The sequence below is a fragment of the Lygodium microphyllum genome, chromosome 24 (genome assembly GCF_053477565.2).
Source record: "Lygodium microphyllum isolate KBCC chromosome 24, Lygodium_microphyllum_v1.1.10, whole genome shotgun sequence".
NCBI classification, from domain to species: Eukaryota; Viridiplantae; Streptophyta; class Polypodiopsida; order Schizaeales; family Lygodiaceae; genus Lygodium; species Lygodium microphyllum.
In genome coordinates this window covers 103,955,068-104,027,156 of record NC_141158.1, presented here as the reverse complement: position 1 = coordinate 104,027,156, position 72,089 = coordinate 103,955,068, and positions in this window count along the sequence as shown.

Sequence of the window (72,089 nt, the reverse complement as noted above, 5' to 3'; positions counted from 1 at the left end):
AGATATGGGCACTTCGAGTTCCTAGTTATGTCATTCGGGCTTACCAATGCACCTGCCACCTTCAATAGATTAATGCAGGATATTTTTAGACCATATCTTGATGATTTCATGCTTGTCTTCTTCAATGACACTTTAGTCTATTCCAAACAAGAAGAAGATCATGAACCTCAACTTTGGATTGTCCTTGAGACAATGAGGTCTCATAAGCTGTATGCAAAAATGAAGAAGTGTGCATTCTTCAAGCGTCAGATTGAATATCTGGGATTCATAGTATCATCAGAGGGAATATCAGTAGACCCAGCAAAAGTCAGAGATGTGCTTGAATGGCCAATACCAGTATCCGTCAAAGAAATATGTAGCTTTCTTGGATTGACAGGATGGTATAGGGTCTTTATCAAAAACTATGCTTTGATTGCAGCACCCCTTATAGATCTACTAAAGAAGCAGACTTCCATTACATGGTCAACTTCTAAACAAAATAGCTTCGACACATTGAAGCAAATTTTGGTATCAGCACCTATTCTAAAACTTCCTGACCTCAATAAGGAGTTCGAGGTAGTAATGATGCTAGCATTCTTGCCTTGGGATGTGTACTTATGCAGGGAGGTCATCCAGTAGCATACTCTTCAAGGAAATTGAAGAGTCATGAAAAGAATTATGCCACGCATGATCTGGAATTACTAGCTGTCATCCATGCTCTAAAGCTTTGGAGACACTACCTGTTGGGTAACAAGTTTACTCTAGTAACCGATCATAAGAGTCTCAAATGGATTTTTACCCAGAACGAGCTCAACATGAGGCAACGTCGGTGGATTGAAGTATTGGAGGAATATGATTTTGAAATCAAGTATCGACCAGGGAAAGAGAATGTAGTTGCTGATGCACTCAGTCGCAAGGCATTCCTAAATTCCCTAATCTTGCAGAATCCATCAACAGCCAGATCTCTAGCTACAAAGGTATCTATGCCAAACAACCCTATACTTGAACTAGCTAGAGAAGAAGCATGCCATGATTTGGCCTACCAAACAATGATAAAGGAAATATCTACCAAAAAGCTGAATCAGAAGTTGCAAGCTAAGTATCAGGAAGTTTCCATTGATAATGGATTTGTCTACTACAGAACAAGGATGTGTATACCAGCAAGCCAGTCACCTAAGCAGAAGATATTATGGGAAGCTCATGATTCTCCTTTTTCAGGATATCCTGGCTATGCTAAGACTCTTAATGCAGTTAGGAAGAGCTATCATTGGGAGAGGCTTAAAGGTGACGTTCTCAAGTATGTCACTGAGTGTTTGTCTTGCCAACGTATCAAAGCCGAACATATCATGATGCCAGGGAAACTGCAACCGCTTGACATTCCCCAAATGAAATGGGAATTCATCAGTATGGATTTTGTTGTGGGCTTACCCCAAGTCCAAGGAGGATACAATTCCATTATGGTTGTGGTTGACATGCTTACCAAGATTGCACACCTGATTCCAGTAAAGACAAACTATAAAGCCTCCGACATTGCAAGATTGTTTATCAAGGAGATATTCAAGCTACATGGGTTACCTAGAAGAATCATTAGTGATCGAGATTCTCTCTTCACATCACACTTCTAGAGAGCTATCTTTGAAGCTATTGGGACTCAACTCTATTTTAGCACCGCCTACCATCCCCAAAAAGATGGCCAAACAGAGCGAGTAAATCAAGTCATCGAGGATATGCTTAGGGTCGAGAACCTAAGAGGTGGATTCAATACTTGCCTTTGGTTGAATTTTCCTACAATGCTTCTTACCAGCAGAGCATTCAAATGACCCCTTTCCAGGCATTGTATGGTCATGATTGTCGAAGTCCCCTAAACTTTTCTGATCCAACCCTAAGAGTTGAAGCTTCAAGATAAATGTTGGAGGACATGGATGATCAAATAAGGTCAATAAGACAAGACATACAAGCGGCCAAGGATAGACAAAAGGCATATGCAGATTTGAAACGTCAAGAAAGAGTCTTCGAAGAAGGAGACATGGTCTTCATTCGGGTACGCCCTAAAAAGAGTTCTCTATCCCTAGGAGAATGCAAGAAGCTAAGTCCAAGGTATTGTGGGCCGTATAAAATCCTCAAATGCCTGAGACCCAATGCTTATAGATTGCAACTCCTTGAGAACCTAAAGGTTCACAATGTATTCCATATCAGCCTATTAAAAAAAATATGTACCCAATCCTAATCATGTACTTGATGACCAACAAATTGTAATGCCTAGTCAAGGAGTCCTTGAACTAAGGCCAGAAAGGATCTTAGATGTTAGGGAAAGACAGTTAAGATCTAGAACCTTGAAAGAATGCCTTGTCCAGTGGAAAGATTATCCTGAAGAGGATGCCACTTGGATACATGAAAGCTCTCTCAACCATCAATATCCCCAGTTTATCTCGAGATGAGGACATCTCGATTCCTCCAAGGGGGAGAGAATGTAATATTCCGCGTTAAAGAAATGAATGGGATTTATGGAAAAAAAAATTTCCCCCCCTTATCCCTCCAGCCGACTGACGAGCTGGAGGGGGAGGGGAATAGAAGGAGCTATAAGGTCCTTGGTGGAGCCTTATGGTGGGAGGGGGACCATGCGTGATGACACGCCGGGAGGAAAGATCCCCCTCCCCTCCACTATTTAAACGAGGGGGGCCCGCTGGAGAAATGGAAGGCTGAGCCGTGTGAGAAGAGAGAAGACGCTCTCAATCCGTGAGGTAGAGAGAGAAGGGTGGACGCGATGCTGCATCTGCCATCGAGCCAAGAGGTCCCTCTGTCGTGAAAGGGAAAGGTGGAGTGAAGGTGCTGATCACTGCGCTGAAGCCATGCGCCAGTGCCATCCCAAGACGCCATGACGGCCGACTGACAACTATTTCCTCGTGCCCCCCCTTGTGTAGAAGCTTCTAAGAGGGCTTCATAAGCCCCCTTTTCCCCCCAAAAAAATTTGACCTTAAAGGTCCTTGTTATCCCCATGTTTTTTAAACCCCCCTAAGGACCCCCTTAGGCCCCCTTTCCCATAGCCTTTAAGGCTACCCTTTTTTCCCTCCTGGAATTTCCCCCCTAAGGGCCCCCCTTAGCCCTTTTTCCTTCCCCCCTCGAATTTCCCCCTTGGACCCCTTAGCCCCTTTGTCACCCCCTCAAAATCTTTTACCTTAAAAGCCCTTATTCTTTTCCCCCGTATCTCAAATCCCCCTAAGGGCCCCCTTAGCCCCTTTTTTTCACCATGCAAAATACCCTTGGGGCTTTGTTTTTTTGTTTTCCCCCACTCGTAAAAGGAAAGAGAAGTGTTGAGGGTCTTTTTAACACCTCTCTTTCCCACTCAAAAACCCTCGTAAGGGATTCCACACTTTTATTTTATTCCTTGTTTGTGCGAGTTTTACAAGGCCATTAAGCCCCTCCTATGGCTTTAATGGGTCTTATCCGCAAAAGATTGTGAATCACCCCCTTCCAAATTCCCTACTTCAAGGAGGAAGCCTTCTAAAACTACTTTCGACGGAAGGTGCAAGTTATTGCAAAAGGAAGCCATGGTGGAATTTCAAAAGGAATTGTAAAGCTACTTCCACGACGGAAAGACTACATCTACGATGCTGCCTAAGAAAGTCCAAGGTGTAGCTGCGGGAGGGTCATCTCCCGGTATCCATGTGGATATCTCACCTCAAAGCCAGGTTTTTCTTCTTGGTGTTAATTCGGTTTTAAGTCGATCATGCAACGAAAAATTGTTAAGGATAGGATATATTTGTTCGAGTTATTTTTAACGAAGGAGTTAGCTTATGAATGACAATGTATACAACTTAGCTTTCTTCAAATTGCATCAAGCATTATAAAATTACGAGCAAGGTTAACCATTTACTATAGTGATATATTCCTAAGGTGTAGAAATTATATCTTGCACCATTAGTCTTATTCCTTTCGCAACGAATCATGATAAATGGCTAAATTCATGAAAGGTTTCTTTCGATGCTCAAATTACGAGGGAGTTATCTTTGCTAGTTGCACATCTTAGCAAGGAAATTGTTGTTATTTGGCATGAGTTCATCTTTAAAGAAAACGGAAGTTAAATGTTAGGAATTAACAAGTATAAAAATTAGATATATGAACTCATTTGGAAAGAAAATGTAATGGGGGATTGCTGGATAACACTCTATTAACACTTTTCCCTTGCTATTTGAGGACTTGGGACTAATAAAGTGTGTATACACCAATTTCACAGCTAGGCCTTTTTGTTCCAAGAAGTATTGTCGCTCTTTGTATCACCTTGGCATTATGCTATATGCCAAATTAAACTGTATTGATTGGGAAAGTAAATTGTCACAAGGATAGTAAAACCGTGACAAGACGATTAATATTACCTTCCAAAAGATAACTGAACCAATCTAAACATAGAAACATTCATACCCTAAACACTTGACTACTTTCCTTACCGTAGGGACAATAAATTCATAAAGATAAGAAACTAGGGTTTGTCCCTAAGGTTCTTAAATGAAGAAACCCTAGGCCTGACATATGTTAGCTTAAAGAATCTAAATAGATTATTCCATCGCAGGACTTGTGCAACATGTATGAAATCATTTAGTCTTGTGATTGATTCACAAGGAGAAAAGGGAAAAACCCTCATCAAGGACAGCAGATCCTTACGCAAGTTATCTTGCAAAAAGACGTATTTTTTTTGGATATCCTTCTAAATAAGAAAAGTTGTAAACCGGAAACTAGCATATCTAAAGCACTTTAGGGTTAACCAAGTTGGGTATGCCCTAACACCGGAATGTAAAAGGATCTTGCCAATTTACAAGACACCTTGGGAACGAGTGTTGATACACTCAAAAAGGAAAGAACACTTCCTTAGCGGTTTGCCATACAACTGGGTTGATTAATGGAAATGTTTGTGCTTGCTAGAGATTTTAGGGCTCTGTTTGAATTATGAATTACAAATTAAATGAGTACCTATACTTCAGGTTAAAAGGCCTGAAGGGAGAGGCAGCTTCAGTTACCCCCGACTGCCTACCTGACCCTAACCAAGGGGATTGTTGACCGCGCCGGGAACGTGGACCGAACCCGCCGCGAGAGGTCTTTCCGTTAAGCTCTACTTGGAGTAGGAGGATGCTTGGGTGCCAGGGGGGCTCTGGCCCCGTAAACCCCTCGCCTTCCGGATCCTGCACAAGAGGCTAACGTGACTCGGGATTGGATCTCGGGGCCCGCATACTAGTTGATAGGCGGAAGGTTGGAATAGTGATCCCTGGAGATTACTGGTTAGCCTTCGGGCAGATTATGGACAAGCCTACGGACGGAACTCCTTGTATTTCAAAGATAAAATGATAAAATGTTAAAAGAACTTGCTTGATGTTGTTTTTCTATGTCACGTGATAAGATTACGTGAAGGAACCAGTGCTTAACAAGGTTAATTAAAGAAGCTGATTGTTATATGTCAAATTAATGTGTTAGATAATTACATAACTAAAACAAACCGAGGAAAGTGCGGAGGATGGGCCATGGGTCCGTCCTACGGTTGGGTGGTCCCGGTTAGCCGGGAACTTTTCTCAAAAATCTCGAAGAACAGCGGAATGATCATCATCATCAAAACGAATAACAAGAACGATGACCTAAAGTTACGTCTTACCCGATTTACGCTGTTTTAGGGGAACGGAATGGGACTATGCCTTATGGCAAAGAGGTTAAGCTTTGCATTCCTCTCGTTTCCCATTCTCCTTGAACCAAGTGCAGCATGAATTCACTTCGGACCTGGCGTTTTTGCATAAAGTAGTTCGCTCGGGTCTGACGCTAGTTGCTGTTAGCTGATGACCCATCAGGAAAACCCTAAGTCCGATCGATCCTAAGTGGGAACGGCCAGGATACTTCCGCTACGTGGCAGACGCGGAAAGACCTAGATTGCAATCCACGGGAGTGCCGGGCGGAGCTTTCTAGACATCCTTTCCGATGGACTGCTAAGACGTGTCTTGAATGATACTAGGGGACACGTTACAGTATATACAATGAATGTAGCTACTTTTGACATAAGCCTGTATTTTCTAGAATGAGCAGAATAAAACACATCAGGTGCACAAAACCTTTTGATAGAATGACCTCCACACTTCCTTGTGAACATTGGCTTCTCTAAAGGTGAGGTCCCAATGAAATAGGTATATGAATATATTCCTTTGCATCCTTTTCAACCAAAAGAAAATTATGCTAGACTTTCGAGCTCAGCAAACTCCTCCACAAATTTTTTTTGGCAAGAATTCACCAGATGGTCATCAATATCCCAATCAAGATTGAAAATATCATTTGCAATTGCATAATAAGATAACTCCATGCCATTCTGAAGAAGAAAGTCTAGGAGCCTTTCTAAGGGAGAATCCTTTGTGATTTGAGACAATCCAAGAATCCTCAAGGGTGACTTACCTTTGTCTAGATGTTTCTTAGGCATCCCCACACTTGTTGCTGAGCAAGAAGAAGAAGCAAAGGGAATTTCAGGAGAAAAGGCAATACAAACTGAACCCCTTGATCCTGAAGATAACCTTCTTCTTTTCCTCTTTGGTGTGCCCACATCTAAGGAGCCTTGAATATATTTTGCATCAAACATTGCAAGGTCCACAATATGATGCAAGGAGAAGATCTCGACCACAAAAAAATGGTGTCCTTGCTTCGTATTCTAAAATGTTAATATAGTGCAAAAAAAAAAAACTCACGCACCTAAAGAACCACACTTCTTGCTTTGTATCATCCTTACAACAAAAAGTGCAAGATCCAATAAAAAGGAAACAAAAGCCTTATCACTTGTATTTATACAAAACCAGGGTGCCTTGCCACATGGATGGCCATGGAAAACCCTAGCCAATTATACAATGCCACATGTCATGGGCCACACCAATATATAAGATGGGACTTGGATTATGTGACTCATTTTAGTCATCTAGCAACAACGAAGCTTGCTTATTATCAATGATACAGCATGAGGAGGACTCCTTCACAGCTTCGTGTTCCTTGCCTCTTGCCCCATATCGACTTCTCCTTTGTGTGCATCTATTGGCTTCTCCACAATACGAAGCAAGGAGAACCCCTCCAAAGATTTTACTTTTTTCTCTCATGCCATATTAGCTTCTCCATGATACGAAGTGAAAAGGACCCTACGGAGATTTCACTTTATTGCTCTCATGCCATATTAGCTCCTCCATGACATGGTGCAAAAAGGATCCGTAGACTTTGCTACCCTCATGTCATATCAGCTCCTCCACGATATGGCATGAAAAGTACCCTATGGAGATTAGGCTTTTCCACCCTTGCGCCATATCAACTGCCCCAAAATATGATGTGAAAAGATCCTGTGAAGATTTCACTTCGTTGCTCTCGTGTTGTATTATATCAACTTATCCTCTACACACCATATTGACGTTACCTCTAGCTAATAGTTTTTTATTGCTCTTCTTGTCATTTTCTATCAAGCAATGATGGCAAGGACGATGTAGAGACAACAAGGAAAGTTTATCATACAAAGCAAGGATAGTACACAAGAGGCAAGCCCATTAGAGGTTCCACAAGCTATCCCTCCTAAGATCCCTTCTACCCTTGGTTTTCCCCAGTCTCATGTCATTCAATCAAAGGAATCATGTGCAAAGACTATGTCTTTCCCTCTTGCCCAAGACAAGGTCCATGTGGTTAATGACTAATCCTATGATCTTGCTCGAAAATCCTCTCCTCCAACTCCTAAGGTTTCACCAACTTGCCCTAGAGCATCTGATAAGCTAATAGATCAAGCTAGGCCCTCTTCTGCTTAAGGAATTGAGCCTTCAAGCCAAGGAGAAAAAGAAGGTCTAGGTTTTACTACATGCACAAGTGTTTTAGTGAGATAAGTAATTGAAGACTTCAATATCAACTTTAAGAATGATGCTTACATTGTTACTACTCATGCTCATAGGATCGCCTTGATGAATAAAGATTTTAGTATGGGTAGTAGAACTAGGTACAAGTTTGACAAGTTATTGAGTCCCTTGCCTACTACTAATAAAAAAGTCTTCAAGATCCTTAACATTTGCCCAATATTATCTAGGAAAGAAAAAGGGCCAAAGATCAAGGATGTGACACATCTATACCAAACAAGGATCACATCCCAACAAGAGTTTGTCCAGGAAGAAAAAATGTAAGAGATCATAGAAACCAAGGATGATGTTTGCAAGAGAAAAATTATTGTGCTTGGCCTTGTTAATTATAACAGGATGGGTGAGGTATATGGACAAATGGTTATCAATGTTTCTTGAACTTCTAAGGAAGAGAACTATCTTAGCATATCTCCTAAGGACAAGTCGATGCTAGTAAAGAAGGATATTCACTTGTCAAATTCTGTAGTTTATTGTTGCATAAGGTAAGGCATTTTGATTCTCAAAATTTAGTATATAGAATGATTGTGATGTTGATTGCAAATAATACTCCTTTACTTTTGTTATTCACTTTAGGGCATTGATTGCTTCTCTTAGCCAAGAAAACTTTAAAAGTATATTTACTATTGATCCACTGGTTTAATGGAATTGTTTTCGAGATCTGGTTCAAACATAGCAACGTTTTTTAAATCTTATGATTCCATCACAAACTAAGATATATTTTTTCCTTGCATCAAAAGGTATGAAATTTTCTAAAAGTATTAATATATATTTTTAATTGTATTTATTGTTTACTAACATTTCGCTTTGCAGAGGACATTAGAGTCTTACATATATCGATATACTCATGAGAGAAATTATCCTCATGAAATCTCTAAGTGGTATCCATGGTCAAGCAAAAATAAGTGTTGAATAGAATGCTACTTGCTTTTTGGTTAATTGTTTATTTTATTTGATTATCTATTTTAGCTACATGTTTCTATTTGCAGTACTAGCACACTCATGACGACCTTCTTGGACACCACATATGAGGATATTGCTAATCCTAAAAAACCATATAACTTTGTCCAACAAGAAGTACCATTTTAAATTGATGCACATACTTGTGGATGTAGAGTGATTTCAAGTGTCTTCAGGACAATAGATTTAAAGATACTCAAGATAGATGGACTGAATGTAAGTCTATTTCACATTGTTTATTTTCTAGGGATCCTTTTTCAGTTTACCAACTTGTTACATTTTTTCTCATGATGTCAATATTAGCCTGACTCATATATGTGGTGGATTAGGGAGCAATGTATTAAGTTCATTTTGGATAGGGAAATCACACCAGTCCATCTCGACTCCCCTCCACAGAAATGTTCAACTAAGAGTAAGGGAAATGGCAATGGCAAATCATCTAGAAAGTCCAGTAAGGTGAACTCCAAAAAGAAAGGAATGCCAACACTTTCTCCTATGAAATTTAATCCATCTCCTCTTAAGCTTGAAGAGAAGAGAGTACCTATCAAAGTTGAAATCTTCTAGCAATCAAAGAAAAAAGTCACTATGAAGAGACTAGAGATATTTGAAAAAAGTGATGAAGAAGTTACAATGCTAAAGAATGAAAAGGTATTGGAGACAGAAGAAGATAAATAGATGCAAATACAAACTTGGAAGAATCTCCTTTATTGTTTTGCATCCTTGTATATTTTCACTTTAATATTCTAACTCTTGATTTAATGAAAATATTTTAATCATATATAAACGTAAAAATGGTTTCATATTGATGGCTCAAAACTTACAATTATGGGAGACAAACAACTCATATAAGAGAAAGAGCATTCAACTCTTTTTCCAATTGTTTTAACATTAACTTTGAACTTATATTAAGGGGATGTATTGTCTACTAGATCCAAGAACCACATATTCAAGAAATTTGGAAATTTTCATAAATTTTGGGAATTCCTAATGTGATTAATATTTGGACACATGGTCAAATATTATCCCCTTACTTGAAGGTGAAGTTTTCCCTAGATACTATATAAGCAATCCCCCCAAGTCCCAATCTCAAATATGGGGTTAAGATTTAGACACTTAGCCAAATCTTTACTCCTTATTTGAAAGTGGAACTTGGGAGATTTCCAAATTCTCTAATATGGTATTTAAGGTATCCCTTACATCCTTTAGACTCCAAATGGAAGTAACATTTACCTCATTTTCTTTTTCATGTGCTATATATTGCACCTTAAGTTTAAAAGGCATGCAATTTGTATCAAAATTCAAGGGAATCCAAATGCCTAATTTAAGTTTGTATCTTCTATAATTGAAGCCCAAAGCAAGACTTTGTTATGTGATGTTGTAAGACAAAAGGATTGGGTGCATACAATACACCTCATGGTATCACCCTTATGGTCATACTCTCTAGATTTCAAAAGCCTTCCTATAATGTTGTTTAGTTTCTCTTCTGTAGAATTTCTACTTAGCCAAGATATCTTTCTCCTTTCTAAATGTGCTATTTTAAATCACACCACAAAGATATACAAGGGTATAAACCATGATAGGTGTATTCTTCTTGAGATCCTTCTAGATGTCATAGAATTTTGAATATCCTGACATATTTTGAGTTTAAAACTGTGTATCATTGCCTCTTCAAGAATCTCTCATTTTAGAGATGAAAGACTTGGCAATGGAAAATCCTTGATATGTCCATATGTACCTACACTAGAGGGAATCACATACTGTGCATAATATCTAAAAACCCTTCTCTCACTAAAAGAACCCATTGTCTGATCAACATAGAGAATGTCTACTGCTATGAACACCTTATGAATTTCATGGACGGCTCCACTTAAGCTTTCTACATGTTGCCATTCAATACTTTTTGACGAAAATATGTCTACAATAAGGAATTTGTTATTAATACTTGCTTAAATGAAAAAATATTACATACTTTGGTAGGCGAATTGGATACTCGGCCTCTAACAACCCCCAAGACAACACCACAGGATAAAGACCGAGGATCTCTACTTAACAAAACCCATGAAACAACACCACTGAACACATGATCAAATATTTTTTATCACTCACTCCTCGTTGAACTTCAACTCAACACTTAAGAAGTTTAAACCTTCAAGCTCAAATTTTACCATTTTTAGAGAGAATTTGATGTTGAAACAACCATGACTAAGACTCTGACAACACAAGCTTTGAGATTCACACAACTCTTATTTTTTAGGGATGGCAACCCCACGCAAACTGCCCCACAAAGCATGGTTGCCTCAAGCAATGCAAATCCAATTGTAGATTCTTTTTGTTCTTATTTTCTCAGAGCACACATTAATACAAACTAAAAATGCATGTAACCAAAGATTTATATTGTGAATTTTCATGTCAATTCAGATGCTACAAGCATTTCACTATTGTAGACATTCCATTAATGCAACAAAACAAAGCTTGGTTTGAAAAGTGGAGTCCAAGCTACTGTTATATCTCATAACCAAAATTCCCTTTGCAATATTCTTCTTCTTCAGCTGTGTATTGAACCATTCCTTTCTCTTCACAATTTTTTTTTCATAACAATTTATTGCTTGTTGCCTATCCAACCATAGAGTATGCAAGTTCAGTCCTCTGTCAACTTCCAATTTTGTTTGATCTAACTGACGCTTTCTTACAAAATCCATTGTAGGGAATCTGACATTCATAGGTAATAAAGCATCTTGACCATATACTAACTAAAAAGGGGTGAATCATGTACTTGTCTTCTACATTGTTTTACAAGCCCACAAAGCTTGATGTAGATAATTGTCCCAATCTTTAGGATGATCTTCCACTAGCTTAAAGAGAATGTTTTGTAATGTTCCATTGAATGCTTCCACCAGTTTGTTGCACCGAGGGTAATAAGGAGTAAAAAATCTATGTTTCAACTCTAGATTCCCTTTTAATTCTCTTAATAGCTTATTTCTAAAGCCAGGACCTTGATATGTCACTATTTCCAATGGTATTCCAAATCAGTAGCATATGTCCTTCATGAGGAAATGAGTTACATCCTCTTTCTTGCAATTCCTTATAGCCTTAGCTTCAAGCCACTTGGTCATATAATCAACTGTAGTAATAATGTAAGACTTTCCTATTTGTGTACTAGGCAAAGGTCCAATAAAATCTAAACCCCACTTCTCAAACAGTCCATAGGTAACAATGGCTTTAGCAGATTTTGGAATTAGTATCCTTTTTGTATATGATTGGTAAGCATGACTACTTTTACAGCAATGAGCAACATCAGCGCGCTCAGACTAGGCCAAGTAAGTCTTGCTAGTAGAATTTTCCTTTTGGTAAGCTCAAAACCAAAATGACCACCACATGCTTCCTCACGACACGAAGATAAACAAGCAGGAATCTCAAAACCATCCAACACCCATCTTAGTACATTATCAATCCCCTTCACGTACAGCTAATCATTTATGAGCACATATGCCCTAGCATGTCTGACAATGGCATATCTTATGTATTTATCAGCCAATGACTTTAACTGCCAAATTTTTAGAAATTCTTCAATCAGGTGAAGGCTTTCCCTACTCTCATATCTAGGATTATCCACCCTCATGGCAGCAACATACTAGGAAAGAGCATTTTCAGCCCATCCATGAGCTCTACGGTTGTTATCCCTGCCAATATACCAAATTTCAAAATTTTTAGCTGCCTCATGAGGCCTTTTATCTTAAACAGCCAGTTCTTCAAAATATCTTTATTGGCTTTCGAAACATTTTGAACCTGCTTGATCACCAACAAAGCATCTCCTTTTGCAACTATCTTCATGTATGCCAACTAAATACATTGTTTCAAGACAGCATGTAAACTTGCATATTCAGTGTCATTGTTACTCTGTATCTCTTTACTTTCTTGACTTCTAGAAAAGACCTCGATTTTTAGCATCCATAATGATAAAACCCAATTCTCCCTTTTTCAGCACTCTTTTGTAACTGCCACCAATCAAAAAACAAGGTAGCATCTTTATCCTTCATCTCCTCATGAATTTGTGGATGAGGAATTATTTTTTGTCTTATAATAGCTGCACTTTCAACAGGTTCTTTATATGTCAAAATATCAGCTAAGCTAGCTCATATAGTATCCTCCTTCAAACATGTAAATTCAAATTCTTGTAGAGCCAATAGCCACTTAGTAACTCTTGAAGCATTTTCAGCAGATCGCAAAACCTGTGGAAGCAACTGAGAACTAGTAAGTACTACAAATGGTTTTTGAATCAAGTATGATTTCCATCTTTTAACTATATATACCAGCTTTCATATCAACAATTCTTCTTCCATCCAAGCTTTTTTAGTTGCTCCAATGGATCTACTTATATAAAACACAGGCCTCATATGAGACATCCCCTTTCCCTTCTACATTAAAATGGATCTCATTGCATTTTTCCCAACACTGATGCTAATGAAGAAAGGTTCATCCCAGTTTGGAGGCATAAGAACTGGCAAAGTGCTTAACTTTTCTTTAATATGCAAGAATGCATCCTCTTCAACTTGCATCCAAACTAAAGGATCCCTATGAGTTTCTTTCTGTAAAGGATATACATACTTAGCTAGCATATGGAATGATCTTGATAGATACCTCAACTTTTGAACAAAGCTCATCAATTCTTTTATAGTTTTTGGAGAATACATAAGAAGTAAAGCCTCAACTTTATAAGCTCAGGTGAAATACCATTAGCAGACACTTCATGACCCAAGAGTATCACTCTAGTTCTTGCTATTTTACATTTATCAGGGTTTAGCTTACCACCATCCTCATCAAGTCTACAGAAAACTTCACCAAGTTTTTGAGAGTGTAATGCCCTCAGGCTGTACACACGAGAGTTGTCCATAAACACCCACAGATTTCCCAATGAAAGGGGCAAATATCCATTTAACCCATCTTGAAAAGCTAGCATATGCTTTTATTAGACCAAAAGGCATTACTCTATAGCAAAAACATCCCCATGGGGTAATGAACGTTGTTTTCTTCTGATCTTCTTTTGTTATTATGATCTAGAAATATCTAAAGTATACATTGCACACACTATGAAATTCATGACCAGCCAGTTGATCCAAGATCTCAACCTGAAATGGAAGAGGATAGTAGTCCCTCTTAGTCGCTACATTAAGAGGCTTGAAATCAACACATACTCTCCACTTTTCATTCTTCTTTGGCTTGATTATAACATGAGACACCCACTTTGCATTATCAATAGGATAGATAAATCTTGCATCAAGCAACTTTTGAATTTTAGCTTTAAGTACATTTTCTTGAATTGTACCAAGTTTCCTAAGTTTTTGAGCCACCAGTTTATACCCTTGTGTCAATTTGATATGGTGCACAATGTTGTTAGTACCCCACAGTTGGTGATATTTTGTAGCAAATAGTTTCGGGTATTTTTGAAAAATGGCTGAATATTTATCTCTTTCATCATTAGTCAAGTCATTTCCCAACATATCCATAAGCTTGGGCAATCCAACATTCATTTCAAGTTGCTAATCAAATGTTTCCTGCATGAGGTTTGTATTTCCTACAGCAATATTTACGACATTCTCCTCTCTTTTTGAACCTTGGATTGACAATCCAAAGATGTCAATATCCCTAGAGAGTAGGCTAGCTTCCCATCCTCTATCTTCCTCATCGAGGCTGGAATTTTATGAATCGCTACTTTTATCACCTCCAGCATCACTTTCATGTCCATTTTGAATGACGGATCCTGTTTTCATGTCAAAGATCACCTTCTTATGAGCTGGCTTCTCTAGATAGAGTTCCAATTGACCTCTATATTAGTCTTATCTGGACCTCATACCAATTAGCCACCCATCCCAAAATGAGAGGATATGCCCCCAGTTCTGCAGGCATAACATGGAAATCCAAACATGCTCTCTAGCCTCCAATGTTGATTTCCAAGTTCTCGATGACTCCCAAACATTTTACTTTTGAGTTGTTTGCCATTTTAAACTTAAACGGTGACTTCCCTGTCATTTTAAGATGCACTTACAACATTGCTTCTTTAGTGAATACACAAACTTGCACACCACCATCAGCATAAACTTGATCAATTTTCTTTCCGTGTATCCACGCATCCATGACACATATAACGTCTTTCACACCTAATAGGTATACCACTCCAACATGCCCAATTCTAGTTTTTCCTTTCCTGATGCTAACCAAACCATGCCATTGCCTCCTCAGAGATGAGTTCATCTGCAATAGCTGACCACATGTAACATCGGCCTACTTACCTTTTAAATCCTCAAGCAAGTTGTAAGGGGCTTGATTGACTCCCAAAGCAAAGTCCCCCATTTGAATCTTCCTTCATTGTCTAGCTTTCTTGCTAGTTTCTGGATCGTTTACAACATGTTTTCCCTTTTTAATCCTTGTTGCCGTCTAAGTTTCAGTTTCAATATCCCTCTCTCTAGCTCTCTTGTTAGCTAAAACATCTGCATTTTCCCCATCATTAGACATGCTGGTTTTGATCAAATTCATACCCGATGTGCCTTCATTAGGTCATCTTTCCAACTATTGCCTAGCTTGTTCAAGTGGCCTTTGTTTCTGTTGAGGTCTAGTATCTTGCCTAGCATTCCATTGTGGCATGGGATACATCTCCCCTCCTTTTCTTCTTGGATAAGGGCAATCAAGAGCAATATGAACTCTCTCCCTACATTTAAAGCATTCAAAATGTTCCCATCTATTTCATGGAGGTCCTCTAAATCTAGGGTGCATTTGAGGCTACCTTGTCTACAATAGGCTCATATTCAAATTCAGATTTGCCAAATGTTCCTGCAATTTATTAATCACATCATCATTAGGTTTCCTATGGCCTTGTTGAGTTCCATTCTTCCCTTTTTCAAATGCCCCATGAAGATGCACATCTTGCAGTCATGCATTTCCTACAATAGTGTCAACTTGTTTAGGCCATAAAAATGCATGCACATCAATACCTCTTGATTGATACGGCCTCAATTGTATTTTCCTTTTGATGCCAGGAGGCATATTTCATAGTGGATTCCGTGCCACGGTGGATTCCGTGAGGTTTTATGGTGGATTTCGTAAACTTTGATGATTGGGGCTCATACACAAAGTGGATTCTTTGTGTGAGAAGTTGATGGGGACGCCTATCCTTTTCGGGCGTTTCATTAATTTAGTGTGTACATGGGTGATTCCATAGCGGGTGATTCTGCAAAATGCATATTAAATTAATAAACGTTTATGAGTTTAGAGTGCGCACTTGTAATAAATTAAGGTTAGGATTTATTTCTAACCAGTTGATTTATTTATGTAGCTGAAGACTGCTAGGTATTCACTTTTGTCGGTTTAATTATATTATTTTACTAACGATTGTGAATGCTTCAGTTGATGTGTAGAGATAGCAGCAGTGGCGGAGGAAAGCATTGGAGTTTAGCGAGTATTCGACCTATCGATTATATTTTGATAGGCGCCACGCCTATATTTTGTCATGTCTATTGAGGCATTGATTATTTATTATTATTTTGTATGCGCCTATGCGCACGGATATGTTATTTCTATTTGGACATTGTATTGGGTGTGCCAGAATCTTTGGGCATCGTCCATTAGCTTTATTTCTATTTTTGTAAAAGCAAACTCAAAAGCTAAAAGCTTGATATATTTTTGTAAATTGGGCTATTATTGAGCATGAAGATGGAATATACATAAAATACATGCTTTGTGAAGCACTCACACAAGGCATGGGGGGAGATTGCACCCAATTGGTCTCTTGCTCTTGTCGTTCATGCTTTTTACCTTGTAACTTGTGCAAAAAGTAGAGTTCATTGTTCTTGGGGACCTTCCGGGATTCACTACGTGAGTATACAGTGACCGATCTACGCACCAGTGGTATCAGAGTGGAGCTGAGATCAAGAGCTTCCAATCGCTACCCATCTCGTGCGAAGGTGGAGCTCCTGGAACGATCGGGCTCTACGGTCAATCTCGTCGCAAACCGTCAATACAGGCAGACTTCTGGCAATCAAGAACCCCTGTTTCTGTCATCAGATCGCGAAGGACCGGGCTGTATAGGCAGAGGACCACTCCTTCATCTCCATCATCAAGTCGTGGGCAAACAGTGAGAAACTCCATATCTTATCTCTTAAAAAGTTTTATCCTAAAGCTTATAAGCTTTAAAAGAAGCTTAAAAGCTTCATAAATTCTCATTGAGGTCTGAGAGGGGCCTCCGATTTTTTCGGGCGGCGAAAAAAACAGCCCCCCCCATGAATTCATCGTTTTCTGCCATAGCCCCCCACTAAGCTTAAGCTATTAAGCTTAATCAAACTAAGCTTAACTCTGCAAGTCACCTCTGGTCAACAACTCCAGGTCACACACCTCAGAAATCAAGTTTTGCAAGTAATCTATGATCAAGTTCTGCAAGTTCACTAAGTCGGCTAAGTTCTGCAAGTCTGCAACTCTGCAACTCTGCAAGTCACATAAGTCTGCAACTCTGCAAGTCAGACTAGTCAACTGGAGTCAGAACTGACTTGTGCTCAAAACTCCTAGAAGCGCTGTTCCTGCGCAGAAACTCCGAACTGCAAAGTTGTTTGTTGGAAGTTATTCTACCCATACGCAGGTTTGCTGAAGCATTTTCAGCATACGAAGAAGGAAAAATTACAGATTTTCTGAAGATTGAGAAAGAAATACCCAAAAACACATAAGCCTTGTAACCCCGAATTTGAGCTACGCTCATCCCGCTAACCTGATTTTGAGTGAGAAAGGTCTTTTGAGTTTTACAGGATGACGGAACCACATATGGATGATCTTATGGCTGAAGACGACCTACTTGAGCCTACGATGGAGCAAAAACTGGACTTAATCATGATGCAATTGGAAGAAGAATGAAGGGCTAGGCAAGCATTGCAAGTGCAACTGACAAAATTACAAAGAGCGTCTACCGACAAAGAAGAACCTCAAGCTGAAGATTTGATTTGACGTACCATCGACGCCACCCTTGAAGCTCAAACCATTCGCAAGGAATCAAAGATAAGTAAACAAAGTTTCAAATTTCGTACTTTCAATGGCATACGAGAAGGAAAAATGTTCTAGCATTCATTAGTCAGTTTGATGACTATTTCCATGAGGAAACCTATCCAGAAAAAGATAAAATCAAGTGTGTTACTAATCATTTGGTAGACAGAGCATCACTTTGGTGGACTGTAGTACGCAAGAGCATAGAATGTCCTGCTACTTGGGAAGATTTCAAGAAGAAGTTCATGCAGAATTTCCTTCCACCGCAATTTCATGAGAAAGCTATTAAGCAATGGGATCTACTCCAGCAACGGGATCGTGAGCCTGTACCTCAGTATACAGAGCGTTTTTGGAATGCACTCCTCCAACTACGCATGCTTGAAGACGTACCAGAGGCGACACATAAGCGGAAGTATATGTCTGGACTCCTTGGGCATTACTACGCTGAAGTTAACATGTTCAAGCCTGCTACTCTTGAAGACACCATTTCACTAGCTCACGACACTGAAGATAAGCTACGCGGTAGAGACAGATGACCACAGCAATTCCAAGCCAATGGTATGCACCCTAGGCATAAGGAATTTCTTGCATATTTTAAGGACTGTTTTGCAGAAGACCTACCACCAGGTTTACCTCCTTCACGTCCAGAAGACCATAAAATAGATTTGATCCCCGGCACACAACCACCTTGCAAAGCACCATATAGGCATAACCAGATAGAGCAAAAAGAAATCCAGAGTCAAGTTGAGGAATTACTAAATAGAGGTTTGATTCGACCTAGCAGTTCTCCATTCGGTGCACCTGTATTGTTAGTCAAGAAAAAGAATAATACCTATCGTATGTGTATTGACTATCGAGCTTTAAATAAGATCACTGTAAAGAATAGGTATCCTATTCCTAGAGTTGATGACCTTATGGACAAACTGCAAGGATCTTCTATATTTAGTAAAATTGACCTTAAGTCTGGTTATCATTAGGTGAGACTAGATAAGTTTGACATATTCAAGACTGCATTCAGAACACAGTTTGGTCATTCTGAATTTTTAGTCATGCCATTCGGATTGACTAATGCACCTGCTACCTTTAGTAGAATGATGAACTGTATCTTTTTGAAATATCAGTATTGTGTAATTGTTTTCTTTGATGATATTTTGGTGTTTAGTCAAAATGAGAAAGAACATTATGAGCATTTGTCATTGGTTTCTCAGTTATTGAAAGAAAATCAACTGTATGCAAATCCTGAAAAGAGTGAATTCTTTAAGACAAAAATTTAGTATTTAGGTCATATTGTATCATCTGATGGAATTAAAGTTGATCCTAAGAAAATTGATGCAATATTGAATTGGCCTGTACCTAAAAAGGTGCATGAGTTACGCTCATCCCTTGGTCTTGCTAGTTTTTATAGGAAGTTTGTATGTAATTTTTCATTACTTGCTTTACCATTAACCAAACTTCTGAAGAAAGAATTTGTTTATCAATGGACCGAAAATCAATAGAAATCCTTTGACTTACTGAAACATGCATTAACCAATGCCCCTGTTCTACAGTTGCCTGACTTTAATAGACCATTCTTTCTAGTAGTGACCGATGCTAGTGGATCAGGAATAGGAGCCGTACTTATGCAAGACAATCATCCTATAGCATATTCTAGTTGTAAGCTAAAACCCTCTGAGCTGAAATATTCCACATATGACAAAGAACTATTAGCAGTTGTACAAGCATTAAGACAGTGGAAACACTACTTAATGGGTTCAAAATTTATGATAAAGACTGATCAGCAAAGTATTAAACATTTACTTAGCCAACCCCAAATCTCTAACCAACATATCAAATGGGCCTCATTTATTCAAAGTTTTCATCCTATCATTCAATACCAACCTGGAAAAGAAAATGTAGTGGCTGATGCATTGAGTAGAAGACCTGCCATTCAAATATTTCTGTCATATCTTTTGATTCTTTGATTGCTATGAAAAATACATATCACTAGGATATTACTTTTCATACTGATTGGAATAAATTAGTTCAAAATAATTTCATTCCTATTGATTCATTGTCATATAATGATGGATTTATGTTTTATGAAAAGAGATTGCGTGTTACAATTCCATTCCGATCTTTTGTTTTGAATAAAATTCATTGTCCCCCATATCAAGGTCATAGAGGTATCATATCTACTTTACGTATGTTAACTGAAGATTTTTATTGGCCGCATATGGATGCTGATGTATCTAACTTCGTTTCTGAATGTTTGATTTGTCAAAGAGTTAAGAGACATCATGGTAAACAGTATGGATAACTTATGCCTTTGTCTATTCCATCTAAACCTTGGGAACAAATTTCTATGGATTTCATCACTGGTTTACCAAATACTAAATCTAACCATGATATGATTTGGACACTTGTGGATAGATTTAGTAAACAAGCATATTTCATTCCATGTAAGAAAACTTTAACAGCATCACAAGCAGCACAATTGTTTTTGAAAATTGTTTTTACTAACCATGGATTGCCAAAAGTTATAATTTCAGATCGTGATTCTAGATTTTGTAACAACTTTTGGATTACTCTATTTGCTAACCTAGGCACAAAGATTGATTTCTCATCTGCATTTCATCCAAAAACTAATGGACAAACAGAAGCCACAAACAACACCATTCTAGATCTTTTACGTGCATATACTATCTCTAAACCTCAGACATGGGACACTCATTTGCATTTATTACAGTTTGCATATAACAATACACCGCACACATCTACAAAGAAAGCACCGTTTGAAGTCATTTATGGATATAGATTATCTACACCTATTGCATCTTTGTCTAATAGAATTTAGAGTGTTGATGATATTGCTAGTATGCATAACAGTATATTTGATGAAGTTAAAGATATGATTGCTAAGGCCCAGCAATCATATACCAAACAAGCCAACAAGAAAAGACAAGCCATGAATTTCAAAGTTGATGATTATGTTTGGCTGAGAATAGAAAAACGTAGACTGCAAAGTGTAGATAGACATCCAGTTGTCAAATTAGCTCCCAGATTCTATGGACCATTTAGAATTATTCATAAAATTAATGACAATGCATTCAAGTTAGAATTACCATCTCATTGGAAAATTCACAATACATTTCACATTAGTTTATTGAGACCATTTAGAGGCCAATTACCTGTCCACCCTGTTTATGAAAACCCACCTTTATTAGAGGAAGAGACTGAAATACTTGAACCAGAAGCTATCGTAGACACTGACTTTATGACCACTAGAACTGGCCGAAGGTATTCTAGATATCTAGTTAAATTTAAGAACCATCCTGTAGAGGAAGCACAATGGATGCACGCTAGAGACTTAAATGCTTTCCCCACTCTGTTAGCTCCACATTGAGCTAATAGCAATTGAGGTCAATTGCTATCCCACCCCGGGGGTATGATGCCAGGAGGCATATTTCATGGTGGATTTCGTGCCACGGTGGATTCCGTGAGGTTTTACGGTGGATTCCGTAAACTTTGATGACCGAGGCTCATACACAAAGTGGATTCTTTGTGAGAGAAGTTGATGGGGACGCCTGTCCTTTTCGGGCGTTTCATTAATTTAGTGTGTACATGGGTGATTTCATAGCGGGTGATTTCGCAAAATGCATATTAAATTAATAAACATTTATGAGTTTAGAGTGCGAACTCGTAATAAATTAAGGTTAGGATTTATTTCTCACCAGTTGATTTATTTAGGTAGCTGAAGACTGCTAGGTATTCACTTTTGTCGGTTTAATTATATTATTTTACTAACGATTGTGAATGCTTCAGTTGATGTGTAGAGATAGCAGCAGTGGTGGAGGAAAGCATTGGAGTTTAGCGAGTATTCGACCTATGGATTATATTTTGATAGGCGCCACGCCTATATTTTGTCATGTCTATTGAGGCATTGATTATTTATTATTATTTTGTATGCGCCTATGCGCACGGATATGTTATTTCTATTTAGACATTGTATTGGGTGTGCCAGACTCTTTGGGCACCATCCATTAGCTTTATTTCTATTTTTGTAAAAGCAAACTCAAAAGCTAAAAGCTTGATATATTTTTGTAAATTGGGCTATTATTGAGCATGAAGATGGAATATACATAAAATACATGCTTTGTGAAGCGCTCACAGAAGGCATGGGGGGAGATTGCACCCAATTGGTCTCTTGCTCTTGTCGTTCATGCTTTTTACCTTGTAACTTGTGCAAAAAGTAGAGTTCATTGTTCTTGGGGACCTTCCGAGATTCACTACGTGAGCATACAGCGACCGATCTGCGCACCACCTTTGCTTTTCTTTGGCTATTTTGACTGCATCTTCATATGTGTCAGGGTCTTTGATCAAAATCTTTTCTCTAATTTGAAGCCTAAGCAATGAAACAAACTTGTCCTTTTTCAAGAACATCATCGGAGGTTGTTCCATACTCTATGCAATTTCTATCCATTTTGCTTCAAATTTCGTAGCAAATTTAGACACTTCCTCATTTTTCCCTTGAAACATCCTTTGCAAAGATTTCCGTAAACTCTCAGGAGTTTGCTTAGTTGCAAAGGAACCCATTTTTTACTTCTTTCCAATTTGCTCTTGTCTCTTCATTTAGTGAGTTTTACCATAATCTTGCAAAGCCTTCAAGCAACATGCTGATCATTCGATGCTTATTTGCATCAGTGTCCCTTCGATCTTGATAAGCTATCCACTCCAATATCTTAATAAATTGATTAGCATCCTTATTTTCACTACCAAATAAGGGTTCATATCCAAAATCCGCCATTCTTGAGTTTGTGTATAGGTTGGTTTCCAAACCTTACACTTCCTGGGAGGTCCTCAGTGGGGCACCAATCTATGGTAGGTGAATTGGGTAGTTGGCCTTTAACAACCCCCAAGGCAACACCACAGGATAAAGACCGAGGATCTCCACTTAACAAAACCCACAAAACAACACCACTGAACAATTGATCAAATATTTCTGATCACTCACTCCTCATTTAGACTTCAACTCAATACTTAAGTAATTTAAACCTTCAAGTTCAGAATTTACCATTTTTAGAGAGAATTCGATGCTGAAACAACCATGGCTGAGACTTTGACAACATGAGCTTTCAAATTCACACAACTCCTATTTTTTAGGGATTGAAACCCCACGCAGCAACTTCCCCACAAAGCATGGTTCCCTCAAGCAGTGCAGAACTAGTTGTAGATCCTTTTTGTTCTTATTTTCTCAGAGCACACATAAATAAAAACAAAAAATGCAAGTAACCAAAGCTTTATACGATGAATTTTCATGCCAATCCAGCTGCTACAAGCATTCCACTATTGTAGACATTCCATTAATACAACAAAACAAGTTTACACTAATATAGTAATGGATAATCATGATAACTCTCATGGGAAACCAAGTTGGTGACGTAGATGTTGCTGAATTCACCTATTTCCTCACTGAGCACAGAAATTGCCTCATAGAGCATTACATAAAATAGCTCATAACTTTCTAACCACGTCTCGAATCATCAAACTTCGAAAAGGAAAATTGTGGCTCTCTTTCCAATCTAAAACTGTCTAGAACAACTTAGACCCAAATTCTTTGATCTATTGTCTTGAAACAACTCTCCATAGCTTGCAGTCCTATACATACTGCTCCTCTATATAGCAAACACATAACTTCTCTACTCCAAGAAGCACAAACTTGCAAACAAGAATGTACTTTCTTTGATTTCATATTATCATTTCAGTATATACTAGCAGATACATCTCAGCATATCTTGTATTGATGAAGAGTTATAGAGCTCTAATTCATCATTTTCCTAGCTACAAATCCTTTCAAATTTCCACCAACTCGATTACGTGCATTCAACACCTGCCCATAATACATATTCTCTACCACATACCCAGTTTCAGATGTAGAGATCCTTTACTTTCATTCTTCTCTCCTAATGGGAAACCTCATGCAAACAACTAGCATACATCACTCTCAACACGACGAAGAATAGCCCTATGATGTCTTTCACTCATAACCATACCTCATAATAGATCTGCATACTCTTTGCCCCACGTAGCAGTAGAAGAAAATAAGATAAAAGAAAGACTCTTATTACCATCATTTGAAAACTGAGAACTTGCATCAACCCATGGACTTCAACAGCCTTGCCATCATGCTCCACGGCTCCAATAACTTCAGCTTCACGGAATCTTTCTTCTAAAAACTTCTTGTTCTTTTTTTTAGCATCAGATTTCACCCTTATCTTCATGCTGCAAGATTCTTCTCTCTCTCTCTCTCTCTCTCTCTCTCTCTCTCTCTCTCTGTGATTATCTTGTGTAGAATCCCTCTCCCTCTCTTCTTTTTTCAAAAACTCCTCACGTTTTTACTTTTTTCCCTATTTTACTAAGCTACCCCTTGCTTCCCCTTAGTTGCTAGATGGCAAACATTGCCCCTTACCATGTAAAATTCCACTCAGGGACTCAAAAATTGGAAGCAAGAACACGTTTTCTGTTTGAGGATATCTCGTCCTGCATGAGGTGGGTGACTCAAAACTGAAATATCACAACCACATGTCGAATATGCATGGTACCACTTGGGATTTCCACCTATCAACTTAACTCCCGCTAAGATAGGTGTTAGAAAGAAAAAAAAAAGATATTTCCATGTGTTACCCCACTTGACTCCACGTAGCATCATGTCCTCGATAGCGCATTTATACCCAACAACATTATCAACTCAAGACTTACAATGTGTTTGCTAGGAAACACATTCGTTTGGAGGCAAGTGCATATCCTTGGCCATGCAAACATATTTCACTTTGACAAATCACCCTTCAAGCATAATTTTGAAAGCAATGATATGTACCTTCTAGTAATGTTGTATATCCTCTCATTTTCTTTTTTTCACCTTGTGAGAGCCCTTGCAAAAGGGCAGCATGGCAACCGAATTGTTTATGCTAAAGATTTTTTCCTCCCAATTTCTGTCAGCTCCCTGGCTATAGATGGTGCAAATGTTAACTAAATGAGAAGGGCTTCTGGATGCCATACATAGATTGAATTCGCAAAGAAAGAAGCTCATTGAGAAAGATGAATGAACTAAAAAGGATTATTAACAAGACTAATGAAAATATGAAAAATCTCTCAAATTTCAAAAAAAGTCATTATTAACTTCACAACATCTTGATCATGTCTTTGGCATATTTTACAAGTAAATTAGGACTTTGGAACTACCAAAACATATCAAACTTTGGAGATTTTGGCTAAAAAGGAGAGAATCACAAAGTGGACTCTACTATCTCCAAAAAAGAGGAGAGCAGACAAGAATACCATATTCTTGCACATGTGGTAAACTCTCTTTAGCCCTTTTCCTAATCCTATGATTAATAAAATTGCATTTTTTGAAGTGTTTTTGGCTTTAATATATATATATATATATATATATATATATATATATATATATATATATATATATATATATATATATATATATATATATATCTCTCTCTCTCTCTCTCTCTCTCTCTCGTTTTCCCTACTTTTCTTTTACCTCTTCCTCTCTCCCTCTCTCCCTCCCTCTATTTCTTCGTTTTTCTTTCTCTTCTTTATCACTATCCCTCTCTCCATACCTTCTCTATTTTCATCTCTCTCTCGCTCTATCTATTTCTCTCCTTTCCCTCCCTATCTTTATTTCCCTCATTTTCCTCCCTTCCTCCCTCCCTTTCTCCCTCTATATATATATATATATATATATATATATATATATATATATATATATATTCTCTCTATTTATCCCTTCCTCTTTCTATTTTTCTCTTCATCTATTTCTATCTCTGCCTCCCCCTCCCTATCTTTATTTCTCTCCCTCCCTCCCTGTATATACATACATACATATATATATACATATATACACACATATGTATATGTATATGTATATGTATATTCTCTCTATATCCCTCCCTCTCTCTATTTTTCCTTCTCTTTATTTTTCTCTCTCTCTTTCTCTCTATGCATCTCTTCATAAACAAAAAGAAAGAGAGAAGTAAAGAAAAGAGAGAACAAACAATGCACTTATCTCAAAGCTTGAAGAAGAAACATTTTGTGCTCCTCTCTTTCTTCTTCTCCTCCTTTTCATGGGTTTCCTCATTCTCCTTTGTATTTTTCTCCTCTATCTTCTAGATGATAGTGGCAACGGTGGTGGCGGCAGTCTCCCCCCCTCTCTCTCTCAACCTCCCCTGCCTTGAGCTCACTCCCTTTCTCCCTATCCCTTGTTCTCTCTATACATCTCTTCATCAACAAAAAGAAAGAGAGGATTGAAGAAAAGAGAAAAACAAAGAGAGAAGAGAGAATGCACTTACCTCAAAGCTCAAAGAAGAATCCCTTCACGCATCCCTCCTTCTTTTTCTTCTCCTTCACAGGTTTCCTCATTCTCCTTTACACCTGTCTCCTCCCTATTTGTGGATAGAGGTGCCAGTGGTGGCCTCTCCCTCTCCCTCTCCCTCTCCCTCTCCCTCTCCCTCTCCCTCTCCCTCTCTCTCTCCCTCTCCCTCTCCCCCTCCCCCCCCTCTCTCTCTCTCTCTCTCTCTCTCTCTCTCTCTCTCTCTCTCTCTCTCTCTCTCTCTCTCTCTCTCTCTCTCTCTCTCTCTCTCTCTCACATTCATTTACAAACTTATAAAATGCAATGCTCAAATTTTGACATTTTTTCCCCTAGAACATCGTCGTATTTGTGTCACTAAATAGCAACACTAATGGCGATGCAAATAGCGATATGCCTAATTGCATCGAAAATGGCCATCACTATGGCAATATGGTTTTATCACGTCAAAAATTTCCATCACTATGCTTTTACTTCCTTGTAATGCTTAGATGGTAAAACATCTTTATATTTCTATCACATAAGAAACTCTTGTCATTATGGATTATATCATATTGTAAAGATGCCACATTTCAAGAAATGTCTTTAAAATTGATTATGGACTATGTTCAATACACCACTTAATTATTCGTTCATGCTAACCGCAAGAAGCACGTAGCATGCAATGTGCAAGCAAGTACAAGAAGGAGCCTAGATTTTGAGAAACAGTATTTAGATTATTAACCATAAAATAATGTGCATGAAGCACATGCATATTAAATGGCCAAATGGTTGCAACAATTATATTGATTTATTATATGAATCCACAAGCCACAGGCATGATCTCGTGCAAGTTGTAATGATAGCATAGGCTCATGTGGAAAAAATTCAAAGGTTCTAGTTCATTCTCACCATAGGAAAAGCATACATTAATAAATGATTCATCTTGAGGCCCTAATGTGGGTTGGATGCCCAAGAGGGATGGGAAAACCCTAATCATAGAAATCATGTATTAAAAGTATAAGAATGAATAGAACAAGCTATTCATGTGTGTGCAAACTTTAAATGCATGGTTTCCTTCTTCCATTTGAGAGAGTGGGTGAGGGTGAGAGTGAGAGATTGAGAGCAAGAGAGTGAGAGAGTGAGGGTGAGGGACTAAGAGAGTGAAGCTTTACTCATCTTCTTCCCAAGCACTCTCTCTTGCTATGCCCATACTTCTCTTTTGCATGTGGAGGTTGTAGAGAATAAAAAGTTCAAGGAACACTCACTTGGATCCTAGAGTGTGCAAAGTACATCCTTCATGGGATTGAAGGAAGGTCATGCCACTCACTACAAATGTATGCTTGTACTCATATGTGAGAGACTATGTGAGAGTCATTGATTCTCATTCATCAAAGCTCTTGAAGGAATCTTGTGTCCAATGTCCCACTACGTTGAGCTGGTGAAGCACAACATTTTGATTCTATTGTTTGGACCAAGGACACGTTAACCACATGATTGCTCATGTGTGCATTGCAATGCAGAATAAGGGGCATCATATTGCTAGCCCCAAAATATTTTTGCAAATAGTTGGGATTTGATTTTTTTAAATTGGATAATTGAGATTATTGATTCATGATAACATTGGAAAAAAATCATTGTACACATTCTAGTCAGAATAGGACCATATTTTTTACTTATTCTTCTATTTTAAAAATAAAAATAAAAATATAATAATTTTATCGATTTGGTTATCGTGTTCTTGCTTTGATGATTGTGCTTGCATGGTTTTATTTTCCTTGAATATTGTTAGTCATGGCATTGTAGTTGATGCACATAGTTTAGTTTGAAATAAGAAGAAAAATAAGAAATAGAGGAGAAATATAAAAAACAAGAGAAGAAGATGTAGAAAGAATAAGAAAAAGAAGTAGTAGAAGTAGAAAGAATAAGAAAAAATAAAAGTAGAAGAAAAAGAAAAAGAAGAAGAAGAAGAGAAGAAAGAGAAAAAAAAAGAAAAAAAAGGAGGAGAAAGAAACGAAGAAAACGATAAAAAAGAGGAGGAAAAGAAAAAGAAGAAGAAAAGAAAGAAGAGGGTGAGAAGAAGAAGAAGAAGAAGAAAAGAAGAAAAAACGAAAAAGAGAAAAAGGAGGAGAAAAAGAAGGAGGAGAAGAAGAAGAAGAAGAGGAAGAGGAAGGAAGAAAGAGAGAGAGAGGAGAAAGGCAATAAACTACATGCTTTATGACTTTGCAAAGCACCCACTACTGCTGGTAAAGAAGGTCACCTGCATTGAATGGTAATTATTGCCCAAAAATACCAAGAAAATCACGAACAAAAAACATGGCATTCTCTGTTCTCTCCCATTCACAGTTTGCTACTCTTGCTACCCATTTTTGAATACTATTTTTTAATTTCTTTCTTCTTAGCTACTTCCCTTCTTCAATCTATGTTTGCATCTTGGGGGGAAAAACTCCAAGGCATCTCCTTCTCCTTCAAACACTCTACATGTATTTTGACAGTCTCAACTTCATTCTGCTACTGTTGAGTCCCATCCTTTTTTGTTTTTAAGCATCTCATAGTAGCTACCAAACCATCAAATACACCATATCAATCTACCAAGCCCACATACTCATGGAAAATGAGGATACTCCTCCTGTGCACGTCACTCGTGAGGAGTCCACTCTTCTCCCTCTTTTGCAATCTTTGATTGCCCTACTCATAGTTGCTAGTAAAATCCAGGAGTTATGCGCTTGCACTATTTTGCAAAGCATAGAGGAGGAGGAAGATGAAACATATTTTCTCATGTCCTTCCAGTTGCTCTTATGGGCTGGAGCTAGCACTACACATCATTGGTCACTACTTCACACCTATTCTCCAGTAGAGCCAATCATGTGGTATGTACGGCCTCGGTCATCAATAATTTGGTGGAACCATTATGTTCATTATGCTCATATTTCTAATGAAAGATTTTGTCAATTTTTTAAAATGCCCCTATAGCTTTTCCAACAAGTGACGGATTTGGTTCATGATGACTTACAACAAGGAGATATCCCACTCTCACTTCGAAGGGTCCCAGGGCATGTATTTTCTGTTGAAAGAAAAGTCGCAATTGCAATATTGTGTCTAGCCTTCGAGATGCGACTACTAGATGTTTCGAAGCACTTTGGTTGTGGTCACTCCACAGTCAACAAAATAGTGCAAGATTTTGTGATCTCCATTTGTAGGAATGCTTCCCATTTCCTTCATTGGCCTATCACAAAAGGGGAATTGAATGGGGTGAAGGAAGGTTTTTGTGCTTTGTAAGGATTCCCAAATTGTTGTGGTGCCATTGATTGCACTCACTTTCAAATTGAAATGCCTCCTGATGAGAGCAACACCAATTGGTATGATCGATATGGCCAGTACAGTATGATCATGCAAGGTATTGTAGATGCAAACATGCACTTCATGAGTGTGAATATTGGATGGCTAGGTGTTGCGAATTATGTGAGAGTGCTTTGCAACTCAAGGTTCTTCCAAGTGTGCCAAGGGCAAGACAGATTGACAGGTCTTCCTTTTCATTTTGTTGAACTTAAAATAAGAGAGTACATGGTCGGAGATGGAGGCTTTTTTGCTCCCATGGCTTATGACACCATTTCAAAGAAACGAGCTTATATTTTTGGAAAGAAATGATTGCAATTTAAATTATCCTCCTAATCCATAGTTGTAGAGAGAGCTTTTGGTAGATTGAAAAAGAAGTGGTTGTACCTAGGTTTAAAAATCAGTAATTTTGATATTGATTTTTTACCAAATTTAATTCACACTTGTTGCATACTCCATAATATATTGCTAGAACATGATGATGAGGAGGAGGAGGAGGAAAGAGGAAGTATTGATCTCAATGATCCACTTGTTGATAGCCCTTTTGTGGACCCACCTGAGGATGCTGATTTGTATCTTTCCCCACAACAAAGACTTGAAGCTTTACAAATGCGCAAAGCTCTTATGGACTATGTAACTATTCACCATCTGTATTATGCTTGATCCCATAAACATTTGCAATTTGTATAAATTTTATTTGACTTTGTCATGATTGAGTTTTGAGATTGGCATCGTGCTTTTGGCAAGTTCTTAACTATTCCACATATTGAATCAACAACTCCCAAATGCTGTGTGAAAATTGTACCTCTTTGGTTCTCTCCTTGGTTACTAGCTCATAGACTTTTGCAATCACAATCTACATACATGAAGACCACCATACAAAGGGGTCCAATTATTGGCCACTTCAAGGGCTTGAACGCATCTGCCCTATTCATAATTGAACATAGATGTATTGAATGTAGACAAGCACTTTCACAACCAACCGTTTATGTATCAATATTTTGCAAAGACACAGTTACTTGCTTATAACTAAATTCGTTGCATACAATATCTCTAGAACCCCGACATGGTATACTATATGTGTTGAAATACGTAATAAATAGCATGCACTTTCAATATGTAGCAAGTCTATATCTACGCAACCTCCAACCTATTAAAATGATTCACAGCAACAATAACACATGTACCACTTCTTATGATACATAGCTGAATACATCATGGTATATCAATATTATAGCATTGCTATCAATTTAGTGCTACCAAGTATGAGTGTCAACATACAATAGTACAACTATAGCAATTGAACCCAGCTATATTGAATGAAGAGAAGCTTATTACCAGCATAGAAGTTTCTGTATCGATAACAAAATGGCATAGCAACCAACTCAATGACAACATCGGAGAGGTTGAAGGTCTTGTGCATGTGTTGGTTTTGTGTTGACTGTACTATGTTGGAAAGTAGCAATATAAGGCATTGATCAAAAAATGCAAGACGACGGGACAAGAAAAAAATACTAGTTGTGCACTAGTATTGTTAATTGGAGTAGGTTGATCAAAGAAAGCATGTGAGTTGGACTCGAACGTAGCGGGTTGCTAATCTTGGCCCCTGCAGAACTGGTCACTGCAAAGAGTAAGTCAACTAGGGTTTCATGATGATATAGAGAGCTTGTGAGGTGGAGCTACATAGGCAGTCACTTAGCATGGTTGCAGTATGTATGGTCAATTAAACTATATGCTAAACTACATGGGGTTATAGTAATTCCAAATGACAATGTGTGTTTGTGACAATGAACACTTTTCTATGCTTGGAAACTATGAAAGAATGCTATTTATGAGGATGGGCAGTATGTATCAGTATAACTTACCAGGTGGACGTAGACTAGGATTTGCAAGATTCTGAATGTATGTGTGGGGCATGGCTAAGTGGTAAGGTAGGTCAAACAGTTTTGCATGCCAAATATGGGACTTGCCCAAACCTTCCGATATTTGGATGTATTCTCAACTACCACATTGCCATATGAAAAGCTTTTTTGGTTTATGACGGGGAAATGTTATTTTTAATTCCATTAGGTTAGCTAACAAACAAAGGATAAAGTAAAGCATGAGCTGCAAAGGAGGGATATTTGTAAAGTGTACTCTCTTGTTTCTAGATTTTTGTCACATATACACTTCTTTGACTCTTTTGTTTATGCTACACCAGGATTCAGTGCAGTTCTAACACATACAACAAAAGCCTAGTAGGGCTCTTGGATTTTTGTCAGTTACCTACTATGCACATGCCTTGTTGGCCTCCAAGTAGGCAATCTTTCCCATTTTGGCCACTCTTCTACCCGCTGCCTATGTTTTTGACCTTATTGGTGTTTATTTGGCTATCGTTATGAGTATATTACTTTAGCTACTTAAGATATTAGCGTAAGTTAATCTCATATTACTAGCTAATTGCAACATCTCTTGTAAATCCTTGGTATTTCAAACCTTTAGTTAAGATGTGGCACTTGAGAAAATTGGTATGAAAATTGTCTTCTACCATGCTACTACTAGTTAGAGTTCATCATGTGCTATGTTTGAGCCTCAATATTTTCCAGCAGTCACAAAGATGCTGTGTTTCTAGTATCACAACTCTTCATCACCCTTCAAAAGATCCACAACCTTTGGGAATGGTGTCTATATCTCCATTTTCCATTCAGCTTTGGTGATTTCATATAGATCCTCTAATTGCCAAGAAAGAAGGTAAAGGCTAAAAAAGAGGCACCAATGCCGGTTGAAAGACCAAAGGAGAGAATGGTTTGGCGTGAGAAGAGAACTTTGGCTAATTACCACGACTTTAATCTCGCAAGTTCCCTTTGCGAAGTCAAACCAAATGTGGATCTCCTGGAATTGATTAAACTTTCTCCAGGAGTATGCAAGGAATTCAAGAAAATCCTATGTATAGGGTATATAGTAGAACCTTTGGGCATAGCTAGAGTGGGGGAAGATTGGTTTGATCATGCTGAAAAGCATTGCCCTAGGGTCCCAGCATATGTGGATGGAATATTAGTGGAGCACGCTATCGTGGACACTGGATCCTCCGTCAATATCATAAGTTCAGACTTGATGGAGAGGTTAGGTCTAGAGATCCAAAAAGACGGCTCCGCACTTCTTAGAATGGCTGATGATAGCCTAAGACAACCAGAAGGTTGCATTACTAAGGTCCACGTTACAGTTGCGAGTGTGGAATGCTATCTGGACTTTAGGGTGATAAGGTTTGCGTCCTAGATATCGAGTTTTGCTAGGCAGGCCATGGATTCTACGAACAGACTGTCAAGTCGATATACCCACTAGTCGAGTGATTCTAGGTCGAGGTGCCCATCATGTAATAGTGGATGCTTACCCTGAGCCCCCTCAGAGTGAGAGAGCTCCACTATCCTCCACTGAACTAGAAACAGTAGATGATCCATATGGTAGTGAGACGTCATCGAGCGATGGATCTAAGGAAGGGTCCACTACAGAGGATATTTATCAGATAACCTTGAATGAGCTAATAGAGCCTCATGATCAAATAAGAGACGCGGATGTTATTGAGCTGGATCTTGGTACGTTGAATGATTCGCGGCCAATTAAATTAGGTTCCATGCTCAGTTCGGAAGAAAGAGAGGATTATGTGTCCTTAATTTGAGAGTTCCGCGATATCTTTGTTTGGAGCTATGATGAACTTCGGGGTATTCCTCCCAGTCTAGCTGTGCATACTATTCCTGTAAAGGAAGGTACCCACCTTGTATGTCAAAAGTAAGGCATATGCCTTTTGAATTAAGGGATGGGTTGTACGAGGAACTACAGAAGTTGCAGAAAGCAGGTTTGATCTTCCCTGTTCAACATATTGAATGTGCTCACCAGTTGTGATCACGAAGAAGAATAATAATCAAATCCGTCTTTGTGTAGACTTTAGAGAGTTGAATAAGCAGACTGTTAAAGATTGCTACCCGTTGCTGTTTATTGACAAAATTTGGGATCAACTAGCAGGTAGGGAAATCTATTCGTTTATGGATTGCTTTGCAGGGTATAATCAAATGGCGATTGCTGAGCAAGACAAGCTAAAAAAAACTTTTATTACAGTCTTCGGTACCTTTGCATACCATGTGATGGAATTTGGGTTGTGTAATGCACTTGGTTCGTGGCAAAGAACAACCAACAAGACCTTTGGTGACATCTCCCCAGAGGAGTTGAAAGTATTCATTGATGATCTGGGGGCAGCCACCGTAAGGGATAGACAGTTGATCATTTTGCGGAAGTGTTTTGAGTGCTACAGACAAATTTGCATAGCTCTTAACCCACGGAAGTGCATCTCGACGGAGTCCCTTATGGGCTCTTGTTAGGCCATGTGGTTAGTTCCGTAGGGATTGCGACTGATCCTTAAAAGATCAAGGTCATAGTCGCCATGAGTCCACCACGTACTCCAAAGAAAGTGCATAGATTTCTGTCATCAGTGGGGTATTATCAGATGTTTATCAATGCCTTGGCAAAAAGAACGTTGCTACTGACCAACCTATTGTCCTTTAACTACTATCAGTTCACATGGAGTGATGCTTGCAAAGTGTCTTTTGATGATGTGAAGCAGGAGCTTGCCAAAGCACCTGTTTTAAAAGCACCAAAAAGGGGTGAAATGTTCTATATATTTTCAGCAGCAACCATGTATAGTATCAGCTGCTGTTTGGCCCAAATTTGGGAGGAAAAGTGGTGCCATCTGATAGCTTTTGCTAGTTGGAAGTTAGGCATATCGGAAATTAACTACATCTGTATGGAGAAATTGTGCCTTGCGATGGTATTTGCGACCAAAAAGTTCAGGCACTACATTCTTTATGAGAGGATGGTTTTTTTATACGAAGGCAAAAGGGCTTCGATTGTTGTTGAATAAGTTACAGCCACCTGGCCGTTTAGCAAAGTGGTTAATCACTTTGCAAGAATTTGATTATGAGATTAAGAGCAAGCCGCCGAAGCTTTAGGGCATTGTAGAGTGTCTTGTGGATTTCGGAGAGCCAAAAGAGGTCTTGGCTAAAGGAAGTGACATGGAAACTTTATTCAAGATTGATACAGCATCTATTCCCTCCTAGTATGTTGCTATAACGCACTATCTTTCTATGGGAGAGACTAGAGCTGGGTTATCAAAATCGAAGAAGAGAAAAATTAAACAGCACACATTGAAATTTTCCTTGATCGTAGGCACATTATATCAGTAGGGTGTTGATGATATCTATCGCGGATGTGTGATGCCTGAAGAGGTTCCCTTTATTTTGGAAGAGTGCCATGACTCCACTTGTGGAGGGCACTTTGTTGGGCAGTTAACGGCACAGAAGGCTTTAAGAGATGGATATTGGTGGCCGTCCATCTTCCAAGATTCCTTTGAATATGTTAAGAGATGTGATACCTATCAAAGGCATGACAGCAGAGAGAATAGGAAGCGTCCACTTACGCCAATCATGGCTATCATTCCATTTGAGAAGTGGGGCATTGACTTTGTGGGTCCTACTACCCCATCGTCTACTACTCAGAAGAGGTACATTATAGCAGCAACTGATTATTTTACAAAATGGTCAGAAGCACGGGTGACGAGGCGGTAGGACAATGCAAAAGAAACTGCCAGTTTTCTACTTGAGCAAATCATCTGCCGATTTGGTCTGCCAAAAGAAATAGTATCGGATCGTGGAACTCACTTTTTAAATGAAGTGATTAAAAGTCTGACTGAAGCTTGGAAAATCAAGCATAACAAGATGACCCCCTATAATCCGCAAGAAAATGGACAAGTCGAAAGTACCAATAAGCAGCTTGTGGGTATCCTATCCAAGATAGTCTCCGAAAAGAAAGCGGGACTGGGATACAAAATTATATGTGGTGGTTTGGGCATATAATACGATGTTTAAATGAGCCACTAGCCACACCCCATTCTAATTAGTTTGCGGGGAGGAGTGTGTCTTACCCTTAGAAATTGAGTTTTCGACCATTATATTCGCAATCAATCATTCTCTGGGTGATGAAGATGCCCTATTTGAGCAATTTACGACTATAGCCCACTTGAAGAGCTCAAATTGCAGAGTTTTTTGCACCAAGAGGTGGCTAAACGTCGGATGAAGCGGTTGCATGATCTGAAAGCAAAGAAATATACATTTAAGAAAGGGCAGTTAGTTCTATATTACGGTGCGCATAGGGAGCTATTTCCAGGAAAGCTGGAACCTTGATGGGATGGCCCTTACAAGATAGTTCGGATAGGAAAAAATAAGTCCATAGTTCTATTAGCTGATCTACAAGGAGTGGAATTTAAGAATAAGGTTAATCTTAATAAGATTAAACCTTATTATTTTTAAGTATGCTAACGCGGAAAAATGTATTGGAGGTCCATACTAGGGCTGATTCAAGACCTGCAGGAGAGCTTAAATTGGTTGATGGGGTGGTTAATTCCTTATTTGGAGCACCCATATCTCGAGCAAAGATATTATCAGGGGAGGCTTATCTGTTGGAGCAAGGGATATAAAGTGATTGAGCAAGAAGACAGTACCTTTGTGTGGGAGATTAAAGTTTTCTGCCATCACTGCTTACAAATCTTGACAAGCATCCATGTTGAGTTTAATGAAGAAGGTGGGATGGAGCCGTCAGTTCATCCTCTAAGTATGTTGAACTTTGACTATCATAATTACGAATAGGGGAGTTCTTGATGGCTGGTGGTGTAAACCCATTATGGACGTATACATTATACTTTCATGGTGCGTCCAGGGGCCCTAATAGAAAAGGAACTGTTGGAGTAGTTGTCCGAGATCCCTGACGTAGAGTTACAATGAAATTAGCTACTTACCTCGGGATCGGATTTACTAACAACATGGCAGAGTATAAAGCCCTGATTATGGGATTGAATATTGCCAAGAAAGGTGGCATTAGGCGGTTGTTAATAAAAGGGGATTCACAGCTGATCTTAAATCAACTCAATGGGACATACATAGTCTGGAATCCTCTCCTTCGTATGTATCATCAAACTGCTATAACCCTACTTGATGAATTTGAGAGCATATCTCTTCAGCTGATTCCACGTTATTGGAATCAGTTTGCAGATTCCTTAGCTAATTTTGCTGTTGAAGAGGACCTCTTTTTCAACTATGATCCTAGTCCGGATATTGCTATTGATCATGAGATAGGACCTGATCACTTGTGGGGGATGTTATCAGACCAGGCGTTATATGGTAGGCGATGGTTGATATGGGTGATGCAAAGAGTAGCCGAGACCCATCTACCGTTATTATCTTGGACCCACAGGTTGATCTGAAGACATGTTATGTATACGCCTCTTGCTATATATGCAGGAGGTATGGGCCATAATTTGATGCATTTAGTTTAGGGCTGAGAGCCCTACTTTTCCCTTGGAATGGAGCGTATTTGGGTATATTCACATTTTTCCAAGGAGAGATCTCTATGAGTTGTTTTGTTTGATTCCGTTAGGCCAAGACGGCCAGTGGTTTTAAGTAGTTAATGTTTGATTTTGTTAGGCCAAGAGGGCCAGTTGATTTCGGGCTTTAATAATCTATTTCTTTAGGCCAAGAGGTCCCTATCGCTATTTGGTGCAAGTACATTTAATGCTTTGTTGTTTTAGTGATTGCGTCATACAGGTTGACGAAGTTACTGGAGGGAGCCTTTGCTGCGAAGAAGCTTCTTGTGGCCATTCTAGGTGGTTTCATCCCCTTTTTTCGTTTTTCCATTAAGCAATTAATGATATATGTGTGTGTAAGGTTACTTTCTTTTGTTTGTTGGGGACCGGCACTTGAGACATGAAGTCCCAGGATTAGGCTCTATATGTCTGGGGGAGGTCTGAGTAGTTATTGCCTCCTGCAAGGCATTGTCATGCATTGAAAGTCCTGTTTTAGATGGGAGTTCTAGTGACCCTGTTCTGCTGACCTACTAGGCAGTTGTTCTAGGAGTTCTTGCTTAGTTGTGAGGCAGTTAGAGAAGCCTACTGAAATGATGATGGAAAGAGACCCTAAAGATCTGAAAGCCAATATATGAATATATGGAGGTGTGTAAAAAGGGGTTTTGACCCCTATAAAAATAGAAAAGGAAAGAAAGGAAAATCCTTGAGTTGTTGTTTATCGCCTTGCGAAGGCCTGGTAGGTTCCAAGGGACGAGTCAGACTCAGGGCCGATGCCTTGCCCTTCCTTGAGGTGACATCTGGCCATTAAAAAAAATAAATAAATAAAAGAAAGTTGGAGAAAAATAAAAGTGAGCGTTAGAAAAGGATTAAGTGTCACCTCGCGAGGGCTTGATAGGTTCTTGGGTACTGAGACAGGACCTGAGGCTGATGGCCCGATTCTCCTTGGGTCACTACGCTCAACTCCCTCCTTTTTACACACCCGAGTATGGAAAATAAAAACCTAAAAGAAGAAGAGTAATGTGCCAAAAGAAACTATTTATTGATCAGGCTATAGGAGTCCTTGCCTAGTAGGAGCTCCTGGTTGGGTTGTCCTTAGTTAGGTAGGTAGTTCAGACCACCACTTAGGATGACCTCTTTGATTGTTCTTTTTAGCTTAGCTGTGTTGCAGCCATTGGTTAGTGACTAGCTTCAGGCCTTCTGTCAGCTTATGCTAGGCCTACTCCTCATGAATTTCATGCCTTGGTTTTGTCAGGGGGTAGGGTATGAGCTGTGATGTGTTTTGTTGTGTATCTATTTTGTATCAGCTTGATGCTCCTTTTTGTTGTTTCTGTGCAGATCTATTCATGGGATTCGACGGGCTGAGTCGCCCTCTCCCGTGGTCACCAATGAAAGATGATTTTTGATACCGAGTAGTGCTTAAAAATAACCAAAATTTACGAATATCAAGGAAAAAATAGACTTCGTAGAAGGCGGTGGTGGCAATCAGTACGATTTTAAGTGGCAAGTCCCTAAAGCACTAGTGCTAATTTTCATGGAAAATCAAATGGTGGCGGATGGTTGAGCTAGAGTTTTCCTAGATGTAAAATTACGTCAGGAATCCAACGCAAGTCTCGGATCTCAATTCCGAGGTCATTTGATCCCCCATTTAATCCCCGCAAGGTTCAGGGTTGTGAAGCAGCTACTGGATCTAGAAGCTCGGAAGAGCATAACGAGGCCTAGCTTTGTAGATTTCGATGCCACGGAGCCATCCGTCCAGAAGGATCTCGATTCCGATTTCGTTTGCCCCTCAAATTTGAAAAAACCATTTGACCAAGAGTGTGAATGCAAAAGCATGAACTAGATAACTTGGTTTAGAGTTTTAAAGCTCTAATTAAAAGAGCTTAAGAGCAAAAATCCCACGAAATGAAATGATGGGGGGGAGGAGGGGAGGGGCGGTCAGTTTTTTGCGCCCCCTTTTTTCTCCCCAAATCATGGATTTCTAATCAAGTGAATCAGGAGGAATGCTCATGGGCTTTGAATGCTTCTATCCTTTGCCCTCCATCGCTACAAACCAATCGAAGGATGATGCACTGAGTGAAGAGAACAAAAACTAGTCTTTCTCTCTCCTCCCTCTCTCTCCTACATAGAGACTATTCATGTGCAAGAATTCAAGAAGAAGAGGGGCTGAAGAATGCTTGTCCAATGGTGATCGACAGAATTACAGAAATACAGAACCCGGGATGATTTAGAGTCATTATTAATTCTTTAAAACCCGTAAAATATCATTTTTAATGGAAATTAGTAGTTTTTTTCGATTTTGAGTTGGAGAAAAGGGATGAAAGTGATATAAAACTAGAGAAAATGTTAAGTCTCAGTCAAAACAATGAGCCAATATAAATAAATCTGAAAATATCTATTTTTCATGAATAATAAATAGAAAAAAATAGCAAAAAATGAGAAAATTTGGATTTTTCACGCTAAAAAAATATAGGAAAATAAGATTTATGTGTGTGAATATTTGACAAGGTTAAAGAATGAGGTTAACTCTCCCTTTGGCCTTGTCCTTTGTGTTATAGTCTGTGTTTATCGCTTTTTACATACAAAAATGATACAAATCAACCATTTACACCTATGCACCGCAACAACACCTAAACGGTGAGGGGAGGATGAAGGTTGTGTGACGATCTAATTGCTGAAAAGATACAAATTCTGATTTCCCTCTTTGTGCATAGCATTTAGGGATCGTTCCATAATTAAATAGAGGTGACTAATAGCACAGAAGTTCCTGTCCTAGTCCCTAAAGCAGCGCATCATGTAACGCTTAGTTAAAATTCATGAAAGGGCTATTTTTCGCACCTCACATGGCTATTTTTTAATCATAAAATGGTTGTGCATAATTGTCATACACCTTGCATCAAGCATGCCATGTGGTATCTCTTGGAATGCATTGCACTTGTTTGATAAACTTTGACCAACTCTGAGAGGACAAGAAACCTAAGCCGTAGGTTAGACGGGTGCTTCCATTGGGGAAAGTTTTGTGAAATCAAAATCTCCTGGAACGCTGAATTATGAAAGAGTGGAGTTTGTACGAATGTCATAAGTGTTAGCGATGCATTTTGGGGCTAATCCCTGAGGTGTAGGAGAGTCACAGGGGAGCCACGACAATCAGTCGAGAGGTGCTTCCTTATGTGTGTATTACGAGGCATTATGCCTATATGTTATGGGATCTCCCTCTGAGGAGATGGGAAGGTGAACCTTGGACTACATATTGGATACATACGCAAAATTGTCATAAGCATTTAGTGCGAAGTGAGTTTTAGATGCTCCCGGCCCGCAAGGCCGTGTGGTGGGGTTGTCTGTCATATGCATGAGGTCTAGCTAGTGCCATAGCCAGTGCCGACCCATTTTAGGTCCCATCAGAAGGGTGCCAATGGGACCCTCCCACTAGCTTGGGTGCCTACTACAAAAACAAATCATAGCTTATTGGAAAGATATGCATATTGCAAAAGCAAAAAAACAAAATTCCACACACGAATAGGAAGGCACAAACTAAAATTTAGATATACCAATAAAAATGTAGCTTTTAAGTAGATGTAGAAGGCAAAATAATACTTGCTCAAGTACCTGAGGGTGTTGGGTCACAAGAGTCAACCACCTCTGCTGTAGGATTTACACAGCGCTCTCTCCCAAAATGTTGATGTAACACATCATAGACTTCACGTTCGAAAGTGAGAGACCTAAAGTTCACTTGCTTCCACTCTATCGTAGTCATGGAGAAGTAACTACTTTTCCCACTGGGAATATGTCACTCCATGTCACTAATTTGCTAATAAGTAGGCCACATTCTTGTCCATTTCAAGCATGCTTGCTTTGTAGTGACCAAAAGGTGTCTACTTGCACACATTTTTGCAATGTCTTTCAATTGCTCCCCTCTGGTTTTAATAGACTTCATTAATCCACCATCAAACCTACCCTCATCATAGTCTTTCTTACACTCAGCCATGCCAATCGATCGAAGGTCCCAACGAGCTCTTCCTGATGAGCCATTGGATGGAGCATTGTTACCATCCTCTGTGATGGCCTCATGGACCGGAGGGTCACTAGCATTTGTGTTTGATGGAAAATTAATGGGAGGTTGATTCTCATCATTGGATGTACATCCATGATCAGAAATAGGGCTACTAACATCATTCCTCCTTTGTCTTGTTGGAGCAATTAGAATAACTATCTCATGTGCAGGGGAGGGATGCATTGCCATCTATTCAGAGTAATCACCTGTAGGTTGGGAAAGACCAAAAGTATGTCTTGGCGGAGTAGAGAGAAAAGCTAGGGTGACATCATCCAAATTGATATCACATGGGCTATATGTTTGAGGCTAGCTACAATGAAATGTAGAATACCCAGATAGTTGGGATGGATGCAAAGAGGAATATTGCTCTGGAGAAGAGCAGTTATGATATAATGTAGAGTCTGAATCAGATGTATTTAGTTGAGAGCTAGGGACAACATCCACTTCGTTCACATCCATCTGGGCATTCAAGTCCACTTTTGCTTGCAACCACGTACTTCTTTGATATATTGAAGGAGTCAGAGGAATGGAAGGAAAGTGATGTCCAGCAGATGGCATGAAGAAAGGCATGATCAACTAAATAGCAACAAGTATCAGTGAAGGTCAATGCAAATTGTTGGTCACACACATGTTATTGTCCAAATGAAAAGAAAGACAAAGCTCTGAAAATGAAACTTTGCTCCATCAAATTCTCTAATGGAATACTATTCCATGTGTCTATTCATATATATGTTCACCATTTTGTTTTCATTGTCTGATTATTAATGCATTAAGACCATATATTTGTCATACAGGGTTGCATATGTTTGAAATAACTCAGCACTATCTCTTCAAACCTAGATTATACATACTATACACAATACAGTCCAGGATAGTGCACTTTAAACTAACATCCAATCCTATACAATTTGTTTTTCCATGACAGAATAATTTTCACATAGATGTCTATCAATGTAAGCTTAAGGAAACATAATCTTATCAAACGCAATTGTCTGATGCAATGAGCTTTTTTTTTTTGCATTTTCAAATTTGTAAAAATTATGCAGTATATCTTTCTGTGCACAAAGAAAAAAGGTCATGCCACAACAACAGCTACACCTTAAATCCCAGTAACCATTTCACATTGTCGTACAAGTATAGAAGCATCAAGATAACTCTCAAGAGGAATCTAATGAGTCACATGGAAGATGGAAATCCTTCCTTGGATCTACTCTGATCCATATACCTGTGATCACAAGTGCCAAAAGTGCGAATAGCTTGCATCCCTTCCAAAAAAAGTGAGGAATGACAATGATCATTTTAGAAGTTTCCTATCTATGTGGAATTGTCTTCATCAGTGGGGGGCCCCATTGGAAGCCAACATCCCATTTCAGAGAGTGTTCTCATTTCTCATGTCTTGAGATTCCATGTTTATTGTGTGGCCCTCTGAAGAGAGAGAGAGAGAGAGAGAGAGAGAGAGAGAGAGAGAGAGAGAGAGAGAGAGAGAGAGAGAGAGAGAGAGAGAGAGAGAGAGAGAGAGAGAGAGAGAGAGAGAGAGAGAGAGAGAGAGAGAGAGAGAGAGAGAGAGAGAGAGAGAAAGAGAGAGTACCGTAAGTTGAATAGCAAGGATATACAATATCAGGTATTTTTTTCCAAATGCAACCTGCAATTATAAAAACAAGGAGATTGACTAGTAGAGATATGTGATGACAGGGTCTGCCATATATCTATCACAATATAGAGCAGATATGGTCACAAGTTGCAAAGAAAGATGAATATGCCCAAAGGGAGAAGGGGGCTGACAGAAGATACCCAGGGGAACTTCAAGCCCTTCTTGTACATGTGTAGTCTGCATACATTTGCGCGTGAGAGAGTGAGAGAGAGAGAGAGAGAGATTACCTGTGCTGATTGGAAATTGGCATTTTTTGGTACATGTACCAAAGAGGAAATTCATTCCTCACTTGGCAAAACTATTGCTACACGCTGACCAACAAGACTAAGTTGATGTCATGTTGGTCTATGTGTGGCTACTAGACCACACCTCACAACCTGGCAATCCACCTCATCTCACCGCCCCTACCTCCTCATCATCCTCTCCTCTCTTGCCACTAGTTAAGGGTTGTTGCTGCTTGCCTATTGCTGGCTCTCATCGTCATCTTTTTTGCCTCATCTTCCTCTCCCCTTTGACTTTGCTCACATTCCACCCATGCCTACTATGTCCTCTTCGCCTCTACTACTTTTGTGCTACCCCGGTCTAGCATCATAGTGCCCCTATTGCTCCTGCCATACCACCTCACCATCAATCGTACCATTGCATTGTGCTTTGTCCTCCCCCATTGTCCCTTATTGCCTACAGTCCTATGCCTACTACTGCTTGATCTGATGTGCGAGGAGTTCACCTTATAGAACATATAAGATACCATGTGAGCTTAAAGGTAAGGATAATTTATTTAGTAAATTTTACAGGATTATATTTATAATAGGATCTTTTAAATCATATTTTGAAAAAAAATCATAAGTTTAGCAAAGTAAAAGAGGGATCATTTTATGGCCTTATAGCATGTAAAGAAATAATTTTTTTAAATATCCTTTGAACACACATTATATAGATGATTTCTAATAAGTGGACCCCCTATGATTTGATGCTCGACACTCTCTTGCAACGCTTGCTTGTCCACCTTCCTCCATAGGTTGCCACCCCCTTCTCCCCTACCTCTACCTCCTCCTCCATCCTCAATCCTATCTCCACCATGTGCAGCCAACAATTCCCTAGCATTGTCTCATCATGTGATTCCAGCACTGCCACCATCTCCTCATGCTGGATTCGCTATCGCCATCGCCTCTATTTCATACTCTTGCCTTAAGAACTGCCACCATTAGGGCACGCCAACCAACATGCATACATCCACCTCCTGCATAAATATGCATACACCACACATACACACCCCACAACACATGCACTGACATTAATTTACATACACATGACACATACTTGCACTATACACACAAATTACATACTCACACCCCACATGAATCTCACCTCCCACCACATGTTAAACACACCCACACACAACACACTAAATACACCCACATGAGACACATAAAACTCACTCACACACATGCCTACACATACACCACATATCCACACACACTTAGAGTAAGCACACACATTATTACACTTGCATACGCACACACACAATACTACACATAGTGCAGCACATCGCCTTGCACATCAATCACACACACCACATACATATGCATACATACTCATGCCTCATGCACACATAGACTCACCACACATACACCCTACCACACACTATACCACATGCATTGCACATATACGCATGCCACATGTGGGATGCTTCTAGCCTCGACTCACCCCTAGCACTACCCTATATACACGGAGGAGTCAAGGAGAGGGAGGAGTGAGTACAAGTGGTAACACAAAATGTATGTGTAATACCCGTGGGCACAAGTAATCATTCACGCACGTACACATGTACCACCCTTTAGACACAAAGCACATGTACACGCCATCTAATCCATGTGATGCATGTATACATTGCATGCCTCATATGTGTGGGTGTTAAAAGCCATGTACATGCATTGTGCATCCGTACATCCATAGTGTACATCATAGTTGCATTATAAGCACCATTATTTAATAAATTATAGAGGATTATATTTATAATAGGAGGGGGGTTATTTAAGGGAAGGAAGGTACATTTTATAAGGTGAGGTCCCTTAAATAGGAGGTAGATAAGGGGTATTTTCATATATTTATTGCACTTAGGTGACATCTCCTTATTACTACTAGTGAATCCCCCATGCTTCATACATGAGTGCATCCATCTAAACCTTGTCTACATCCGAAAACACATAGTGCATACGTGTGCATCCCACCATACACATGTGCATACGCATGCATCCACACAACTAGGTGCATCTATCACCTCACGTAGTGCATCCACGTGCACTTGTGTGCACTTACGTGCATCCATCCTAACATATATGTATTCACCTACACTATACTATACTTGTCAACACTCACACATCCACTTTTGCATCCATGTGTGCATTCGTGCATCCATGTACATCCATAGTTTGCATCACATTTTAGTGCATCCTTATGTGATTCCGACCGTACACATGTGTATCCATTTGCATCCACACAAAGTCCAAACGCAATGCAACATCCAACCATACACATTGCATTTGACCACACAACACATCTGTGTGTCCACACATGTGTATCCATCTATGTACACAACATTTTATTGCACACAATGCAACATCCAACAATACACATTGCATTTGACCACACAATGCATCCATGCACCATGCATCTACATGTGCATTTGCACATCCATAATGTGTACTACACCCAAAGTCTAGATAGCCATGTGCATCCATTCAACCTAGAGCATCCGTGTGTGCATCCACCTACACACGTGTGCATCTGTGTGTATCGGATCGCACACAATGAATCCATCTGCACACAAGTGTGGATCCGCCTACTATGTGCATCCATACATGCACATATGCATCTGCATCCTTGTATACACCCATCACATATGTGCATATACTCATAGTGCCTTAGGTGCCCATTGTACACATTAAGAATCCATTCATGTACACTCATTGCACTCCACAATTCATTGTGTACGCAGATATGTCCACTATGCCCTATGTATACCTACACATCCTAGTCACACACACCCTTATCATGTGTGTATCTAAACCCCTAGTGTACCCACACTAGGTTATGGTACACTTGTTTACATGTTAGGGCATGTGTGCCTTCAAAGCACTAGCACACCTCCTTGCATATAGGACCCATTCATGCGCCTATAGTGCCCTTGTGCACCACCCATATCTAGTGTGTTATTAGACTAGACACCCACTACAAACACTTTGTGCTTAAGCACCTCTTTTCCCCACTACACACATGCCAAAATGCATTCCACATTAGTTCACAAAAAACTGAAGGGCACCAACATGTGCCCTTAAAGCCCTAGTGCACATACAATAACATACCCGACCCCTCACATCTTAATTAGTATCCACTTTCCTTAGTACGCATCGCACTACTAGCCACATGTGCACCCCTAATCCTTGCATTCAAGTACACCATTCTACTATGAGGTTACACCTACCTTGCAAGGCATCGCACCATTTCATTAGGCATTTTCACATAGATGCACACATAGTTCACATTATATCTAGAGTTCACAAATGTAAATGTGCATTTATGCATGAACATAAGGACATTAGTGTATTTTTAGTGCATATAGCACACTTTTGCATTGCACACACGCAAATACCTAGAAGTACACACTATCATCCACTCCCAAACATTGAAATTACCATAAATAACTTGCACATACCATTGCATCTTAAGACATACACAATAGCTGCACTTACATGCACACACCCACACATTCACATTGCACCCTTGACCGCACACGTCTAGGACCAAGGCACATAGGTTAGATTGCACCATTGCACATGTGAAACTTCATTGTCTAGTGAATTTTGAGATGTGGCCATTAAAACTCAAAGAGAAACTGCAACAAGTCAAGAAAACAAGACTTGAGGTACAAGGAGCCAAAGGACATGCAAAACCAATGCAAACGATGAGCTTGAGAGCCAACACAAGCAATAAGTACCACAATCCTTACAATCATTCTTCAATTATGATTAGAATTTCAAGTGCTACAAGATCCATGAGTATTTGAAAAGAAAAGGAAGCATGCTTACACGCTACACACATGCATGAAATAGAACTCAAGAAAAAGTACAAATTTTTTCTCATGCTAGTCAACATGTGATTATGGAAATTAGAACTAACAAAAACAAAAATTCTAGGGACACATTAAAGGAAATCCAAGAGCACTTAAACTTCAAAAACAAACCTAGGACTTGTAACTCTCTTCTGATATCCAACTCCTCACCTTCATCACACACCAGAAACCCTATTGCCAACAATAACTCTTGACTTACTTCATGAATACATTGGATCATTCTCAACACACCTTGATATCAAAACTCTCCATGCTAATCTCAAGAGCTACAAGGTTGAATGACCAGGCTTACATCCTAGGAAATCATAAGGCTGAGTACCCTCCCATTGCCACATAAGTAACCACCAATGCACTCAACCTTAATCGAACAAAGCTTCACTTTTCTAGGGGGATCATTTACATCTCATGACCCATCTCATACATAATTTACCACATAACTTTGTAATTCTAAATCTTGTTAAAATTTCCATCAATTAGGCCATGTGGTATACTACTACCCAAAGCCAAGCACCAATGCTAAGGATACTCAATACATCGAATTAACCTCCATATGTCACAAAGGTGTAGAATGCGTAGTATCTAGTAGTAACTTGCCAACACCTATTGGCCCTAAAATTTCTACTTGTATGGAAAAAGCTATCACCATTAACCCTAAAGACAATGAGCTAATCCCACTTGCCTCCCTTAGGGTCAAATTAATCATGAAAGAAGAGCACATAATTGAAGCTCTCACTGATGAAGGAGATGATTTTAACATCCTCATCTATAATGCTTAGACTTGCATAGGACAACCCGAAGTAATGCCCATAGATACTATTGTCACTCCTTACAGAGGATCACCATACTCGCTTCTAGGAAAATGTAAGATCTTAATGGCCTTAGAAACTAAAAGCGTGCCACATATGCTTTACATTCTTCCTAATTGAGAGGATGTCATGAAGGAAATCCTGCTTGGAAGACCTTTTGAATACACAACTAAGTGCAATGTCAATTACAGCACAATGAGTCTACTTAACCCTACATAGTGTCAAGACCATCACAATCTTTAGCAAAAGTAGCCTCACTGTCACTCAAGACAAGGGTAAGAAATCTGCTTTTAAGCTAGATAGGAACTCAAACCAAGAGATTTATGAAGTTCTAAGAGAAGTCTTGAAGGCACACAAACAAACATAGATTCTCATCAGTATGCAATTTTCCAATTGTAGCAGAAAGGCCAACATACCTCACAGCTGCCAAGTAGCTCCCAAGCTACTAGAAATAGACTCGTGCACAAGAAACAATGAAGATCCTAGGGATACCACCATAAAAGCTAACAGAGAGTTAGCAAAATGCCACGATGGGTACCCAAAGTGTTGCTACATCCTCAAGGGTATTACACAAAAAATCAATGGATTTGGTTGCCCAAACCACCTATGTCACCACCTCTATTAGCAATGAGAAACCAAGAGAAAAAACTTGAACTTGGATCATGATCTAGGACAATAACCACTTGGGAGATTAAGTTAGTTAGGATAGAAACCAGGAAGCCAAACTATAGCTATCAGAAAAAGGAGCCTCAGCCTAACTTGATTGAAGTACAACTACTTGGTGCAGTTTTCAAGGAAAAGTTGGTAATAACTTTTGATCCAACAACCACTAGAGAGAAACTAAAGTATCCACCTCATGTTTCTATTTTAGCTGCACATGACTGTCCAAGTGAAGAAAAATTTGCATCATCAACAAGCAATGAGCAACCACTAGAGGCATCAAATAGCCCACTTAGGAGTTCCAAGTCTCCTAAGAATGTTTCAACTAAGTAGAAATAGGAAGCCTAGTAGCATTACTCTCATGCAATTACTCAACCTACACACATAAGCACATAGAAACTAGCCCATGGCATTGCCAAACATGATCAAGATAAGGATTTGACCAAGTAATCTATCACTAATGGAAGTAACTAGTCCATTGACTCAATTGCTATTACTTTCCAAGATTTGTCCTGATAAGGCACGTAGGAACAAGCCCTTATCAGCCCACTCACAGAAATGATGATTCAAGGAACATGTTCATCACCTCCAGAAACCTCCAATGCACCTCAATTCTATGCAGAAGAATACACCTGAAGAGATGGCTAATGAGATAGCATAACAAACCAATGAGCCAACAATGAAGTGTTTAGTCTAGCTAGATGCAAAGCTGACATTGCTCGCACATGTGTACATTTATAGCGACATTGAGAAACCAACAAACGAGCCCAAGTAGCTCTTAGACAAGCCATTGATGTGGGATGAGCAACAACACATTTTCTCTCACTACACAACCATTGCAAGGAAATCATGAAATATATGCCAAAAGGCATAGCTAGATAGTTGGATTTAATTCCCTCTTTCTACACTACCCTGTGAGACAAACAAGGAAAACATAGAAGCATTAGAGAACAAAGGGAAAGGACAAGGTGCCCTTGAGCACGAACGGCATTCTAATCACAATCTAGCAACTAAAATTGGGGCCACCGACTAATGATAGTAGCCACACATAGGAAACATCTTTAGACATCCCTGGATGACCCCACATATGTCACACCTGCATTCCTATGAGTGTTATTAATTGTCCATACTATCAAACTTTTAGCCACTATCCAAGGTCATCCCTTGTACAAATAAGCTTCTCATAGAAGAAGACCTACATGTGGCTACCAAGCTAGGAGTAGGAAGCATGGTGCTTGATGTCAGGTCATATGTATTTATGCCTTACCTAACACGTGGCAATTCTAAAAGGCTATGCTTTGCATCAATACAATCTTGACTTCTTCAAGTGGTTTAATCCCCAACTCTGTGACACAAAACCTAGTCTAGCTCCTGATTTTTCCCTAGTGCCATCCACTCCTTCATCAAAGAATGAAAGACAATGCAACTCACCCATGAACTTGCCCCACATAACTAGAGTAGAAAAGAACAATCATCTCGCAGATCCATGCCAAGAATCCATACCTCCTAAAGGAATCCTTTAGAGTAGCACTAAAGGGGATGGATCACTGTCCTTAAAGACATATCCACAAGGAGCCAGAAACACACAAAAGTACCTTATCCCCAAGAATTCTTTCTAAAAAGCTGAAGATTCAAGACCACACTTGCTCTCAACTACTACAATTTCCAAACCAACTGACTTAGTCGTTACTCCTTTCCATAAAGAAGTGGAACCACAACAGTCGCACTTCCCAATCGTGACTAAACCCATCAACTCTTCCAAGGAAAATACACCCAATGCCTCAAAAAAGAGTGCTAATAGCACAAAACCAATGATCCCTAATGAGTTAGCACTTCTCAAGTTAAGCCCAACTTGACTAGAACCTCTAGCTCCATTGAAACCTCCCTTGCAACTACAAAGATTGAAGGACATTGCAGCAGAAATTGCCCAAAATGAGAAACAAACATTGCATGTTTGCCTTCAAGAATTGAGTTATAAAATGACATTCCTTGCTCGTGTTTATACCTAGTCTAATATCGGAATTCTCCCAGAGGATTTTGAGGGTCACTTAACATGGCCATTATCTTGGGAAGAGTAGAAACATCTCAACAAGTGATATGGTAATCAACTACATAACCTTTTTGGTGACTCATTTGAGAAGAGAAAGCTAAGGAACATCATTTGGTCCCCACATTTCACAATCCATTGTGCCTCCCAACCATCAAGGAATTATTAGCACTAAACGAGAAGGCAAAGAATGGTACCTCATTCGAGCACGCTGACTACACTATGAGAATCTCAACGATTAAACTCAAAAGTAAACTTATGACCATTTTTAGAGAAAATACAAGCCATCTGGAAGTCCAAAATTGATCCCAACATATGCAACTCTGGCTTGCATCTAGATACTTGCCATTGTATGAGGCATCAGACCAATTGGACCTCTCCTAGACCTTTCTTTACTTGACAAAATCCTCACATAAGAAGAGCTCCATGTTGCAAGTAGATTGAATCAAGAATGTGTGGTACTTGAGATTGCAACATATCTAACCCTAATGGAAAAGTTTTTATAACTTCTTGACAAATACGTTGTAATCCAATATAATCCTGATTTTTGTCGAAACAGTTCACATCTTGTAGAGTAACTGTGTACCATAACAGCTTTTACATTATAGTTTCATATTAGAAAAACTTATAAAAACAAAATAGAAACCTAAAAATATCAAAAAATCTATGCACACCACACTCTTAATATCCCTGCAATGCTTGGAAGCATTGCGATATTTTTCGTGTAAGGAGTTAGCAAGCGGAAGTAATTGACTATTGGCAACACAAATTAGTAAGTGATGTTAAATAACAATTTTTGAAAATTTTAAAAGTCCTCGATGAACTCGACTACATATGCTCTCAATTTTTATCAAGTGAATGTAGACAAGTAGGTGGCAAATGATATGCTTAAAGTAGCAACAAAGAAGCAGCAAGTCAATGAGCTATGAAAGACCCAAATGACACAAGCAATAATGAAGCCATGGACATGTAGGATTCTCAAAAAAATCAACACGAATGTAAGAAGAAAAGCCGGTATCAATGATTTGATTTCTTTGAACGAATCTCATTCAGTATCTTAAGCCCATAAGGGAAGGTACCAGCCATCCCCACAAGGATCAACTTGCATGCTCAGGGTCCTAATTTGACAATTGAGGTCTTGATGCATCAGCTAGCTCCATCGGAGGTGTTCCACAAGGGCTTCTTGTCCGATTGGAGTGATCGTAGTTACCCTTGGTTCATGGAGTGTAACGCTTTTTTCCATCAAGTAATTAGGATTCACGAAACCTTAACGGAGTTCTAGCACAGCCGCTGCACCTTTCCCCTAAGATAATTATTGATCAAGGTTTTAAGACCCGACCCTAGGTAAGTCAATGCTCAGCTCTACCTAATTTCTCCTAATTAACATTTCATTCAATCTCTTGAAAGAAGCTCACAGCTTACTAGGACCATCCATCCGTAGGACGAATCCGCCAGGGATCTCACCCACCCGCTTCCCACAAACGGTTTTCTTTAGTTTTCTAATTACCCACATTAAGTTATGACATATAAAAGTAGCTTCATTAATTAACCCATTATCATAGGTTCCTTTGCGTAATTTTACGACACAACACAAAGACAGAGAAAAACAATCTTTTGGCAAAACATATTTATTTATTATTTTGCAAAAGTTATTTACAATGATTTTTCCCTTCTGCCTATGCAGAAGATAAAACCTTCCTTATTCAAAGAATCCCTTTTGTCTGTGCAGAAGAAAGCAAACCCTCCAAGATTTCCATCCCTTCACTAGTAATGGGGACTCTAGGATCCCATTTGAATTCGCGTGAGGGTCAGGCAGTTCCTAAGAGCGATAGAGAGATTTACGGCTAGAGCCCCCTGGAACTCCCACGTCATCCTGCCTCTAATGGATTCCTCATCGAGTGACCTCTTGCCATCAAGGCCGGTCCAAAGCTCCTCGTCGCGGTACAAAACAATCCCCCTTGGAGTAGGGTTCTGCGTCTAGTCGTGGGGGAGGCATAGCACGATCTTTCCTCTTATTATTCTGATTATATATTTACAATCAGATCTAACTGCCACAAGCACAATTAATCATTCTTGTGCAACCATCAATACATCCACAAATAAATAAAGAAGAAACAACAGTAAGTGTTTTTAGCATAGGAAGCAGCCCCATCCAATTCTAGGGTTTCTCTTTTAAGGTCCCACCTTATTCTTAGGGTTTCACTTCCTACTTGTAACTCTTTTTTTCCGGATCCGCAAGTTATTTCGCGAATCTGAAGTCTATTTTATCCTTATGAAAATTTGATATTTTCAGCCTAAAAGATAATATGGGCATTTATACCTATGGCAGGTAATTCATGCGCTGCACTGCCCTAACCCCCACTTAGTAAGATTTCAAATGCTTTTCCAAGTCTGTTTAGGCATTAGAATTTGTATTGACAAATTCTTATCAATGTCCAGTAAGTCTTACAGAGTTTCGATAATTATTTAATTTCCTGATACTAATAGTTTCTGGGTTGTCGAGTATTTCATAGTTGTTTTTGCTTCAACATCCTCTATATTTTAGGTAATGTTTTCTCATTGATTCATATGTGGGTTGACTCATGATATTGACGCTCTCGCTAATATAACCATTTATGTTAACATTGTGTGTGTTTTCAGTAGGAAAATAATTTTTATTTTATTCTTCTCGTATTCTATGGTTTAATCGACGATGTCTGACCGTTTATCGAACTTTCAACATTATCTAGGAAGATCAACTTTCATTTAGCTATATCATAAATGCAATGTTAATAGTTTTTCTGAAAACTTATATTACTACACACCTAATTTATATTACTACTTACCTAATTTATGCATGTCTATTATATATTTTCCTATACAATTTTCTGTTGATTTAATGCATTGATTATTTCATGATATTATCTAAATGATTTTCTATAAATTATTATAAGTCTCATATGTGTTTGTTTATCATTAGCAAAATTAAATAGAGATAATCACTTTCAAGAAAAAATTATAAAATATTCCCTTCCCTAACACCGTCTACCTTTTTTTAGTTATTATAATCACATGCGTCATTAACGAAATAACAATAAATATCACGAAATAAGCCATAATTATGATATTTTCTTCATGATAGACATATAATCATTTTTCAAATGAAAGAGTATTTTCACTGAATAGTTTATTATTATATTACTTAGGCCATTTTCCTAAGCGACAGTTCATATGCATTTTCTTTAAAATTATTTTATAATCATTTAAAGCCAAATATAGTGATAAGCTTATAAAACATTATTTTTTTCCAAACCGACGAGATGTTACCTCTATCAAGTTTCTAGTAATGGGGGGTTTCGCCAATTCCTACCACGTCATTTTCTCCATCGATCGTGTTTCTTACTTTTTTTGCTTCAAATGGGCTTCTTGAATTTTTGCGACCTCGTGGAGTCATGGATATCATGCAAAATTAACGTGCTAGCTCAGGGAGAGTTGCTGGTCGTTTAGAAAAATTTTGCCAGCGTTTTACTTAGCGATATGGCTGTATGGAAGAAAGGCATAATAGGGGGTAGAGAAAATGGAAATGAGGTAGAAGAGGGGTATTTTCCTTCTTCAAGGCTCAAGCTAGAATGGAAAAGAGATGTAGAGAAATTTTTCCATCATCAGGAGGTCTTCCTTCTTACTTTCTTTGTGAAGGAGAGGGGTTGTATTTATAGCCATGAGGGGGAAGCATGTAGTTCACTCATTCTTTTGGCTACTTGTCAAGAGCTAAGTAAGCTTGATAAAAAATGCTTTTTGATTACCTACCTGTTGGATGCTGGCATGGGGATGATTTTAAAATGCTTGCTCTCCCTCCAAGTGTCAAAAACGTCATGATTTTTGGCCTATTTTTTCAAAAACGTTTTTTTCTTTCAAAACGACTTCATTTGGTAGTTTTTGGCCAAGTTATCTCATGACTTATCTAGTTTATAAAGTCCTGCCATACTCTTTGATACTTAACTTACTCAATATCATGCTCATTCTTATGTGTTCTTTGTCTATTGATTAAGGCTTTTGCGATTTGTCTTGCCGTTGCAAAATCAATGCGATCTTTGATGCATTAAATGGAATCGGGAATGCTAAATCAAATATAATGTGGGAAATATTATGATCAAGCCGTCATAATATTATTTACGAGGTGTATTTGCTTTTTTATTGGTTGGGTTCATTGAGGCATCTTCTCGTGTCGGATTGCAGCATTGATTAAATGCAAGATTTGATATTACATGCAATCACTTATGTGATAAGTCAACGAGTAATTTTTAAAACATTTCAAGTCCGAATTTGTTTTATGAAGTGTTATGGCGGGAATATTACATCCTCTTTTCCTTAGAGGAATCGAGATGTCCTCATCTCGAAAAGAACTGGGGAAACCGTTTTTCTAGAGTTTTCTCTTCTATCCAAGTAGCATCCTCCTCAGGATAGTCTTTCCACTAGATAAGATAGTCTCTAATGGTTCTGTTTCTAAGAGGTTTCTCTTTTACATCTAGTATCTTATCAGGTTGGAGTTCAAGGGCTCCTTGACTAAGCATTACAATTTGCTGGTCATTAAGAATATGATCTTGATTTGTCACATAAACTTTTAGAAGACTAACATGAAATACATTGTGGACTTTCACATGATTAGGAAGTTTGTAACGTGTCCCCCTGTCTGCTTGTAGGACACGTCTTAGTAGCCCATCGGGAAGAGAGTCAAGAAAGCCCCGCCCAGCACTCCTAAGGAATGTTATGGGGTTTGCGATCTAGGTCTTCTCAAGTCTGCCAGGAAGCAGAAGCATTCCGGCCGTTCCCACTTAGGACCAACCTGAATCAGGGTTTCCCTAATGGTCAAGTTCCTAGAAGGTAGCTAGCGTTGAGCCCCTACTTTACGCAGAAACATCAAGGGTCGAAGCGGATTTATACTGCACTTGGTTCAAGGAGAATGGGAAACAAGAGGGATACGAAGCTCAACCTCTCTACCCGTAAGGCAGTCCCATTCCGTTCCCCTAAAACAGTATAAATCGGAACTCTAGCTTTCTAGATTCTAAGTCATTGTTACCTTGCTGTCAATTCCTTTGAGAAAAGTTCCCGGCCAACTGAGACCACCCTTCCGTAGGACGGACCCAAGGTCACATCCACCGCACTTTCCTCGGGTTGCTTTAGTTATCTAATTATCTACCACATTTAGTCTGACAAGCAAAAATAGCTTCCTTAATTAACCAATTAATCACGAGTTCCTTCACGTAACTTAAGCACTGACATAGAAAAGCAATGTCAAACAAGTTCCTTTTCAACATTTGATCTTTATTTATCAATCTTTGGAATACATCAAATAATCCACCCAAAGGTATTCCAGCAATCCCTTATTCCAAGTTCCGCCCGTAGACTAGTATGCGGGCCTCCAGATCCCATCTCGAGTCATGTTGGCCTCTTGTGCAGGATCCGGAGGCAAGGGATTTATGGCCAGAGCCCCCCTGGCACCCAAGCATCCTCCTGCTCCAAGTAGCACCCACAGAGAGACATCTCGCAGTGGGTTCGGTCCACGTACCCGGCGCGGCTAACAACCCCTTGGATAGGGTCAGGCAGACAGTCGGGGGTAACTGATGCTGCCTTTCCCTCCAGGCTTTCAACCTGAAGCATTAGTTATTTTCCAGCATTAGTTCCTTGAGCAAAGAAGAATAAACAGTGCTCTTAAGTGTACAAACACAAGTACCTCAGTGGTTGTTTATACGGCCAACTGCTAAGGTGTGAATCCTTCTCTCTGAATACATCCAGCATTTGATCTGGGATCAATCGCGACTTCACAAGATCCCAAGGGTTTCGTAAGCTGAGTTGATTGTTTACCCTCTTTCCTTGGGTTAGGGTTTATACCCTGTTAACCCAAATTGTCAATACTTTAGGATTCCATATATTATGGTCAATAAATCTTGGACAACCCTGTTGTCCTCACTTGATTGGTCAATTGCTTGCTAGGCAATTCATAATTACCCTAACTTGGCAAATCAGCCCCAAGAAAGGGTGATGTAGCAGGATGACTACCCACGGGCGGAACTTGGAATAGCAATCCCTAAGGATTGCTGGAATAGCCTTCGGGCGGATTATTTGATGTATTCCAAAGACTGATAAATAAAGATCAAATCTTGAAAAGGAACTTGTTTGACATTGCTTTTCTATGTCAGTGCTTAAGTTACGTGAAGGAACCAGTGATTAATTGGTTAATTAAGGAAGCTGTTTTTGCTTGTTAGGCTAAATGTGGTAGATAATTAGATAACTAAAGCAACCCAAGGAAAGTGCGGTGGATGTGACCTTGGGTCCGTCCTACAGAAGGGTGGTCCCAGTTGGCCAGGAACTTTTCTCAAAGGAATTGATAGCAAGATAACAATGACTTAGAATCTAGAAAGCTAGAGTCTCGATTTATACTATTTTAGGGGAACGGAATGGGACTATGCCTTACGGGCAAAGAGGTTGAGCTTGCATCCCTCTCATTTCCCATTCTCCTTGAACCAAGTGCAGTATAAATCCACTTCAACCCCTGATGTTTCTGTGTAAAGTAGTTCGTCTGGGGCTCGACGCTAGCTACCTTCTAGGAACTTGACCATTAGGGAAACCCTGATTCAGGGCGGTCCTAAGTGGAAACAGCCGGAATGCTTCCGCTTCGTGGCAGACTCGGGAAGACCTAGATCACAAACCCTGTAACATTCCTTGGGAGTGCCGGGTGGCGCTTTCTGGACTCTCTTCCCGATGGGCTACTAAGACGTGTCCTACAAGCGGACAGGGGGACAAGTTACAAAGTTGCAATTTGTATGCATTAGCTCCTAGGCATTTGAGAATCTTGTATAGTCCATAATACCTTGGACTCAACTTTTTGAACTTTCCCAATGACAAAGAACTCTTCTTTGGGGCATACACGGATGAAAACCATGTCTCCCTCTTGGAAGATGCGCTCTTGCCGTCCTAGATCAGCATAAGCTTTCTGGCGATCTTTGGCAACTTGGATGTCTTGTCTGATAGTTTTGACTTGATCATCCATGTCTTCTAGCATTTTGTTAAAAGCCTCAACCTTTAGGGTTGGATCAGAGAAATTCAATGGCGTCAAACAATCTTGTCCATACAATGCTTGAAATGGAGTCATTTGAATACTCTAGTGATATGATGCATTGTAAGAAAATTCTACTAAGGGCAAATAATGTATCCACTTTGTCGGTTCTCTGGAACAGAAAGCTCTCAGCATATCTTCAATGATCTGATTAACCCGCTCTGTTTGACCATCAGTTTGGGGATGGTAAGCTGTGCTAAAGCAAAGTTGGGTTCCAATTGCTTCAAATAGGCTTTTCCAAAAATGTGATGTAAACAAAGAGTCGCGATCGCTACGATCCGTTTAGGCAATCCATGAAGCCTAAAGATTTCTTTCAAAAACAATCATGCAATATCTGAATCTTTGTAGTTGGTCTTGACTAGGATAAGATGAGTGACCTTTGTCAACATATCCACAATCACCATGATTGAATTATACCCTCCTTGAACAGAAGGTAAGCCAACTACGAAATCCATACTAATGAACTTCCATTTCATCTGTGGAATGTCAAGTGGCCGGAGCTTGCCTGGCATTTTGACACGCTCAGCTTTCACCCGCTGGCAACTTAGGCATTTAGTAACATATCTGAGTATATCATGCTTCAGTCTTTCCCGATAGTAACTTTTCCTAACTGCATTAAGAGTTTTTGCATAGCCAGGGTGTCCTGAGAACGGGGAGTCATGGGCTTCCCATAATATCTTCCTTTTTAGCACTTGACTGAGGGGAATGCAGAGCCTTCTCGTGGAATAGACAAGTCCATCATCCACAATGAAATTTTGGCATTTGACTCTGAGCTTAGGATCAGCGTCATTAACTAGGATTTCTCTAAGCATTAACTAGTACTTAGGATCCTTGTCTGCTTCTTCTTTGGCTAGCTCAATGACTGGATTGCTAGGGATCGATATCATGGTAGCTAAAGTATCTTCTTTAAATGACTCTTCCATGATAAGTGCATTCAAAAAAGCTTTACGACTTAATGCATCAACAATCTCATTCTCTTTCCCAGGTCTGAACTTGATTTCAAAATCGAATTCTTGCAAGACTTCAATCAACTAATGCTGCCTCATGTTGAGGTCTGGTTGAGTAAAGATCCATTTGAGACTTTTGTGGTCAATGACCAAAGTAAACTTTCTTCCAAGCAGATAGTGTCACCACAATTTGAGAGCATGGATCATAGCTAATAGCTCGAGATCATGGGTGGCATAATTCCTCTCATGGATTTTCAGTTTCCTTGAGGAATAGGCTATTGGATGACCTTGCTGCATAAGCACACAACCTGGTGCAAGAGAACTTGCGTCTATTATGACTTCAAACTCTTGACTTAGGTCATGTAGCTTTAAGATGGGTGTTGTTACCAAAATTTTCTTGAGCTGCTCAAAACTGGTTTGCTCAATGGGCGTCCACACAATAGCAGTTTACTTTTTCAGCAAATCAGTGAGAGGTGCAACTATTAGGGCGTAAATTTTTATGAAAATTCTATACCATCCAGTCAGTCCTAAGAAGCTTCTCACTTCCTTAACTGTTGTAGGAGGTTGCCACTCTTGAACATCTCTAACTTTGGCTGGATCTATAGAGATTCCTTCAATAGATACTATGAATCCGAGATGTTCTATCTGTCTTTTGAAAAAGGCACACTTCTTTTTCTTCGCATAGAGCTTGTGCGTCCTCATGGTGTCCAACACAATGCACAATTGCAACTCATGGTCTTCGTCTCTCTTGGAGTATGTTAAGATGTCATCAAAGAAGACTAGGACAAACTCATCAAGATAAGGCCAAAAAATGTCGTGCATTAATCTATTAAATGTAGCAGGGGCATTAGTTAGACCAAAATACATTACAAGAAATTCAAAATGACCAAATCTGGTATTGAAGGTAGTTTTGGGGATATCTTCTTCCTTGATCCTTATTTGGTAGTAACCAGATCAGAGATCAATCTTGGAAAAGATTCTCGCCCTTGCAGCCTATCAAGTAGCTCGTCTATTCTTGGGATTGGATATTTATTCTTGATTGTTAATTGGTTTAGACCTTGGTAATCAATGCAAAGGCAAAGAGTTCCGTCCTTTTTCTTTTGAAATAGTATTGGGGCTCCCCATGGCGAATTACTAGGTCAGATGTATCCTTGGTCCAGTAACTGCTTGAGTTGCTCTTTCAGCTCAATTGCTTCAGGGATAGACATTTTATATGGACTCTTAGCAATTAGAGCAGCTCCTGATTCAAGTTTGATCTCGTGATCGACTTCTGGTAATTCAATCAGCTCTTCTGGGAAGATGTCATCATATTCCTTCAGCCAATATGGCTCTCCCTCATCTTGTTTATTCTACTCAACCTTATTTAATTTTATGAGATACACTAGTAATCCTTTTCTTAACCCTTTTATTATGCGAGATGATTTGGCTAGTTGAACCTTGGGTTTTCTTGCCTCACCTTGGGTCATCACTGCTTCCCCTTTTAGGTTTTGAAAAGTCACGTGGCCTTTTTTGCACTCAATATGTGTGTCATTGGGGATTAACCAGTCCATACCCAATAGACATTCATAGGCCCCTAAATTCATGATCCTAAATCCCATTTCAGAGAGATTGCTTCCCAGGCTAAATGTCACTTTGCAAGTTTGTTGAGTAGACATGATTTCTTTTCCATTAGCAAGTTCCACAAGTAACCTGGATGTAGGTATTGTGTCTATACCTAATTTCTTGGCACAGTTTGGTGACATGAAAGAGTCTGTGTTTCCACAGTCAATCAAAATTTTAAAGGACTTGCTCTCATATTCTATTGGTGTTTGAATCACTGAAAATTGGCGATTTGGGCCTTTCTTATGGAGGGTGGCATGAACTGATGCCCTCTCCATATCAGCTTCCATAGTTGGGTTTCCCTCTTCTTCAAGATATTTAAGAATTATAGCATATTCTTTTCCTTTTGCAATTAAATCTTGGTTCTGACCTCTGTACTATCCTTGGCAAGGAATTTGGCCAAGCTTTGGGCATTGTCTTTTAAAGTGACCTAGCTCATTATAGTGGAAACACCTAAGTACTCCTCAATTACTTCCTGTAGGTATGAAGTTCCTGATTGCATTTGTTTTGGCCCTCTTTCCTTGACCAAGTGGACGCTGACCTTGGGCTCGCTTAACATAGCCTCGTGAAGTCCCTTTGTTTTGATTCCAGAGCTCATTATTCCTTGGCTTTGATTGAATCTCATGAATAAGAGGTGCTGCACGAATCAAAGCATCTTGTAGATTAGTTGGGCACATAGATTCAAGACGTGTGTTGAGACGAGCATTCAATCCATGACAAAACTTAGACACCTACTGAGCAATAGTCATGGAAGGCGCATATTTAAGCAGTGAGATAAACTTTGAGCAATATGCCTCCAAGATCATTCCCAACTGTCTTTCAACCACGCACAGCTTCTTTCAACTTTTCCCAGGTGATAGCTGTCTCGGTAAGTCCCTGGTCTTTACAGCATTGTTTCCACCACAGACGTGCCTCACCATTCAATTTCAACTTGGCGATCATAGCCTAATTAGCAGGGCTAGTTCCAGGGAACAAGTAAAGTAGTCCTCCATGGTCTCAATCCAAAACTCTGCCTTGGCTTCAACGTCTTTTCCCTTGCCATCGAATTTCGGTGGCTTAACCTTCTTAAGGAGATACTTCTTCTCCTGAATTTCAATCGGACTAGTGATAGTGTATTACCCTAGGTTATCATAAGTTTCACGAATTAGTTTAGTGCTTTAAACTTTTCAGCTTCATTTCCACATTAACATATATTACTAGTTTTGTAAAACAATGATGGGCTAAAGAGCACAATATTTTTACAAAATCTAGTCGTTGTTATCTTTTATAATCAGTAGCTATATGTTATGATTTTTACAAGTAAGGAATATTTACAAATGGCAGATGTTTACAAGTAGATATATATCAACATCGATAGGATAGGCTAGATGCTATGTAAAATTTCCAAAATAGGATATCATTATATCTTTCTTTTTCAGGGATGGATATCAGTTACATTCATATAGAAGAAAGTAGGCCAATTGCTATCTATGTCCAGAAACCTACTGTGGAAACGGCATATCTAGAAAACCATGGATACAGTAATCTCGATACTTGTGACGTCCTTGGATTATAATCCTGTCGGCTGGGATTACCTTCAGTACCTTGTCATAGACATAACGGTCTAGACGTATTTGGACCACTGGTAATCATAAGTGGATTCCTTCTGGACATACAAAAGATAAATGCCTCAACTACTTTTAAATTTTCCATCCATTCAAGGTGTTTTAGATTACTCTGCATGCCAAAGAATCGATCGGCCTCAATGTAACAATAACGCTCATCCCAAAACCATCTTCTTTCGCGATTCACGGGGGATGGAACATATAGGCGATCGAGTATTCTCATCATTTCTCTTCTCCACTCGTCATCCGTGGAGTTCAACGCGCAGATGTGTACATTGCTCGAAAAACAAGGAACTAGTTCCAGGCTTCATTATTCTGCCAAAGTTTATCCCTTAACAATCAACACACTGATTATTACTTAGAACAGTTAGTCTTAAAAACCATAGATATTTTTAATTTCAATTAGGCTCTGATGCTACGTGTCACGTGCCTACCTAATAATTCCCTAGTAGCACGTTTTAGTGGTCCATTGGGGAACTATCCTAGATGGCTTCGCCTGGCACTCGTGAGAATGCACAGGGTCTATCGTCTAGGTCCAAGAGTCCACCCCGTAACGGAAGATACCGGCCATCCCCATGAGGATCAACCTGCAAGCTCGGGGTCCTAATTTGACAATTGAGGTCTTGATGTTGAGATATCGAGCTCCACTCATGATATGCCAGGGTGACCGTTGTGCATTTATGTCACCGACTGTTAGTTGCAGATGCGGTTGGTATACCGCCCATGAATAATAGCTAGATAACAGCCATCCTTATCTACTCTAGTTCGTGGCTCAGTTAGTATGCCACCTTAGTTATTTGAGTTTGGTTTTGAGACCCATATATAGGGTTCTTCTATTTCTTTGTATGCGAGTTCTTTTTGGCTTACACAACTAAGAAGAGGAAAACTTTTTTCAGCCTCCACCCTTGTGTATATTCCCCCATTGTGCAAGCAAGAAAGCTACAAGTGAGACTACTTCCTTCTCTCCCACAATCCTGACATGGTATCAGAGCCTTATTCGTGGTAAGGAGCTCAAGAAAGCAAGCCAAGCTCGCGGTATTCTAGTAAGAGGAGCAGTGTTGCTTTCATTTTCTATTTTGGGAGCAGATCTCTGCAGGTAGCATAGCCGGAAATTGCAAGAGTGCATTGTCTCAGGTTGAGACGCCCTTCGCGGTGAAGGAAGAGGCGACCCTATTTTTTTGATTTGAGGCCATTTCGGGGCCTGTTTTGGAGGCGGAAGTTTTCTGCACGCACTCAGAAAAAGGCCCAGTTTTATGCTGTGCGACCACTGTTCTACAGGTCGGTGAAAAGTTACTGTAGAAATTGCATCGTATGCTTGTGTGTAGAGACATTGGGAGTTACAGAATCATCCTTGTTGCTTGTTGATGCAAAATCGTCACTAGGAAGTGACTGTGTGGTCAAATACCACTTTCGTCAGTTTTGCAGATTAGCTCTTGTGGGACTGAAGCTGTATTCTTTGCAGTGATAGAACTTTTTGCAGTGTTCTGTAATGGCGTCTGATTCTCTCCCACAAATTGTCACTGAAAAGCTTGACAAGAACAACTTCCAAGCATGGAAGTTTAGAATGACAAATTTCCTTATGGGAAAAGGATATTGGGAATTTGTTGCAGGAAATGAAGAAGAACCAGTTCTTCCTGATGTTCCCAATCAACAGCAAATGCAGGCATTCAAAGCATGGCATGAGAGAGCCAGGAAAGTTATGTACTGGCTGTCAATCAGTTTTCCAGACTCTATGATTGTGCATATTCAGGATGCAAGTACGCCAAAGGAGGCATGGGATACTTTGTCAAAAATGTATAGCACAAATACGCAAGCCAGGAAAATGCAGCTCAAGCAAGAGTTGCATAATGTGCAAAGAGAAAATATGAGCATCAATGACTACCACATGAAGGTGAAGAAGATTGCAGATGCACTTGCTTCCATTGGGTCGCCAGTGGAAGATGATGATTTAGTTTCTGTGACCTTGAATGGTCTAGGAAAGGATTATGCATAGTTCCGAACATCCATTTCCGTCCGTGAAAGATTTCCTGATTTTGAGGAGTTTATTGCTCTTCTAATTTCTGAGGAGCAGAGAAATGGTGGTGCATCTTCTTAGGAGGAAGCAGAGGTAGAGGAGGACGATTTGGAGGCCGTGGTAGAAATCAGAATATGCAGCAAACTCAAGAAAACCAGTCCTATGGAGGAGACGTGGTAACTCTAGGGGCAGGGGGAGCCAAAGAGGTCATGGTGGATGGCAAAGAGGCCAAAATGCAAACAGCAATGTTGAATGCTACTACTGTGGTAAAATGGGTCATATGGCTAAAGACTGCTATAAAAAGCAAAATGACATCATGAATGGAAAACTGCAACAAGGAAATTATGCATCTTCTAGTAGACAGGGTGATGACAGAAATGAGCATTTGTTTATGGTGCAGCACATGAATAATTCTGTGACAAGTGCAGAAGAAAGCAACGATGTATGGTATATTGACTCAGGTGCATCAAACCACATGACAGGTCATGCAGAATGGATGGAGGATGCAAGGAAAATGGAAAAACTAGGATTTGGAGACTGGTGATGATACTGCACATCCTATTGTGCAGATTGGAAAAATTCCCTTGTCTATGCAGGATGGGAAAAAGAAATACCTGTCCGATGTATTTCATGTCCCGAATATCACCAAGAATCTGGTTTCTGTTGGTCAAATGGTTGAGCAGGGCTTGCAGGTCAGATTTAATCCTCATGGATGCTTTGTTGAGGATATGAAAAATAAAGGTCGCTTGATAGCAAAAGGAAAGAAGAAGGGTAGAATGTTTACGTTGGATGCAAACATGTCTGAATTGAGTGTAGCAATGTTTGCACATGGGACCGGTGTAGTTGCAGATATTGATATCTGGCATAAACGCATTGGTCATGTTAATGTACAACGACTTAAATCAATGCAGGCCCAAAATATTGTTGCACGATTACCTAGATTCAAGGTTGCAGAAATGCATAAGGTATGTGAAGCCTGTCAGTTTGGAAAACAGGCAAGGAAACCATTTCCTAGACATGTTCAAGAGAGTAAGAAGCCATTGGAATTAATCCACTCTGATGTGAGGACTACTAAAGCTGCATCTCTTGGAGGCTGTCATTATTTTGTCACTTTTATTGATGACTATAGCAGAAAAGTTTGGGTGTATTTTATGAAAAAGAAAAGTGAAGTTTTTGGGCATTTCAAAACTCTTAAAGCTATGGTTGAAAAAGAAACAGGCCTGCAAATAAAATGCCTAATGTCAAATGGAGGGGGAGAGTACCTCTCAAATGAGTTTGCAAGGTTCTTGCAGGAGCATGGCATAAAGCAGCAATATTCATGCAGTCATACCCCACAGCAAAATGGAATTGCAAAAAGAAAAAACAAGCATATTGGAGAGGTATCTCGTGCCATGCTCAATGAAAAAGACATGTCAGATTTTTATTGGGCTGAAGCAGTTGCTACAGCAGTCTACATAATGAACAAGACTCCCACTGCAGCAATACATGGGATGACTCCAGAGGAGAGGTATACTGGTAGGAAACCAGATATTTCTCACTTGAAAATTTTTTGTTGCATTGCCTATGTACATGTGCCAGATGAGTTGAGATCCAAGTTGGATCCAAAAGCTGAGAAGTGCATCTTTATTGGTTACTCTCTGTAGCAAAAAGGGTATAGATGCTATAACCCTTCCACTCGTAAGTTTACAGTGAGCAGAGATGTTGTTTTTGATGAGATGAGTAGCTGGTATAAACCAGTTAATGTGATTGATGATGTAGATGCACAAAATGGTAATGCTGCACAAAATTCACAGCAGCAGTCACAAAATATTAGTGGACCTGGAGTGTCATCTAGCAGTGGTTCATATTCTTCGCCATGGACAGGCAGATTGAGATTAGGAGAATCTTCTCAAAGCAATGCAGATTCTGGTATGCAGGTATCACGAAAAGGAAAAGAGAAGGTTGATCAGCCCATGTTTCATGTGAATGCAGGTCACTCTTATGTGGATGGTGAATCTTGTGGCTCAGAACAGAGCATTGATGATGAGTTGGGTATTCCTTCTATTGTTACACCTGGAGTAAGGAAGACTAGGGATGTTTTGAGAGCACCTGGGAGTGAACCTACTTTGCGCAGGTCTAAGAGAACTAGGTATCTTGTGGATAGGCTGAAATATGATGGATTTACAGCCATTCACTATGCATATATGGTCAAAGTGATACAGGAACCAGAACCCACTTCTTTTGAGCAAGCCATGGGAAAAGAAAAATGGGAGAAAGCCATGGATGAAGGAATGGATGCCTTGGAAGCAAATGCTACATGGGAATTGGTACGTTTGCTTAAAGGTAAAAATGCAATTGGTTGTAAGTGGGTTTATAAGGTGAAGCATAATGCAGATGGTTCTGTGAACAGATACAAGGCAATATTAGTAGTCAAGGGGTATGCACAAACATATGGCATTGACTATGAAGAAACATTCAGTCCGGTTGCAAGGATGGCAACCGTAAGAGCAGTCATTGCTATGGCTGCATCAAAGGAATGGTCTTTACATCAGATGGATGTAAAGAATGCCTTATTGCATGGTGATTTGCAAGAAGATGTATATATGGAGCAGCCACCAGGTTATGTGCATGCTGTTCATCCTGAGTTTTTTGCAGGTTGAAGAAAGCCTTGTATGGCTTGAAGCAAGCACCTAGAGCATGGTCTGACAAGATAGGGCAGTATCTTGTCACTATTGGCTTTCAGATTTCCAAGGCAGATTTCTCACTTTATGTGAGAAAAACAGAGAAATATATTATACTGCTTGTCATTTATGTTGATGATTTGATTATGACAGGTGACAGTGATGAAGATATCCTTCATGTGAAAATGCTATTGAAGCAAAAGTTTGAGATGAAGGATTTGGGAGAGCTGCATTATTTCTTGGGCATTGAGGTGATTAGATCACCAAGTGGAATACAGCTCTTGCAGAGGCAGTATGGATTGGACATGCTGCCCAAATATGGGATGACAGGCTGTAAGCCTATTTCAGTTCCTTTGGAGCAGAATGTGAAGCTGAGCACAGATGCAGGTGAGCTTCTGGAAGACCCTACTATGTACAGACGCATAGTAGGAAGTTTGATTTATATGACTATTACCAGGCTAGATTTGAGCTATGCTGTTAGATTGGTAAGTCAGTTTATGCAGGCTCCAAGGAAACCGCATTTGGATGCGACTAGATGCATACTCAGGTATGTGAAGTCCACATTGCAGTATGGACTATTTTATGAGAATGGGGTTCAGATACAGTTGCATGGATACACTGATGCTGATTGGGCTGGTAGCATTTCTGATAGACGATCTACCAGTGGATATGTGTTCTCTTTTGGGAGTGCTGCAGTCACTTGGAGCAGCAAGAAACAGCCTACAGTTGCCTTATCCAGCACAGAGGCTGAGTACAGGGGCGCAGCAATGGCTGCATGTGAGGTAGCTTGGTTGCATAAGCTACTTTATGATATGCATAAGCCTACAGATGGGCCAGTTGTCATTTATTGTGACAGCATGAGTAGTATACACTTGGCAAATAACCCAGCCTATCATGCTAGAACAAAGCACATTGAGGTGCATTATCACTATGTGCGGGAGAGGGTTTTACTAGGTCTTATTGATCTAGTTTATGTCAGCACAGAGGATCAGGTAGCTGACATATTTACGAAGGCATTGGGCGCAGAGAAGCTACGCAAGTTCAGAGACCTGCTTGGTGTGCAGGAATTGGGATTGAGCTTGAGGGGGAGTGTTGAGATATCGAGCTCCACTCGTGATATGCCAGGGTGATGGTTGTGCATTTATGTCACCGACGTGTTAGTTGCAGATGCGGTTGGTATACCACCCATGAATAATAGCTAGATAACAGCTATCCTTATCTACTCTAGTTCGTGGCTCAGTTAGTATGCTACCTTAGTTATTTGAGTTTGGTTTTGAGACCCATATATAGGGTTCTTCTATTTCTTTGTATGCGAGTTCTTTTTGGCTTACACAACTAAGAAGAGGAAAACTTTTTTCAGCCTCCATCCTTGTGTGTATTCCCCCATTGTGCAAGCAAGAAAGCTACAAGTGAGACTCCTTCCTTCTCTCCCACAATCGTGACACTTGATGCATCAGATAGCTCCATCAGAGGTGCCCCACAAGGGCTTCTTGTCCGATTGGAGTGATAGTAGTTACCCTTGGTTCATGGAGTGCAACACTTTTTCCTACCAACTAGTTAGCATTCAGGGAAACTTAATGGAGTTCTGGCACAGTTGTTGCACCTTTTTCCTAAGATAATTATTGATCAAGGTTTTAAGACTCGACCCTAGGTAAGTCAATGCTCGGTTCTACCTAGTTTCTCCTAATTAATGTTTCATTCAATCTCTTGAAAGAAGCTCCCAGCTTACTAGGACCACCCATCCGTAGGACGGATCCCTCAAGGATCTCGCCCACTCGCTTCCCACAAACGGTTTTCTTTAGTTTTCTGATTACCTATCACATTAAGTTGTGACATATAAAAGCAGCTTCGTTAATTAACCCATTATCATAGGCTCCTTTGCATAATTTTACGACACAACACAAAGATAGAGAAAAACAATCTTTTGAAAAAATATATATATTTATTATTTTGCAAAAGCTATTTACAATGCTTTTCCCCTTCTACCTATGCAGAAGATAAAACCTTCGTTAAATAAAAAATCCCTTCTGTCTGTAGAAGAAAGTAAACCCTCCAAGATTTCCATCCCTTCACTAGTATTGGGGACTCTAGGTTCCCATTTTAATTTGCGTGAGGGTCGAGCAATTCCTAGGAGTGATCGAGAGATTTACAGCCAGATCCCCCTAGCACTCATGCCTCCTCTTGCCTAATGGATTCCTCACTGAGAGACCTCTCGCCATTGGGGCATGTCCAAAGCTCCTCATGGCAGTACAAAACAATCCCCCTTGGAGTAGGGTTTCGCATCTAGCCATGGGGGAAGTATAGCACGATCTTTCCTCTTATTCCTAATTATATATTTACAATCAGATCTAGCTGCCAGAAGCACAATTAATCATTCTTGTGCAACCATCAATACATGCACAAATAAATAAAAAAGAAACTGCAGTAAGTGTTTTTAGCATAGGAAGTAGACCCACCCAATTCTAGGGTTTCTCTTGTAAGGTACCACCTTATTCTTAGGGTTTCGCTTCCTACTTGCAACTCTTTTTTTTTGGATTCACAAGTTATTTCGCGAATCTGAAGTCTATTTTATCCTTATGAAAACTTGATATTTTCGCCCTAAAAGATAACATGGGCATTTATACCTATGGCAGGCAATTCATGCGCTGCCCTGCCCTAACCCACACTTAGTAGGATCTCAAATACTTTTCCAAGTTTGTTTAGACATTAGAATTTGTATCGACAAATTCTTATCAATGTCCAATAAGTCTTACGAACTTTCAATATCTATTTAATTTCTTGATATTGATAGTTTCATGGTTGTCAAGTATTTCATAGTTGTTTTTGCTTCAACATCCTCGATATTTTAGGTAAGGTTTTCTCGTTGATTCATATGTGGGTCGACTCATGATATTGACGCTCTCGCTAACATAACCATTAATATCAACATTGTGTGTGTTTTCAATGAGAAAATAATTTTTATTTTATTCTGCTCATATTCTATGGTTCAATCAACGATGTCCGACCATTTGTCAAACTTTCAACATTATCTGGGAAGATCAATTTTCATTTAGCTATATCATAAATGCAATGCTAATTATTTCTCTGAAAAATTTATTCTAAGCAATGTAAAAATCATAAGTGTAATTTTTCTTTCATCTCTCAGACATCAAATCATATTAGTACATACCTAATTTATGCGCGTCTAGTATATATTTTCCTATACAATTTTCTGTTGATTTAATGCATTGAATATTTTATCATATTATCTAAATTATTTTATATAAATTATTATAAGTCTCATATGTGTCTCTTTATCATTAAAAAAATGAAATAGAGATAGCCACTTTCAGGAAAAAATTATAAAATATTCCCTTCCCTAACAGAGTCTACCTTTTTTTAGTTATTATAATCATATGCGTCATTATCAAAATAATAATAAATATAAAAAAATACCATAATTATGATATTTTCTTCATGATAGAGATATAATCATTTTTCAAGTGAGAGTATTTTCACTGAATAGTTTATTATTATATTACTTAGGCCATTTTTCTAAGCGAGAGTTCATATGCATTTTCTTTAAAATACATTTATAATCATTTAAAGCCAAATATAGCGATAAGCTTATAAAACATTATTTTTTTCCAAACCGACGAGATGTTACCTCTATCAAGTTTCTAGTAATAGGGGGTTTCGCCAATTCCTACCTCGTCAGTTTCTCCATCGACCGTGTTTCTTACTTTTTTTGCTTCAAATGGGCTTCTTGAATTTTTGCGACCTTGTGGAGTCATGGATGTCATGCAAAATTAACATCGTAGCTTAGGGAGAGTTGGTGGTCGTCTAGAAAAATTTCGCTAGCATTTTACTTAGCCATATGGCTGTATGGAAGAAAGGCATAACAGGGGGTAGAGAAAATGGAAGTGAGGTAGAAGAGGGGTATTTTCCTTCTTCAAGGCTCAAGCTAGAATGGAAAAGAGATGTAGAGAAATTTTTCCATCATCAGGAGGTCTTCCTTTTTACTTTCTTTGTGAAGGAGAGGGGTTGTATTTTTAGCCATGAGGGGAAAGTATGCAGTCACTCATTCTTTTGGCTATTTGTCAAGAGTTAAGTAAGCTTGATAAAAAATATTTTTTGATTACCGACCTGTTGGATGGTGGCATGGGGATGATTTTAAAATGCTTTCTCTCCCTCCAAGTGTCAAAAAGTCATGATTTTTGGCCTATTTTTTCAAAAACGTTTTTTTCTTTCAAAACGACTTCATCTAGTTGTTTTTGGCTAAGTTACCTCATGACTTATCTAGCTTATAAAGTCATGCCATACTCTTTGATACTTAACTTACTCAATATCATGCTCATTCTTGTGTGTTCTTTGTCTATCGATTAAGGCTTTTGCGATTTGTCTTGCCGTTGCAAAATCAATGCGATCTTTGATGCATTAAATGGAATCGGGAATGCTAAATCAAATATAATGTGGGAAATATTATGATCAAGCCGTCATAATATTATTTACAAGGTGTATTTGATTTTTTGTTGGCTGGGTTCACTGAGGCATCTTCTCGTGTCAGATTGCAGCGTTAATTTAATGCAAGATTTGATATTACATGCGATCACTTATGTGATAACTCAACGAGTAATTTTTAAAACCTTTCAAGCCCAAATTTGTTTTATGAAGTGTTATGGCACCGGAAATATTAAAAGTTCACTTGGAGTTCAACCCATCTCTCAAACCAAAAAAAATGTTATGGAAACGATAAGAAAACTAGCACTATCCCTTAGGGAGAGACTACATGAGAGATTTTCAATTGCAAATACTAAAGATTCCAAGGACCAACTCGTAATTAGTTGTTCTTCAAGGTCTTCCATTCCAATACTTTTGATCTTTGACTCACCATGAGAGCTTACCAAGAGAATAATCACCATTGGACCCACCAAGAGAATTCCAAAGAATATCCACCAACTTCAGCAACCAAGATACCTACCACCATTCCAATAGTAACTTACCTTACAACCAAAAGCTTCTATGCCATCAATAGTTTGAAGAACTCCTCAAAGGACAACACACCATGGTCCCTATAGCATCCACATATTTGTCGCAAGATGAAGCATGCCATGTATGACATAGAGTGCCATGGAACTAGCACTTGTCTAGGAGGGGGATAATGTTAACTGCAAGAAGTACCTAGTATACAATGTGCAACCAAGCACAAGGAGCCTAAATTTTTGGAAATAGTCTTTGGATTATTAGCCATAATATAACGTGCATGAAGCACATGCATATTTGAATCTCCAAATTTTTGCAATAATTTTATTGATTTATTATGTAAATGGAAAAGCCAATGGGGCATGATCTTGTACAAGTTGTAGTGATAGCATATGCTCTTATAGAAAAATTGCAAAGATTCTAGTTCATTTCACCATAGGAAAAGCATGTAATGAGAAATGCCCCTTCTTGAGGCCCTAAAGTGGGTTGGATGCCCAAGAGGAATGGAAAAAATACTAACCCTAGAAATCATGTACAAAAAGGATGAGAATGAATAGAAGAAGATATTCATGTTTGTGCAAAATTTGTGCACTTGTCTTCCTGATCATGTAGCGTATCTGCCGCTTCATGGTCAGGACAAACAACGCTACCCAACAAAATAGGCCAGAAAACAGGGACGTCGAATATAGATATAAATGTAATGCCAAATGCCACACGAAACAAGAATCCCCTGCCAGAACTTCGACACCATCAAAGGACTTTTCCTTAACCTGGAAGTTCTCAATCAAACAGGAAATCCTAGAGATGCAAAGAGTAGAAACTTGACGAAGAAGGTGATGGGGTGCGATGGTGGTAGCTGAGGCGGAGCAGCTGGCCTCGGAATTCTACTGGGCTGACACTCAGAAGCCCCATGCCTCCCGCAGAAGAGAGATCCTGTCTAAATACCCCGAAATCAAGTC